At 40.7% G+C, this 72,089-nt stretch overlaps 1 long non-coding RNA gene across 2 annotated transcripts; it reads right to left on the reverse strand.

The window, feature by feature from the left end:
* Nucleotides 1–21,738: 21,738 nt before the first annotated feature.
* On the reverse strand, nucleotides 21,739–45,707 carry LOC132401950 (uncharacterized). 2 transcript variants are annotated; one of them, XR_009514763.1, is made up of 5 exons: nucleotides 45,477–45,707; nucleotides 44,767–44,887; nucleotides 42,489–42,629; nucleotides 25,174–25,324; nucleotides 21,739–23,307 (listed from the first exon to the last, which is right to left on the reverse strand). It is a non-coding gene; the product is annotated as an uncharacterized LOC132401950 (long non-coding RNA). The 2 variants fall into 2 exon arrangements; XR_009514764.1 differs by lacking the exons at nucleotides 42,489–42,629; nucleotides 44,767–44,887.
* Between the last annotated feature and the right edge of the window lie 26,382 nt (nucleotides 45,708–72,089).

Consider the following 72,089-nt stretch of genomic DNA (forward strand, 5'->3'; position numbering starts at 1 on the left):
AGTGGTTGGGAAAGTGTTGGAGTCTATTATTAAGGATGGGGTTTTGGGGTACTTGATAAATTAAGTCAAAGTCAGCATGGTTTCTGTGCAGGGAAATCTTGCCTGACAAATCTGTTGGAGTTCTTCAAGGAAGTAACAAGCAGGGTTGACAAATGAAAGGCAGTGGATGTCAGTCACTTGGATTTTCAAAGTGCGTTTGATAAGGTGCCACTCATGAGGCTGCTTAACAAGATGAAATTCTATGGCGTTACAGGAAAGATACTGACAAGGATTAGAGGAATGGCTGACAGGCAAGAGGCAGTGAACAGGAATAAAGGGGGCCTTTTCTGGTCAGCTGCCAGTGACTAGTGGTGTTCCTCAGGAGTCAGTATTGGGGCCACTACTTTTTACAATGTTTGTTGATGATTTGGATAATGGAATTGATGGTTTTGTGGCAAAGTTTGCGGATGATACAAAGATAGCTGGAGGGGTAGGTAGTGCTGAGGAACCAATACAACTGCAACAGGATTTAGACCAATTGGAAGAATGGGCAAAAAAGTGGCAGATGGAATACAGTGTTGGGAAATGTATGATAATACATTTTGGTAAATGGACCAATAGTGCAGACTATTATCTAAATGGGGTGAAGGTTCAGACATTAGCAATGCAGAGGGGCTTAGGAGTCCTCATGCAAGAAGCCCAGAATGTTAACTTCCAGGTTAAGCCTGTGGTAAAGAAGGTAAATGCAACATTGGCATTTACTTGAAGGAGATTACAATACAAAAGCAAGGTGACGATGCTAAGCCTTTCTAAGACACTAGCCAGGCCGCACTGGGAGTATTGTCAATAGTTTTGGACCCCATATCTCAGAAAGGATGTATTGTCATTAGAGAGAGTCAAAAGGAGGCTCATGAGGATGATTCCAGGAATGAAGGGGTTAACATATGAGAAGTGTTTGACAGCCTTGGGTCTGTACTCATTGGAATTTAGAAGAATACGCTGGGATCTCATTGAAACCTTCTGAATGTTAAAAGGACTAGATAGAGTGGGTGTGGAGAGGGTGTTTCCCATGATGGGAGTATCCATAGCGAGAAGGCACAACCTCAAAATTGAGGGATGGCTTTTTAGAACAGAGGTAAGGAGGAATTTTTTTAGCCAGAGAGTGGTTAATCTGCGGAATGCTCTGCCACAGACTGAGGTGAAGACCAAGACCATGTGTATATTTAAGGTGGAAGTTGATTGTTTCCTGATCGGTCAGGGTATCAAAGGATGTGGCGAGAAGGCAAATGTATGGGAATCTGGGATCAGTCATGATGAATGGCGGAGCAGACTCGATGGGAAGAATGGCCTAATTCTGCTCCTATGTCATATGGTCCATGGTCTAAGGGAGAGGATATTAAGAATTTTCTCCTGTGCTTCGAACGGCTGGCCAAGACATGGGCATGTTGATTCATCCTTCTCCTGACTGGTAGAGCATTGGAAACCTACTCAGCCATGGATGAGAAAAGGTCCAACTGTTGCCCCAAACTGAAGGAGGCACCTCTTGGCAAAATTCGACATGTCACCAGAGACCTATTGACTGAGGTTCTGGGGGAGATCCATGCCAGCTGCAGAGTCACCAAAGGAGACCTACCACCTGGCACTAAATAAAACCCTTTGACCTAACGGGCTGTTGCACCATACTATCTTAGTTTTTTCCAACTGGCAACCCTCATCGGGCACACTTACCCACACCTGATAGCGAGGTGTGACAAGATCCTAGGAAGTACCCGTGTAACAGTACTGCACCACACCGACTGCAGCAGTTCAAGAAAGGGGCTAATGTGCAGAAAGAAAATGATCATAAACGCTGGGTTTGTCAACAGCAAATGGCCCTGTCCTTGAATGAGCAACTGAAAAATAACATTAATTACACAAGGTTTTTTGACCGTCAGCCTGAGCTCACAAGATATCGGAGACTCGTGTGATATAACAAAGGTCATAAAATAAAGTTTGGTTAAAAGTATTGAGATTTATGGCTATCTCATCAGATGTCTAATACAGTGCTCTCTTTGTATCTGATAAATTACTAACAATGTGGATAATCAAATAATACAGATGAATTCTTAATAGAATGCAGTATAGTAAAACTACCCATAGCAATTACTGTATATTTGCACTTACAAGTCTTCTCAAGCTTATGAACACCTAACTCAGGTTCAACTGATACAGCTCATATGCACAAGCAGGTGTTTGGGAGACCTGTGGTATGGTTTCATTGACTGTAATGGGTTACAAACATTTGACCCGAACAGAACTGTGCTGGAACCTGGGGTCCACCTGAATCCATCTTCAGTATCCAGGCAGCATTTAATGCTTAGTCCTGATTACCCTTGTGGTAAGCTACCTCTCTGACCTTTCTGGTGAAGTACTGTACTCCCATAGTGATGTTGGATGTTGGATTTAGACGATGAAAGACCAGAGGTATATTCTCCCAACAGGTTGGCTTGTGATTTGAGAGGGGATTCTGTAGATTGTGGTGCTCCCATGAACTTTCTACCCTTTTTCCACTTGATAGTACTTACGCTTGGAGTGCTGTCGGTAATTTACAGAGGGCAAATCAAGTGGACGCTTTGTCCTAAAGTGCTGATTAGTGTTATTGTTGTTGGTGACACACTCAACTAGACAGGTGAAAAGCATTCCACCATAGCTCTGGCATGCCTTGCAGGTGATGGAAAAGCATCAGGAGGTAAATGATACACCACAGAATCTCAGCTTCTGCCACGTCCTTGTAGCCACAGCACTGATGTAGCAAGTCACATTGAGTTTCAACTCAGTGGAGGTGCGCAGGATGTTGATGCTGGGTGCGGTGTGGATGCAGCAATAATAGTAAAACTAATGAACGTCAAGGGGAGGTGGCTGGAATCTCTCTAGTTCAAGATCATCGTTGCCTAGCGCCTTTGTGGTGCATTTGTTACCTTCACGCCTAAGTGTTGTCCAGATCTTTTGTACAATTGATTCATTTATGAAAAACTGCAAATGTAGCAACAAGTTTCCCCACTTCTGACTTTACAACAAAAGGAAGGTCAGCAATGAAGCAGCCAAGATGGTTGAGCCAAGGACACTGCCTGACGAGCAGCTGCAGTGATGTTCCGGGGACTGGCATGATTGATCTTGGATCACACCAACTTCCTTTCACGTTTTCCCTTTGATTTCCATTGATCTGTGTTATAGGGTGCTTTGATACCATCCTCGGTCAAATGTCATCTTGATGTTACAGACAGTCATTCTCACTTCATCTTTCATAGGTAATCGTTCCATGTTTGAATTTGGACTGTGATACAATCTGGACCCAATTGGTGCCAGTGAGATGTAAACTGGGCATCAGCACATAGTTCCTGATAAGTAAATGCTGCCTGATAGCACCATCAGAAAACAGTTTCCATCTCTGCAGATGTCTGCGAGCGGGGTGCTTGGAAGCTTATTCGCTGGATTGGAGTTACACTGTGCTTTTAAATGCGGCACATGTGGGCAATTTTCCACATTGTCAAGTAATTGTAACTGCACTGGATAAGTTTGGATGGATGTGCAAATGGTTCTAGATTCAGGTTTTCAGTACTATAGCTTTGATGTTGTCTGGTCCTGTAGCATTTGTCAGATCCTGTGTTCTCTGCCTTTTCTTCATATCATATAAACTGATTGTCTGGACAATGCCTTCTGCAATGGTGGGAACCACAGAAGTAATTCCCCTGGAGCCAGCAAACATTGGCCAGACTCGGACAGTAATGAGATTATAGAAGAAAGTATAATGCTGACAGCAGCTATGACATCTGTTCCTTCTGACTTTTGTCAGATTTGAAATTCACCCAGAAAGGGAGAGAAAGCAAACTGGAGGTTTTTCTCAGAATTAGAAAAATCCTGGGATTAGCAAAAAATAATCCAGTATCTTTTTCATCTGGAAATAACATCAATTATCATTATTTTAGGTTGTGGTTTTCAGTTCTGTTAGACTAAGGAAAGGTTAAAAAAAAAGTTTCAAATAAAAATTGAAAATACAGGAAATATTCAGTAGGCCAGACTAAATGTTAATCACTTCATGTATCTGCTGGCTTTCTTGTGTCTTCTGTTTTAATTTTAGATTTCCAGCATCTGCAGTTTCTTGATTTTCAGTTACCTAAGCCTGGGAGATCACCACTGCAAAGCAGCTAAGAATGATAACATCATCAAAGATCATCACAGGAAAGATGCAATCTATTATATGGGTGACACTCAGGAACAGATATGTAGGCAGATTAGGCAAAAGTGCAAAGACAAAAGCATTATTGTAGTGGGTGACTGCAACTTCCCTAAAATAGTCTAGAACCTACTTAGCAAAAGAGATTTAATCAAGACACAAATTGCTAGGGTTTCCTGAAATCAGTATGTAGATAGTCCAATAAGAATAGGGGACATACTAGTCCTGGTGCTGGGTAACCATCTGGCCAGGTGACTAACCTTTCTGTGGAGAACAGTTAAGAAATGGCCATCACAACTCCTTATGTTTTAATATAGTTATAAATAAGGCAAAGCATGGATCTTTCAAGAAAGTAATAAATTGGAGCAGGGCAAATTATGGGACTATACCCAGGAACTAAAGAGAGTTAATTGGGAATAGCTCATGTCCACATCTGACATACAGAAGGTGATTAAAGAACAAGTCCAGTGTACAGGAGAGGTATGTTCTTGTCAGAAGGAAGGACAAGGATGCCAAGGTAAGGGAAACTTGTTGAGAGAGGTGATGAATTTAGTCAAGAAGCAAAAAGGAAACGTATGTAAGGTATGGGAAGCTAGAATCAAAGAGAGGCCTTGAGGAATATAAAGAAGCCGGAAAAGAACTCAAGAAATGAGTTAGGAAAGTCAGAAGGGACCATGAAAACCCTTGGCAAGTAAGCTTAAACAGAATCTCGTCATTCTGGCATTTATATGTGCATCAAAAGCAAGGGGATAAGTAGTCAGAAGGGAGGACCATTCAACGATAAAGGAAGGAACAAATGCTTGGAGGTGAAGTCTGTGGGTGAGGTCAGATGAGTATTTAACCAATCAGCATTTAACCAAGAAGAAGGACATGGATGATAGGGTGATTGGCATGGTATATAATATTATAGTAAGACTTTGGAGATAAACACAAAGGTGGATGTCAACTGGGCCTGAAGGGTTACACCCCAGGTTACTGACTGTTAAGAGAAGAGATTGCTAGGGACATGACAAATATTTTTGTGTTTCTCTAGTTCCAGGAGGGGTAGCAGATGACTGGTAAGTAGCTAATTATGTTCCATTATTCAAGAAGGGAAATAGGTATAATCCTTGAAACTATAGGCTGGTAAATCTTACACTAGTGGTAGAAAAGATTTCAGGGCTCATGATTCTTAATCTCCAGTTGATAGATGCTGTGATCGTGAAATCATGCTGAGTCTGTCCTCAGCACCAATTGCAATCTCTCAGTCTAGGAGAAGTTCCAAGAACTGAGGGAAAGGTGCCTCAATAAATAGGGGTTCAACCCACAAGTGTAGCAAGAGACACTCAGACACAGACAAGTGCTTTGATCTTTTGTTCTCATGACTCTAACTCAGCATGGTTTCTTTCATTCAAACAACTGAAGTGTTTATCGACAGACATTCTAATGCTAGTGGTGCCTCGAAGCCAAAAAAGACTCCAGCCGCTATCTGCAATCACTTAACAAATCTACAGTGTTTAACCTGTACAGACAGACACCTTACATGCTGCAAGCTCGCAAAGAGTGAAAGTGCCACTTGGAATTGTTTACACTTTCATCTAAAGTTTTTGCAAAATTTAATACACCACAAGTGTAGTAAAGAAGGCATACAGCATGCTTTCTTTTATTATGGGGTTCAACAGTTGAGAAGTTATGCTGCAGCTTTATAAAATTCTAGTTAAGCCACAGCTAGACTATTGCATTCAATACAGGTTGCTCCATTATAGAAAGCATGTCAATACTTTGTAAAGGAGCATAAGAGGTTTACCAGGATACTGCCTGGATTAGAAGGCTTGAACTATTAGGAGAGGTTAGACAAACTTGGGTTCTTTTCTCTGGAATGGCGGTGGGTGAGGACAAAGCTGATAGGACTATATGGGGCACAGACAGTGCAGGCAGCCAGTATCTATCTTCAGGGATTGATATTTCTAAATCCAGAGAGTGTGCATTAAAGGTAAGAGAGGATAAATTCAAAGGAGATGTGCATGGCAAGTTTTTACACACAGAGTGATGAGTGGCTGGAATGTGCTGCCAGGGATGGTGGTAGATACAATGGTGACATTCAATTGGCTGTGCAAAAAGTTAAAGGATACGGACATTGTGTTGGTAGAAGGGATTAGTTTAGTTAGGCACAATTAGTAATTGATTACAAATTTAATTAATTTGGCATAACGTTGCAGGCCAAATGGTCTGTTCATGTGCTGTACTGTTCTATAAAATGCTGGTTGGTCCTCATCTGCAGTATTGCATTCAATTCTGATTTTATAAAACTTACAAGGCACAAGTGATTGATTTGGCACATTATCCAATGGTCAAGAAATATAAAGGCCAATAGATAATACAGATATACCACATGTGTCAAAGTCTTCATTCCTGATCAGCACGATTCTGGGAGCAATGTATCTGTACAACACGAATCACTAAGTTTTAGCAAAACTGTGATCACTTTAATAGCTTCACATTAAAATTGACTTTTTTGCTCTGATCATGCTTTTTCATGGAAAATTGTCTTTAATGTCTAATGTTTTTTCTTGAGAGTGCTGCTTATATGATTTAATGTGTCTGTGATGCTTCTGCAAGTACATTTTTCATTGCACTGGTCTATGACAATAAACTCAACTTTGACTTTGAAACTTCAAAGAAAATTCAGAAAAAGTCTTGTACAAGATAAAACAATGATAGACAGGAGTCACAAGAGGCTGTAGAAGCTGAAATCTGGAGCAAAAGCTTCCTGGAAGAGTTCAATGGGTCAAGCTGCATCTGTGGGGTGAAAAGAGAATTGTAGATGTTTTGGGTCAAAATCCTAATGCAGAGTTTTAACCCAAAGCATTGACGATTTCTGTCCCAATTCCACAAGTGCTGATAAATGACATTAGAATGGGTACTGCCATACTGCAAATTCTTTTTCACTTTGAGATTTGTCACAGATGAGATACACTTCAAGAAACAAAAACCTAATTAGTTAACTAGACAAGTGAAAGCAATGGTGTGGGTGTATAGATTTTCCAGATTGATAGGCTAAAATTGACTCCTGAATATAGACCTCATTCACATTCATCTTGTGACTGGGAGGATTACAGGACAAGCTATCTCTTACAGACTTAATTACAATTTACAGCATTTAAAAATATGTTAAACTGCAACAAGGGGTTACTTTTAGTTATTCTAATTTCTTTGACTTTGGGGCTTGGTTAATACCTGCAGGGCAATGGGTGCCATTCTTCACTGCATACCCTAAGGGTATAAAAAAAATCAATGTGAAACTGAGTCATATGCAGACCATAACAGGTAAGGAGCCAGTTTCCTACATCTGAAGGACAACAGTGCACTCAACACACACAAAATGCTGGAGCTCAGCAAGCCAGGCAGCATCTATGGCAAAGAGTAAACAGTTGACATTTTGGGCCAGGACCCTGTAATGTTGACTATTTACTCTTTCCCATAGATGCTGCTTGGCCTTCTGAGTTCCTCCAGCATTTTGTGCATTGCTTTGGATTTCCAGCACCTGCAGATTTTCTCGTGTTTTTGACAACAATGTAATAATTTATTAGTCCATTGCTTCACATACTGTGGTCAGTAGATTAAACTCATAGAGGTACAATGTGGTATTCTACAAAGAGAATCCCAAGCAGGATGCATAGGATCACTAGGGGTTGGTGGTGCTATACCTTAATAGCACATTCAACTGTCTTTCCTGATGGCTCTGTCCATTTTTTGTACTTCCAGCAGGTGTTTGATAAGATTCTTCATAAGACAGGGGTGAGTTGGTGGAAGTGACATATTGCCATGGATAGAGGAAGGGCTAAAAGGCAGGAGCAGGGAAGTTGGGAGAAGGGGGTCATTAAGAATTTGGCAATCTGTAACCATGGGATTAATGCTGGGACTGCAATTGTCTACAATGGTTCAAGATTGTTTAATGTTTACATGAGTGTAAAGGAGAACAAAAAAATTGTTACTCCAGATCCGATGCAGCACCAAAAATGCAATAAAGAATACAATAATTTTTAAAAACTTAATAAATCTAAATACATAATATTGCTTATATACAGAGATTGATTTTGTGTACATAAAGTGACACTGGCTACAGGGGTCTCTGTTCATAAGGCAACTCTGTCAGGAAATGATATAAAGTAGCGATTGTGGGGTGTGTAGTGGTGTCTGTTTGGTAGGCAGAGGTGTTAATCAGCCTTACTGCTTGGTGAAAGTAATTGTTTTTGAGTCTGATGGTATTGGTGTGAATCCTACATAGCCTCATCCAAGATCAGGGTGGGACCAACAGGGTGTATGGGATCCATCATGATGCATCTTGCTGGTGTCGGGGATGCGCTGGGCAGTTTTGCCTATCCATTGAGGAGCCTTCCTGTCTGCTTCAGTGCTGGTTCCGTACCATGCAATGATGTTGCGTGTTAGGTTACTTTCTGGTGTATAACGGTAGAAGGTCATGAGTTTTGATGTATACAATTCAGCTCTCTTCTGCCTTCTCAGAAAGTCGAGGTGGTGGTGAGCTTTCTAGATTGTGTAGGATGTGATCTGGGACCATGAGAGTTTGTGCGAGATGTGCACCACCAGGAGTCTGAAATTGCTCATAGTTTCCACCGCTGTGACACTACTATAAAAAGGGGTTGCGTGGTGCAAGTTCTCCTGAAGTTGATAATCATCTTCATTGTCTTGTTGACCTTGAGAAAGAGGTTATCTGTCTGGCACTAGGCCTCGAGGTCTTCCACCTCCTCTCCATAGGCCGTATTACCATTATTGGTGATGAGCCCCATGGCTGTTGTGTCATTGGTGAACTTAACAATGCGATTACTCAGGTGATTGGCTAAGCACTTGGATGTTTGGTCATTAATACATATTAACGTCATGATGGAAGAAAGCAAGTATAATGTGGAGGTACCCAACCTTTTCTATGCTATGGAACCTTACCATTAACTGAACGCCTGATGTAAGGTCACCAGGTTTGTAGATGGCACAAAAGTAGGTAGGAAATTAACTTGTAAAGAGCTATTAACAGGTTTTATGATTGGCCCAAAAGTTGGAACATGAAGTAGAATGTCAAGTTGTTTATTTTTGCAGCAGGGTATTAACTAAAAGGAAGAAAACGGCAGAAAGTTGCTCTACCGAGGGTTTCAGGGGTCATTGTGCAGGAAACACAGGAAGCGGCACACAAGTGCAGCAGATTTTCAGAACAACTAATGGAATGTTGGACCTTCTTTCTAGAGGGTTGAAGTGTAAGGTAGGAAAATCTCATTGCAGCTGGAGAAAGCACTGGTGAGATCACATCTAGTGAGCTGTGAACAATTTTCATCCCACAAGTAATGGAAGGATATTATTTCATTGGAGACAATTCAAAGAAAGTTCACTATGATAATCCTAGATAAGGACAGATTTTCCAATGGAGGAAGAGCAATCAGGCTGGGATGCCACTCATTTGAATTTAGGGGTGAAGCATATAAGACTCTTAAAGAGCTAGAGATGGTAAATGCAGAGAGGTTGTTTTCTCACCTGGAAAAGCCCAGCACCAGACTGAAATAAAGAATTTCTTCTGTGAAACAATGTGAATCTCTGAAACAACTTTCTTATAGAGAGTTAAATAAGACCATGAGACATTGGTACAGAATAAAGTATGCTCTGCCATTCCAACATGGTTGATTTATTATCCCTTTCACCCCTATTCTCCTGCCTTCTCTCTGCAACCCCTGACATCCTTAGTAATCTTTCTCTTCACAATCTACACCTCAGACTTCAACTACAACACAGAGTCTTGCCATCTTCAGAAGTTTTCTGATGACTCTGCCATAGTTGGATGAATCAGCAAGGGAGATGAGGGTGAGTACATGGCTACGGTGGGAAACTTTGTCACACGGTGCGAATCATCTGCACCTTAATGTGAAAAAGACTAAGGAGCTGGTAGTGGACCTGAGGAGGGCTAAGGTACCGGTGACCCCTGTTTCCATCCAAAGGTTCAGTGTGGACATAGTGGAGGATTAAAAATACCTGGGGATATGAATGGACAATAAACTGGACTGGTCAAAGAACACTGAGGCTGTCTACGAGAAGGGTCAGAGCCGTCTCTACTTCCTGAAGAGACTGAGGCCCTTTAACATCTGCCGGACGATGCTGAGGATGTTCTACCAGTCTGTGGTGGCCAGTGCTATCATGTTTGCTGTTGTGTGCTGGGGCAGCAGGCTGAGGGTAGCAGACACCAACAGAATCAACAAACTCATTCGTAAGGCTAGTGATGTTGTGGGGGTGGAACTGGACTCTCTGATGGTGGTGTCTGAAAAGAGGATACTGTCCAAGTTGCATGCCATCTTGGATAATGACTCCCATCCACTCCATAATGTACTGGTTAGGCACAGGAGTACATTCAGCCAGAGACTCATTCCACCGAGATGTAACACTGAGCGTCATAGGAAGTCATTCCTACCTGTGACCATCAAACTTTACAACTCCTCCCCTGGAGTGTCAGACACCCTGAGCCAATAGGCTGGTCCAAGACTTATTTCCACTTGGCATGATTAACTTATTATTATTTAATTATTTATGGTTTTATATTGCTATATTTCTTCACTATTCTTGGGTGGTGCGGCTGTAACGAAACCCAATTTCCCTCAGGATCAATAAAGTATGTCTGTCTGTCTAATCAAGAAACTATCAGCCTCTGCTTTAAATATACCCAATGACTTGGCCTCCACAGACATCAGTGGCAATGAATTCCACAGATTCACCACCCTCTGCCTAAAGTAATCTCTATCTTTGATATATTGAAGATTGACATAGATTAACTTCTATATTTGGGAATTAAGGTTTATAGGAAAATGCCAGGATGGGCAAGGAATTTTGAAGCAGCCAAGAGCCTTTTGAAGAATAGGTCTACTTTTGGTCTTACTTCTTATGTGCTCTTGTCTACAGCTACAGTTTAATTCAGTTCCCACACTGTTTTCAGCAGATAGACAATTTAACAACATCCGCAGCTGCTCTCTGATTTAAACAAGAGCCATGGTAAATTTAAAGAAAACTTGCAGCTATTGAAAATCTGCTGAAATTAAAATGCGCTCAGCATATCAGCAGGCATTGGGATAAAGATCCGCACCCAAGATGTTAACTATCCCGTCCTCTCCAGCAATTCTGTTTTTGTCAAACCAGCTGTGCTGATCCTCCTCCACTTATATTCAATTAACTGTTTACAGCTGATCCCTGTTACACTTCCTGCACCGTCTGCCTCAGCAAGCAATTGGATCCTGCAGTTGCACTGAAGTTGGAATGGAAGATTGCCTTATTGTTTCAAATTCACCTTATCCCCAGTTATAAATCATCGGCATTGCAAGGATACTATTAACAGTCATAGTAATAATTTTTAAAAAGTAGCAGTTTTATGACATGCAGAAGAGTCAAGAACATACAATGTATTCATCCGGACCTGTATTCATAACTAGAATATTTATATTTTTCATGTTTGTACTTAAGGGGAAAGGGTCAGCAAAAAAAACCCATTAGGTTTTTCACCACAGACTGTGACAGAGAATCCAAGGCCAAGAGGAACAGCATAATCCTCCCCCACTTTAAAAAATGATCTGAATCTCCAGATAAAACATTAGTCATTGAGGGAGAATTGACATCAAAGAAGGAGAAGCAGACTTGATGGTGTGGGGGTAAATAGAGAGATCACAGACAAACTCAAAGAAGCAGGTTTCTATCCTCTTAGCTCTAAATATTTTTGTAGTAGAATTAATGTCATTTGCTCTGGCATTGGTAGAGGAGCAAATTATCGCCATTGAGCCTTTTCTGGTCAGCTCTCTGTGTGAAAGAGTCAGTCAGGTAAACATTAACCAAAATTGTTGGTAGTTAAGGATAAACAAAGGGGGTAGGCAGTAACGTCATGTTCATCAACAGAAAGTCCCCAGACCATTAGAAAATCATTATAGGTAAAGGCTGCACAGGCAGAAAGGGAAGGGGTGGCCACTAGACAGCGTAGCAGTAGGCAGGTAGTGCAGGAGTCCCCTGAGGTATTCTCCCTCCTAAACAGATATACTGTTTTGGATACTGTTGGGGGAGATGTCTCATCAGGGTAAGGCAGCAGCAGCCAAGTTCATGGGTGGCTCTGCGGCACAGGAGGGAAGGAAAAGGAGTGGGAGAGTTATAATGATAGGGGATTTGATTGTAACGGGAATAGATAGGTGTTTCTGCGGCCGCAAACGAGACTCCAGGATGGTATGTTGCCTCCCTGGTGCAAGGGTCAAGGATGTCTCTGAGTGGCTGCAGGACATTCTGGAATGGGAGGGTGAACAGCCAGTGGTCGTGGTGCACATAGGTAGCAACGATATAGGTAAAAAACGGGATGAGGTCCTACAAGGTGAATTTAGGGAGTTAGGAGATAAACTAAAAAGTAGGACCACAAAGGTAATAATCTCTGGATTACTACCAGTGCCACGTGCTAGTCAGAGTAGAAATATGAGGATATTTCAGATGAATACGTGGCTTGAAAAATGGTGCAAGGGGGAGGGATTCAAATTTCTGGGGCATTGGAACCTGTTCTGGGGGAGGTGGGACTGGTATAAACAGGACAGTCTACACCTGGGCTGGACTGGAACCAATGTCCTAGGGGAAGCGTTTGCTACTGCTGTTCAGGAGGCTTTAAACTAATGTGGCAGGGGGATGGGAACAAGTGCAGAGAGACAGAGGGGTGTAAAATGAGGGTAGAACCAAAAAGTAGTAAGGTGAAAAGTAAAAGTGGCAGGCAGGCAAATCCAGGGCAAAAAGCAAAAAGAGACATTTTTCAACATAATTGTATAAGGGCTAAGAGTGTTGTAAAAACAAGCCTGAAGGCTTTGTGTGTCAATGCGAGGAGCATTTGTAACAAGGTGGATAATTTGAATGTACAGAGAGTTATTAATGAATATGATATAGTTGGGATCACAGAGACATGGCTCCAGGGTGACCAAGGATGGGAGCTCAGCATCCAGGGATATTCAGTATTCAGGAGGGATAGACAGGAAAGAAAAGGAGGTGGGGTAGCATTGCTGGTTAGAGAGGAGATAAACACAATAGAAAGGAAGGACATTAGCCTGGAGGATGTGGAATCAATATGGGTGGAGCTGCATAACACTAAGGGGCAGAAAACGCTGGTGGGAGTTGTGTACAGGCCACCTAACAGTAGTAGTGAGGTTGGGGATGGCATTAAACAGGAAATTAGAAATGCTTGTAATAAAGGAACAGTAATTATAGTGGATGACTTCAATCTACATATAGATTGGGTGAACCAAATTGGTAAGGGTGCTGAGGAAGAGGATTTCTTGGAATGTATGTGGGATTGTTTTCTGAACCAACATGTCGAGGAACTAACTAGAGAGCAGGCCATTCTAGATTGGGTATTGAGCAATGAGGAAGGGTTAGTTAGCAATGTTGTCGTGTAAGGCCCCTTGGGTAAGAGTGACCATAATATGGTGGAGTTTTTCATTAAGAGGGAGAGTGACATAGTTAATTCAGAAACAAAGGTACTGAACTTAAAGAAGGGTAACTTTGAAGGTATGAGACATGAATTAGCTAAGATAGACTGGCAAATGATACTTAAAGGGTTGACGGTGGATATGCAATGGCAAGCATTTAAAGATCGCATGGATGAACTACAACAATTGTTCATCCCAGTTTGGCAAAAGAATAAACCAGGGAAGGTAGTGCACCCGTGGTTGACAAGGGAAATTCGGGATAGTATCAAGTCCAAAGAAGAAACATATAAATTAGCAAAAAAAAGCAGCCCACCTGAGTACTGGGAGAAACTCAGAGACCAGCAGAGAACAAAGGGCTTAATTAGGAAAGGGAGAAAAGATTATAAGAGAAAGCTGGCAGGGAACATAAAAACTCTGTAAAAGCTTTTATAGATACATAAAAAGAAAAAGATTGGTCAAGACAAATGTAGGTCCTTTACAGTCAGAAACAGGTGAATTGATCATAGGGAACAAAGACATGGCAGACCAATTGAATAACTACTTTGGTTCTGTCTTCACTCAGGAGGACATAAATAATCTTCCAGAAATAGTAAGGGACTGAGAGTCTAGTGAGATGGAGGAACTGAGGGAAATACATGTTAGTAGGGATGCGGTGTTAGGTAACTTGAAGGGATTAAAGGCAGATAAATCCCCAGGGCCAGATGGTCTGCATCCCAGAGTGCTTAAGGAAGTAGCCCAAGAAATAGCGAATGCATTAGTGATAATTTTTCAAAACTCTTTAGATTCTGGATTAGTTCCTGAGGATTGGAGGGTGGCTAATGTAACCCCACTTTTTAAAAAAGGAGGGAGAGAGAAACTAGGGAATTATAGACCGGTTAGTCTGACATTGGTGGAGGGGAAAATGCTAGAGTCTGTTATCAAAGATGTGATAACAGCACATTTGGAAAGAGGTAAAATCATCGGACAAAGTCAGCATGGATTTGTGAAAAGAAAATCATGTCTGACGAATCTTTTGAAGATGTAACTAGTAGAGTGGATAGGGGAGAGCCAGTGGATGTGGTATATTTAGATTTTCAAAAGGCCTTTGACAAGGTCCCACACAGGAGATTAGTGTGCAAACTTAAAGCACATGGTATTGGGGGTATGGTATTGATGTGGATAGAGAATTGGTTGGCAGACAGGAAGCAAAGAGTGGGAATAAACAGGACCTTTTCAGAATGGCAGGCAGTGACTAGTGGGGTACCGCAAGGCTCAGTGCTGGGACCCCAATTGTTTACAATATATACTAATGATTTAGATGAGGGAATTAAATGCAGCATCTCCAAGTTTGCGGATGACACAAAGCTGGGCGGCTGTGTTAGCTGTGAGGAGGATGCAGGATGACTTGGATAGGTTAGGTGAGTGGGCAAATTCATGGCAGGTGCAATTTAATGTGGATAAATGTGAGGTTATCCACTTTGGTTACAAGAACAGGAAAACAGATTATTATCTGAATGGTGGCCGATTAGGAAAAGGGGAGATGCAGCGAGACCTGGGTGTCATTGTACACCAGTCATTGAAGGTGGGCAATCAGGTACAGCAGGCAGTGAAAAAGGCAAATGGTATATTGGCATTCATAACAAAAGGATTTGAGTACAGGAGCAGGGAGGTTCTAATGCAGTTGTACAAGGCCTTGGTGAGACCGCACCTAGAATATTGTGTGCAGTTTTGGTCCCCTAATCTGAGAAAAGACATTCTTGCCATAGAGGGAGTACAGAGAAGTTTCACCAGATTGATCCCTGGGATGGCAGGACTTTCATATGAAGAAAGACTGGATGGACTAGGCTTATACTCACTGGAATTTAGAAGATTGAGGGGGGATCTTATTGAAACATATAAAATTCTAAAGGGATTGGACAGGCTAGATGCAGGAAGATTGTTTCCAATGTTGGGGAAGCCCAGAACGAGGGGTCACAGTTTAAGGATAAAGGGGAAGCCTTTTAGGATTGAGATGAGGAAAAACTTCTTCACACAGAGAGTGGTGAATCTGTGGAATTCTCTGCCACAGGAAACAGTTGAGGCTGGTTCATTGGCCATATTTAAGAGGAAGTTAGATATGGCCCTTGTGGCTAAAGGGATCAGGGGGTATGGAGAGAAAGCAGGTACAGGGTTCAGAGTTGGATGATCAGCCATGATCATACTGAATGGCGGTGCAGGCTCGAGGGGCCGAATAGCCTACTTCTGCACCTATTTTCTATAACAAGGCATAAATATGGATTCCAATTTTGATCAGTGAGGGTTCATGAACCAATGAGAGGGTTGGGTAGGGTACAGGGTTTGTTGGTGAACAGCTCGCAATGATTCATTTTGAAAAGTCAGAGAAATTAAAGCTGTGGAATTGGAACAGAGGAAGAGATGCTGGGGCAAATTTTGTGTATAATTTTGGCATTAATATAGGCCAATTATGATACAGTAAGGGTGCAGAAAAGCATGCATCAGAGCAGAAAACCATGGTGTGTTTGCTTTGCTTGTTTTGGGCAGATTTTGTTCCAGTGAGGCTTGCAAGTTGGAATGGTCTTAACTGAAATAAAAGATTGTGAATGAAGACTAGGGAAATCTAGGTTTGTCATTGGTAGATGTTATGTCCATGAATACTTACCCTGAAACAATGTCATTTGACAGGATATTGTGTGCATGAATAATAGGCAGTGCAATTACTTACCGGTTACAAAATGGAACGTTGATGACCGACACCAGCTGTGTGAATGCAATATGTATGAAGCTTTGTCTGTGAATAGTATGTGTATGAACGCTGTTTGTATGAATATTGTATGCGAAAGCTGAATTAGTGAATGTCATATGTGTGAGTATTGTATATGTGAATGACTGTGTGAAGAATGTGTGTGAATGGTATTTATGTTAATACTATGTGTGTATGAAGTATATGTGAACACTAAGTGTGTGACTATTCTATGTGGCTATGATGATTATGTGAATACTGTGCATGTGATTACAGTGAATTCTAATTTATTGGGACACATCAGGACCAGTACATTTTGGCCCCAATTAGCTGAAGTTTAATTGAAGTATTTAAAATGTACAAAAAAGACAAACTGTGCAGCAAATGATGTATTTAAATGAAATACAAAACAAATTAGAACACCGCCAATAGTACTACAGTACTATAAAACTGTATATTAGTTCCTATTGGTTATCAACAGTTATCATTCATCCATTCTACTCAATGAATAAAATCAGTGAAGACACCTCGTGCAAATAATGGACCGTCCTGCCAAAAGGTTTTGGCCCAAAACATCAAGTGTACTTTTTTCCATAGATGTTATCTGGCCTACTGAGTTCTTCCAGCATTTTGTGTGCGTTGCTTGGATTTCCAGCATCTGCAGATTTTCTCTTGTTTGTGACTGCCTTTATACAATACTTTCAAAGGTTGTACCCTCCAAATCTTCATCTGCACTGGAGCATCAAGATGATTGCAGATCCTTCAAATTCTTCATAGTTCCTAACTTGTTGACGTACTGAAATAGTTTCGTGTTTACTCCCGGCTGTTTCTAGCATCTCCAAGCCTGAATGCTTGAAACCGCAGAGACCAAAAGAGTTCAGAATTGCCTTATTACTTAATTTTTGCCAGCTATCAGCAACATAGAAACTACATTTTGAACACAAACATGCCCAACTGATGCTATTTAAAACAGTTCCCTCTAAGCAACTAATGACCACACAAATGTGCGTGACTGCTGCAAGTTCAGCAATAATCTCCTGCCCCAATTAAGCAGCACAGCGCTCCGAATAAACAAAAAGAATCCTGGAAATTTTCTTGATTGGCTGTTGTTCTTTAAGAGTTGTCCCAAGCTCTACCTGATTAACCAAAGGGCCAATTAACTGGAATCCACTGTATTGTGTGTGTATGATGTTTGTGTGAAAATTGCTATGTGAGTAGTGTGTGTGTGTAAATATTATATGTGTGAATGAGGCTTATATGAATACTGTGTGTGTGAATGTTGTATGAGAGATGCTTAGATGAATACTGTAAGTGAGATTGATCTCTGTGTGAATATTGTGTGTACGTTTGCAGTGTGTGTGAATGCAATATGTGTGGATGCCATGTGGATCAATATAGCTTGTGTGAATGCAGTGTGCGAATACTCTCTGGGTGAATGGGGAGTGCTCAATATGTCAATGCTGTGTGAATGAACGTAATGTGTGCAGCCACTGAGTGACTGAATACTGGGCGAGTGATTGCAGAATGAGTCGATACAGAGTTTGCGAACACATATTGTAAGTTGGTACAGAGTGTGTGAAAACTCTAACAGTGAATAGCTCATGAATGCCATGTGGTAGATTCTGTGTGCATTATAGCTGTGTGTATGGATGCCGTGTTTACATTTTGCTATGTGTATCAATATTGTGGCATGATAATATTGGGGTGTAACCACTCTGTGTGTGAATATTGTGTGAGTGAATCAGACCATTAGGCTTCTGAACTCCTGGCCGCATCAAATTCAAAGTTAATCTGTTCTGTACTTTCCAATATTTAAAATTAATGCACTTTAGTTTGATATTTATGTGTGATTCATCTGTAGATTTTATCTGTAGCTTCAGCGTGTGTGGGAATGCATGTGCATGTGAATAGTGTGTAAATGAGTGTGTGTGAATACCATATGAGAATGAGTATGTGTGTGAATAAGTGTGTGTGAATACAGGGTGAGGATGAATATGGGTGTGAATGAGTGTGTGAATACAGTGTGAGAATGAGTGTGTGTGAATTGTGTGAGAACGAGTGTGTGAATTGTGTGAGAACGAGTGTGTGAATTGTGTGAGAATGAGTGTGTGTGAATGCAATGCATATGTGAATAGAGTGTGTGAATACAATGGGAATGAATGGTATGTTCAACTCCACACGTTGAAAGTGTAGACTACATGCTTGGGAACTGCATGAATGAATGACGTATGCTGGAGAACACATTGTGTGCTCATTCAGTGCATGGATCCTGAGTGAGTGAATGTGGTGAGAATGATTATCAGTACAGTGAATGCTGTGCATGAACATCTTTTTGTCAGGATGTGTTTGAATGCTGTGAGAATGCTCATTAAGTCAATGCAGTGGGTATAAATACTCACTGAGTGAATGCGGTGTGAGTGAATTGAGCATGTTTAAATGTTTGTGGGTCATTGCTGTGGGGAGGGGGTGAATGTTTTGAGCTGAACATATAAATTTTGAAGAAGAACTTTTATTTTCAAATTGTGTCATGTGGACTTTACTGTTTTTTTTTCTGTCATCATTACAACAAGATGCTGAAGGACTTTCGGGAAAATGAACAATCTGTAAACATGCTTCATCCAGACCATCCCATCAAGTTGGCATGCATGCTTTTTGAACCTTTAGCTCATTGTGTTGTCCTGCAGTCTCCTGAAAGAGGCCAACAAAAGAGCACATATGGTGAACAAATGTTCGGTCAATTTAATTATAACCTGTAGGAAATTATTTTTTAATCCTCAAAGGACTTTACACATGTTGCAATAGACTGTAATATTTATTTGCTGATCACCACTGCCTTTTCATTTCTCAAGCTGTCTCCTCCTCACAATAAGCCTCCACCTGAATACTAGGATCCTCACATGCTTGGGAACTGCATTTGACAGTCACTCCAAAACATGGTGAACTTGTAGCATTCAAGAATTTCAGTTGGCTTCAAAAACTCAATTTTATCCTTATTCCAGCAGGAACTGGGTTGTCAATTAAAATGACTGTTGGGACCTGGAGGAAGACATTGCATTGTCAACATTAGGTTATAATAAATGTTGTCAATGCAGCATTACAATACACAAGAAAAAGGGCAGATAGACAACAGCTCTATACCTTATATTTGCATAAACTCGATTTCAGCTTTGATTTTAGTCAGGCAGTAAACAGGGTAGAACATTAGGCTGAACATTCTTAATTGATGGCTAACACCAATGTATTAACTCAGATGAAAGTAGACAGTGCCTAAAATTATATTTACACACATACCTCCTAAGACCCAGATCTGATTAGGGAGCTCAAGGAAAAGGAACCCTAAGGAGACAGTGATCATAACATAATAGAATTCACCCTGCAGTTTGAGAAGGACAAATGAAATTGGATGTATCTGTACTGAATGTGAAGTAAATGGAATTACAGAGGCACGAGAAAGAAGCTGGTTAATTGGAAAGTGACACTAACAAGGATGATGCCAGAGCAGTAATGATTTGAGTTTCTGGGAGCAATTCAGAAGGTGCAGGGAAGAAAACAGCAAAAGATGAAGAAATATTCTAAAAGGTGGTGAGGCAACCATTGTTGACAAGGGAAGTCAGAGATAGCGTAAAAGGAAAAGGGAGAGTATATAATACAGCAACAATTTGGGGAAATTAAAGGATAGGAAAGCTTTTAAAAACACACAGATTGCAATGAAAAAAGGCCAAAAAGAGAGAGGTAAAATATGACAGTATGCTTGCCAATAATATAAAAGAGGATATAATTTTTTCAGCTATATAAAGAGTAAAAGAGAGATGAGAGTGGATATCAGACCACTGGAAAATGACACTAGGGGTATAGTAATGAGGGACAAAGAACAGCAGATGAACTGAATATGTATTTTGCATGTCTTCACCATAGAAGACACTAGCAAATATACCAGAAATGCTAGAGTGCCAGTGGGACAAATCAGTACAGTTCTTATCACTAAGGAGAATATGCTTGGAAGCTGAATAATCTGAAGATAGATAAACCACTGAATGAAATGGTTCTGAAAGAGGTAGCTGCAGAGATTGTGGAAGCAATTGAAATGATCTTTGAAGAATCACTAGATTGTGGAATGATATTACAGGAAACATACCGGCAGGGATAGAAGATTGGCTGACTAGCAGGAGGCAAAGAGTCAGAATAAAGGAGGCCTTTTCTGGTTGGCTGCTGATGACTAGTGGTGTGCCACAGAGGTCCATGTTGGGACCGCTTCTTTTCCTGTTATATGTCAATGATTTGGATGAAGGAATTGATGGCTTTGTGGCCAAGTTTGCAAATGGTATGATTATATGTGGAGGGGCAGGTAGTGTTAAGAAAGCAGGGTGTCTGCAGAAAGACTTGGACAGATTGGGAAAATGGACAAAGAAGTGACAAATGGAATATATGGAAGGGAACTGCATGGTCATGCACATTGGTAGAGGAATAAAAGCATAGACTATTTTCCAAATGGAGAGAAAATTCAAAAATCAGGGGTGCAAAGGGACTTGGGAGTCCTCGTGCAGGATTCCCTGAAGGTAGACTTGCAGTAAGTAGTAATGAAGGCAAATGCAATGTTAGCATTCATTTTGAGAGGGCTAGAATATAATAGCATGGCTGTAATGCTGAGTCTTTATAAGGCAATGGTCAGAAAGCACTTGGAGTATTGTAAGCAGTTTTCAGATCCTTATCTAAGAAAAGATATGCTGGCATTAGAGAAGGTCCAGAGTTCACAAGAATTATCCCAGGAATGAAAGGGTTAACATACAAGGAGCATTTGATGGACCTGGCTTGTGCTCACTGGAATTTAGAAGAATGAGGGAGGATCTAACGAAAACTTATTGAATATTGAAAGGCCTAGATTGAGTGGATGTGGATGATATTTCCTAAAGTAGGAGAATCCAGGACCAGAGGGCACAACCTCAGAATAGAGGGACATCCATTTAGAATAGAAATGAGGAAAATTTCTTTAACCAGAGGGTGGTGAATCTGTGGAATTCTTTGCCACAAACAGCTGTGGCAGCCAGGTTTTCTTTAAAAAGGAAGATGATAGGTTCTTGATTAATCAGAGTGTCAATGTTACAGAGAGAAAGCAGGAAAATGGGGTTGAGAGCGATAGTAAATCAGTCATGATGGAATGGTGGAGCTGACTTGATAAGCCAAATAGCCTGATTCCTCTTCTATGGTTTTCAGTCTCATGCTTTCCTACACTGATTCCCTCAACTAAAACAAACCCATGTCAAAAATAACATACTACTCATATTTTTATTGATTAACTATTTAAATACAGTACAATATTAAATTGTACAGATAACTTAATATTCACAAACCACATATATATTCAATCAATCTATTTATAGATTTAGCTACACAAAAAATCTGCTTGTTATCTAGTCCTCTGAACCACAACACTACAATATAATTTAAAGAAATCAATTCAAAATTTCATGCCTCATTACTAATATCTGATGAAGTGCTTTGACCTGAAAAATAAACCGTTTTGTTTTCTTTCCACAGATGTAGTCTGGCCTGGTGAGTTTTCCGTCATTTTCTGCTTTCATCTTGGACTTCCAAAATCTATTTTTATTTTGTTTTCCAATTAATGACTTCTGCCAATTCCTTATAGGAAATGCAGTAACTGGATTCCAATACCACAGATGAAATGTACTTAGCTCCAGGTTTCCAAAATCACCAGCACAAGTTCCATCCCCTCTTCGTCCCCACCTTCTCCCATCACCCAATTGGAATTTAAAATTCATCCCTTTGTTTCTTTCTGTTGGAGATTAACTCAGAGTCAATGTGTATCCATAGTGGAGGGTATCTGTGGACCTGACTAGAACATGAATATAGATTTTTCCCCTTTCAAAAGATGGCTAGTGAAGAGATTGAACAATAATTTTGGTGGGAATACTTCAGCACTATAATATTTGAGGAAAATGTTCTTAAAAATCAGCCTGGCAAACCTTTCTCTGACCTGATGTAAAATCCGACTTTTGCAATATGTAATTTCAGATGTTAATTGTTGTTCACCAGAGATCAAAATATCATACTCAAAGGGTACCCCGTAATATCATCGTCATATTATCAAAAATGAGCAAGCATTAATATTTGTTTCCTCAAAAACAAAGTGCAGATGTTCAAAGTTCAATATAATTACCATTTTACCAATTAACCCATTATACACCTGTGTCTGATTCACCAGTACACTGAAACTTAATGCAAGTATCATATGTGCTTATGTACAAAGAAAACTCCATGCCCATTGAATCTCTATGAGCCAACACTTTAAGAAGCTTCCTGTCCTTGTTATGGTTGATATATAATTCCATTTATTTGCATTGCACTTATGATTTTAAATTTCCACTTGTTTATCAAGCTGTTATTAGGTGAAATACATAATAACTCAAGCATCTTTCATCCCACCTCTCCTTTGTCAAATGTGAATCATCAGCAATGGAAACTAATTTTGTGTATAATTACTTTACATCTTTATTTTAGATAAATTAACCTGCTAAAATGAAATAATCTTCTGTAAAAATAAAAGACCATTCACTTTTCAGACAAATTCTAAGAAAAATGTGAGTCATTCATTTTCATTTCAGTTTTCAAAATACTTTCACAACAGGCATGAGGTGAACCTTGTCAGGTTCAGGTATCTGATCTCAATAATAAATGACAGCAGAGTCCAACACCATGTGGACAGCTAGTGGAGCTGCTGCTGCTTCAGACGACCGTAGACCTGAGTATGGTCCATGTCAAGTGTACATGATCACCAATGACTGAACAGGTTTCTCCTGAGTGGTCCAGTTTCTTCCTGCATCCCAGAAACATTCAAGTCAGTAGGTTAAACAGCAACTGTTAAGTTGTCACTGGTGTGTAGATTAGTGGTAGAATCTCGGGGGGAGTCATTGGGACTGTGGGGAAAATATAACAAATGAGATTAATGTAGGATGTTGTAAAGGTTGATGGTCAGCATGGACTCACTGGGCCATTGGCCAGTTTCCATGCTGTTTCTCTCTTGACCATATGACATGTCATTAAAATGGGCCAAACACCACTGAGAAATAATACAAAAATATGGGTTTTTTGGAATTACTAGCAAGTTTTAATTATGACATAACTCCACCTACAACATGGTGTGATTATTTATGTATTGTACCAACTATTTCTGCAATGGCTATTATTAGCCTTTGATAAGAGGGCTCTGCTTGACTTGCTGCTTGTTTACTGAAGAGCAGTTGTAGAAATGAATCTTCTTACCCCACATTGACAGTAAGGATAGAGGAGAACTGCTGAGGAAGGAGCAAGGGAGCAAGGTATGCTCTTTCCATGATACTATAAGAATTGGTAGAATACTTTTCGTAAGTCAGATAAACCAATAGTAACTCTAGGGCAGTTTCCATTAGTGGCAGAATCTAGAACAAGGGAACATAGTGTCAAGAGAAGGAGCTGATTAATTAAAACAGAGGTATGTAAAGCCTTTTCTTGCAGGAATAGTACTCTGGAATCCTCTGCCCAATGATTTACAGAGTATGGTTGATTGGAAGCATTTCAAGTAGAAGTACATATATGTTTGAAAAATCAAGCTATTGAAAGCTGTGTGGATCCAGCACAGGGAAGTTAAAAGGCCTTGGGTAGAACAGCCATCAGAAGACCGTTGGCCTATTGTGTTTTGCTGTTTGTTCTTGGGCGTGTCCACCAGCTACAGCTACTTTGCTGTGACACAGCCAGTAAGGATAATATTGATATAGAATGGAGGTGAAATTCTTTGATGGAAGGTGTTTATGTTGGAAGCTCCTCCAGAGACCACAAAAGGTGTAAGGGACACATGATGGGGTATAACAGCAAGAGAGTCAGAATGCAGATCGGTTATCCAAGTCTGACTGCCAGTCCCGATGAACTGCTTGGTCAGGAACGCAGAAGGGCAGTGACCTTCAGTAGGTCAACCCTTACCTGGATTGTGCCCAGAGCAGCTGTAGCCCAATTATCAGATGGGTCAACTTCAGGGGGATAAATGTCATAGCCAGAGATTGAAAGTTAAAGTATTTTTTTAGAATCACAATATCAGCTGCATGGACCATGAGCTTAGATTTAATGGAGCCAGATACTCAACACATTTCCTGGTATATGAACTGGGCATTTAAACGGACCAGCAAGTTCATCTTTCCCAATGGATTTAAAGTTGCTTGGCCCATTTTCAAGGTGGTTCAACAGAGATGAGACTATATCTGAGGGAAAAAAAAAAGTGTCTTCATAACTCTTATTGTGAGTCAGGTATAGCAGGAGTACCTCTTTACCAACAGAGCAATTAGAATATTGTCTTTTCCCATCATTCCCCTACATTTACTTCATCCATACCGCTGACACCCCACATATAATGGCACAAGTTCAAGTTAATCAGTCATATACAGCAGAAGGCATATGGTCCAGGTGCAGGTCCGTGGGACTAGGCAGAAAAATGGTCAGCACAGCCAAGAAGGGCCAAAGAGCCTGTTCCTGTGCTGTAATGTTCTATTGTTCTAAGGCACGCATAGCACGTACAAGACAACAGTAAAGTATAGTCACACAAAAAAATATAGTTCAAGTCCGTGTCCATGAATGTTGCAGCAGTCTGCAGTCGAACATAATACAGCTTATCTTCTGCCAAGTGTCAGATCCCCCACTATTCGCTAATAAACCAGTGAATCAGTCTTGCAGCATTTCACATTAACAATGCCCAACACAGTCTTGCGATCACTCAAAAAGTGACTAAATTGACCACTCGCTGTTAGACTACACACCTCCTTCGTGCAACAACTTCTGTGACACCTCCCTGACGCAGGTAGCAGCACGATCCGCACCAAGTCCCACTCCTTCAGTTTCTTCAGCAACAAACATTGCACTGACAGGGTAGACCTGCAGTGCTTTAATTACTCAATGTCTGGCAGGGTCCTGCAATTGTAAAAAATACGATTAATAAAATACAATACCACTTTTGGTTTGCCCCGTAGAAGCCACCGAGTCCAGGCGCACTGCCATTTTACCGGAAGAAGCCCCTCTAATAACATTGACATAAGAACGCATACCCACCCAATGACCAGGAATACTTTAGGATTAGTTAGGCAACTCAGCTCAGCAACAGGACCCAACCCCCACCCAATGTTAACATATCAGCAAGGTTCCTGCTTGCACCCACATCAACCTTCAGAATGTTTTTCACACAATCCCTTTAATCAGGACTCCTCTAAGCAAGTGGTAGAATAGGCAATATGAGCTACCTGTTGCATGGAAACCCATGACTTAGATAAGAGATTGGCCATGATGAACGTTGGAGCAGACTTGATGGGCCAAATGGCCTAATTCACCTCCTATGTCTTATGATCTAACGAATATCAGAGACCCTCAACCAAAACCCCAGTCACCAGCTTACAAAAACCTTGTCAGTATCGAGAAGCAAATCTTTATTCATGTAGAGATAACAATGCATTACTTGATCTGGTATATTCGGCTCAGTTTGGCAGAGGTACAAGGAAGGTTAGTTGACACTGTTGAAGAGACAGAGTATGGTAAATTAGGGTGAACCCTTCATCTGCCTTTGCAATCTCTGGACAAAGTAGTTACACCACTCTCCGCTCAGCCAGTTCCCCTCTTTCAGAGAGACCAAAAATAGATTGTGAGAACTCTATGCAGAATGCCTCCTTTCTCACCATATGTTCCTATTTTGTCTTAGAAAATAAATTATTTGCAGCACAGAACCAAACCATTCAGTCCATGCCTGTGAATACATTTCACACATGCCTCCTTCTTCCTCTTTTCCTGTCATCCTTGCAGCATTTCTGTATATTCCTTTTCTCCCTCATCTGTTTAACTATCTTCCTTACAATTGTATCAGTCCCTTTGACCATTCTTTCAGTTGTTCTTTTTTGTTGGTGGGGGGGGGGGGGGAATCTAGGCATTGCTGGTGAGATGAGAAGATGAGCTGTCCTTGAGAAAATAATGGGGGACTACTGTCACAGGACCGGGATGGGGAGTTCCAGGATTTGAATCTGGCAACAACAAAGGTACGCTTCCAAGTCGGAAAGGTGTGTGACCAGGAGTGAAACCCATGGGTGGTGGTATTGCTATGCATTTGACCATGAGACCATAAGCAGAATTAGGCCATTTGGCCCACTGAGTCTGCTCTCCCATTTCAATATGGCTAATCCATTTTCCTTCTCTGCCCCTATCTCCTGTGTTCTCCCCATATCCTTTCATGCATGACTAATCAAGAATTTATCAACCCCTGCCTTAAATATACCCAATGACTTGGCCTCCACAGCCACTCGTGGCAATGAATTCCACAGATTCATCACTTTCTAATTAAAGAAATTCCTCCTCATCTCCATTCTAAAATGACCATCCTCTATTCTGAAGCTGAGTCCTCGGGTCTTCGAATCCCCTACCATAGGAAACATCTTCTCCACATCCGCTCTATCAAGGCCTTTCAATATTCCAGAGGTTTCAATGAGGTCAACCATCATTCTTCTGAATTCCAGTGAGTAAAGGCCCAGAGCCATCAAATGCTCCTAATATGACAAGCCTTTCAATCCCAGAATCATTTTTGTGAGTGTCCTTTGAACTATGTCAGCACATTCTTTCTTAGATAAGGGACCCAAAATGCTTACAATACTCCAAGCAAGGCATTACATCCTTGCTTTTATATTTGCTACCCTTGCCCTTCCTGATGGAGGAATTATAAGTTAAGCAGGTAACTGTGGTGTATTTCATGCACAGTAAACCAAGCCGTACTTTGGCAGTGAAGGGTCAGCACTGCTTTTCCTGTTGAGTTTCTTGAGAGTTATTGAGGCTATGTTCATCCAGACAAGTGGAGAGTATTCTATCTTGCTCCTAACATGTGCTTTGTTAGCAAGTGGAAAGGTTTTGGGTGTTAGCAGGTGAGTCACTCACCATTGTGTGGCAGGTCCATCTGAGACTCAATAAGTTCAGTAGTAATGTGCTCTCCATTCTAATCACTATCTGGGTAAAGCAAGCTCCCTGAGAATCGACCATCATTTCATTTTCCCTCTCTCAATGACTGTTCTACCTTTATACTACACTATTCAATGCAAACGTAAAGAGCTGTAATTCATATATACATATACAGCACAGCACAGGGGTAGTTTCTCCATCCCTTAATGTCTGTGCTGACCATTAACCTAATACCACCTGCCTGCCCATGGTCTGCTTGTTCATCTGTTGCTTTTGTATCTGTTTCCAACATCTAATGGTAATGCCTGTTCCAGTCACCAACTGCTTGATGTGTAAAAAATTCTTGGCTTGTAAATCCACATTTCAACCTTCCTGCTCTCAATTTAAAACTATACCTTCTAGCTTTGCACATTTCCACCCTGGAAAATGACTCTATCTGTCTATGCCTCTTATGTATACTTTTATCAGATCATCCCTCAGCCTCCAGTGATCCAGAAAGGAAAAAAAAATACAAGTTTGTCCAAACTCGCCTTATACTTTCTGATACAGGTAGCATTCTGGTGAACTTCTTCTGCACTCTCTCCAAGGCCTTCACCTACTTCCTGTTATACAGCACACAATACTCTAAATGTGGCCTACATTAACCACTCTTACACAGCCACAATATCACTTCCCTACTTTTATGCTCAGTGGCCTAATGATTAAGGAAGCGTGCATACAACTTCTTTACTACCCTATCTACTTCTATGGCCACTTTCAGGAAACTATGGATTTGAATGGCAAGATTCCTCTGTATGTCAATGTTCTGAAGGATGCAGCCATTACTTTCACATTTCACCTCCAAAGCGCAACACCTCACTCTTGTCCAGATTAAACTCCACCAGCTATTTTGCTGCCCAGATTTCCAAATGCCACAGACCTTGTTTATCCTTTGACAGCCTTTGTCATTCTTCACAAATCTGCCAATTTTATGTCATCTGTAAAATTATTAATCAGGCTGCATATGTTTTTAGGCAAATCATTTATATATGTCACAAGCAACACTGACCATCACATATCTCCAGTCAGAATAACATTCCTTCACCTCTATCTTCAGTCTTCTAGGGATTCACTCTACAAAGTCACATGGATCTCATTTAATTTTCTTGGCAATTTCATTTCAAAGCATCTGTCCTGGGACCATCATGGAAGTGCGTTGGCAAGGAAGGCAAGGCAGAGCTTCTACTTCCTTAGAAGTTTGCACAGATCCAGCATATCATCTAAAACTTCAAGAAACTTCTATGGATGCACAATGGAGAGTATCCTGATGGTTGCATCATGGCCCGGCATGGAAACAACAATGACCAAGAAGTTGAAAGTTCAAAAGTTCAAAGTTCATCTTATGAAGAAAGCATGACAGCACCTCTACTTCCTCAGGAGCCTGCGGAGGTTCGGCATGTCATTTTAAACCTTGGCAAACTTCTATGGACGTGTGGCGGAAAGTGTGCTGACTGGCTGCATTACAGCCTTTGAGCGTAAAATCCTACAAAATGTAATGGATTTGGCCCAGTACATCAGGGTAGAACCCTCCCAACCATTGAGCATATCTACATGAAATGTTGCTGTAAAAAAGCAGCATCCATTATCAAAGATCCTTACCACCCAGGCCATGCTCTTCTCTTGCTGCTGCCATCAGGTAGGAGATACAGGACTTGCACGACCAGGTTGACGAACAGGTACTAGCCCTCAACTATCAGCTCTTGAACAAAAGGGACTAGCTACACTCATTTAAAGACTCTGTTATATTCTTATTTCATTCTCATTGCTTCTTGCTATTTATTTATATCTGCATTTGCAAGGTTTGTTTACCGCTAACAGCTCTTCATGTTTACAGTTTACAGTTACTGTTTTATAGAATCACTAAGTATGCCCACAGAAGAGGAATCCCAAGGTTGTATGTGGTAGCGTGTATGTAATCTGATAATAAATTTTACTTTGAACTTTGATGGAAACACCAATGTCCAAGGATGAAAAAGCCTACAAAAAGTTGAGGATATGGCTCATTTCATCACAGGAAAGTCCTCCCCATCAATGAGCACATTGATGAATTGAGTATAGGAGTAAAGAGGTCCTTCTGCAGCTGTACAGGGCCCTGGTGAGACCCCACCTGGAGTATTGTGTGCAGTTTTTGTCTCCAAATTTGAGGAAGGACATCCTTGCTATTGAGGGAGTGCAGCGTAGGTTCACAAGGTTAATTCCTGGAATGGCGGGACTGTCATATGTTGAAAGATTGGAGTGAATGGGCTTGTATACAGTGGAATTTAGAAGGATGAGAGGGGATCTGATTGAGACGTTTAAGGTTATTAAGGGATTGGACTCTCTGGAGGCAGGAAGCATGTTCCCGCTGATGGGTGAGTCCAGAACTAGAGGCCACAGTTTAAGAATAAGGGGTAGGCCATTTAGAACAGAGATGCGGAAAAACTTTTTCACCCAGAGTGGTGGATATGTGGAATGCTCTGCCCCAGAAGGCAGTGGAGGCCAAGTCTCTGGATGCATTCAAGAGAGAGTTAGATAGAGCTCTCATAGATAGTGGGGTCAAGGGATATGGGTAGACGGCAGGAACGGGATACTGATTGTGTATGATCAGCCAAGTTTACAGTGAATGGCGGTGCTGGCTAGAAGGGCCGAATGGCCTACTCCTGCACCTATTGTCTATTGTTTATTATCCGCAAGAAAGTAGCATCCATTATCAAGGTCTCCCATCACCTAGGCCATCTCCCCTTCTCACTTCTGCCATCGGGAAGAAGGTACTTAGGTCTCACCCCACCAGGTTCAGGAACCATTATGTTTTTGAATGAACCTAGCTAACGCCACTCACCTCAACACTGAATTGTTTCTACTGTACAACATATGGACCCACTTTCAAGGACTCTACAACTCAGTCTCTCAGTATTATTTATTTACTATTAGTTTCTTTTTTTATTTGCACAGTTTGACTTCTTTTGCACATGGATTGTTTGCTGGTCTTTTTATATAATATTTTTCATTGATTCTGTTGTGTTTATTTGTTCAATGTTCAAAGTGCATTTATTACCAATATATGTGCACCACAGGCAACCTTGAGATTCGTCTTTGTGCAGGCAGCCACAGAAGAAAGAATTAGAATAGATTCCACAAAACAATCGACACAATAAATACAGTCAAACATCCAGAGTAAGAAAAGAAGAACAAATCATGCAAAGAATAAAGAAGTAAATAAATAACACAGAGAACATGAACCGCAGAGTCTCTGAAGGTGAGAGCACAGCCACAGAGCCAGTTCAGCACCACAGCCGGTCCAGGAGCTTGATGGTTGCAGGCCACAGTAGTTAAACCAATTCAGTGCCGAGGTGAATGCAGATTGTCCAGGAGCCTGATGGCTGCGGGCCACAGTTGCTAAGTCAGAGCAGTGCTGAGGCAAGGTAGACGTGGATAAGTGAGCTGAACACTGGTTCGTCCTCCACCTTTGGCTCTGACACCTAAATCTTTTTAATCTGGCTCGATGCTTAAATTGGTTAAACATGGATTCATTTTTCACTTTTAGGCCCTGGGCCTGCTGCTTTAATCTGGCCAGAATCCACTCCAGCAATTGTCATGGCCATACCTGCAAGTTGGAGAGTGCAGTTTGGCAAATCCTTCAGGATACCACAAAAATGCTCGACTGTTCAGGTATTTCAAAAGCACAACTCCCAAAGGGAAATTACAGACTGCAGATTGCAGTGATCATAGTCCAGTAAAAGTATACCTTGACAAATAGTTAGTAGTTTTCTTTACAGTAGTAGAAAAACATTGTCTATATCACCAGCGCCGTATTGAATGCCCACATGAAGATCATCAGACAGGAGAAAAATTAGGCCACAACCCATTGAATGTGTTCTGCCATTACATCATAGCTGATATATTATCCCTCTCAACCTCACTCTCCTGCCTTCTCCACTTAACCTTTGATGTCCAGACTAACCAAAAACCTACCAACCTTCACTTTAAATGTACTCAATGACTTGGCCTCCACAGCTGTCCCATGCCATTGAATTCCACAGATTCACCACCCTCCAGCTAAAGAAATTCCTTTTCATCTCTGTTCTTACTGAACATTCCTCTAGCCTGCGGTTGTGTCCTCTGGTCCTAGATTCCCTCACATCTTCTCCACATCCACTCTATCTTAGGCCTTTCAACAATTGATTGGTTTCAATGAGAATCCCAACCCTCCCCCCAACTTAATTCCTCTAAACTTTAGCAAGTACATGCCCACAGCATTCATACACTCCTCATATGTTAACCCTTTCATCCTGGAATCATTCTCATGAACTTTCTATGGACTCTCTCCACTGCCAACACATCCTTTCTTAGATAAGGCGCCGAAAACTGTTCACAATACTCCAAGAGCAATGCCTTATAAAGCCTCAGCATCACATCCTTGCTCTTATAATCTAGTCTTCTCAAAATGATTGCTAATATTGCATTTGCCCTCCTTACCACTGACCCAGCCTGCAAGTTAACCTTTAGGGAATCCTACACAAGGACTCCTAGGTCCCTTTGTATTTTCTTCCTGCTTAGAAAATAGTCTACACCTTTATTCCTTCTACCAAAGCACCTAACCATACATTTTCTGACTATATATTTGACCTGCCATTCTTTTGCCCATTCTCCCAATCTATTCCTGCTTTCTCAACACTACATGCTCCTCCACCTATCTTTGTATCATCTGCAAACGTGGCCACAAAGACATCATTTCCATCATCCATATCATTGACATATAACATCAAAAGAAGCAGTTCCAATACCGACCACTGCAGAACATCACCAGTCACTGACAGCCACAGAAAAGGCCCTCTTTATTCCGACTCTCTGTCTCCTGCCAGTCAGCCAATTTTCTATCCATGTTAGTATCTTTCCTGTATTACCATGGGCTCTTATCTTATTAAACAGCCTCCTGTGCAGCATCTTGTCAAGGACCTTCTGAAAAATCCAACATCCACATCCTCCCTTGTCTATCCTACTTGTTATTTCCTTAAAGAATTCTAAGAGTTCTCAGGCAAAATTTCCACTTAAGGCAAAATTTCGACCTATTTTATCCTATGCCCCCCAGTACCCCAAAACATCATCCTTAATAGTGAATCCAACATCTGCCCAACCACTGAAGTTAGGCTAACTGGCCTATAATTTCCTTCCTTCTGCCACTTTCCCTTCTTAAAGAGTGGAGTGACATTTGCAATTCTCCAGTCGTCTGGAACCATTCCAGAATCTCACTATTCTTGAAAGAACCCTGGGGTGTAGTCCATCTGGTCCAGGTTACTTATCTACCTTCAGACCTTTCAGCTTCTTAAGCAACCTTCTCCTCAGTATGAGCAACTACACTCCCTTCTGCCCCCTGACACGTTCAAATTTCTGGTGTCTTCCACAGTGAAGAATAAAGCAAAATACTTAATAAGTTCATCTACAACTTCTTTGTCCCCATTACTATCTCTTCAGTGTCATTTTCCAGTGATCTGATATCCAATTACACCTCTCTTCTAGTCTTTATATATCTGAAAAAACCTTTGCTGTTATTGGCTGGCTGGCCTTCATTTTTATCTTTTCTCTCCTTGTGAAAATGAATCTCAGGGTTGTATATCATGACAATTATGTAATTTGATAATAAATCCACTTTAAACTTTAAACCGTACTTCAAAGTGTCTTAACCTTCCGGATAAGCTTATCCTCATGAGAGCCCTTGTCAAATGCTTTACTAAAGTCCATGTAGACAGCATCCATTGCCCTGCCCTCATCAGTTATATTCTTCAACTCCTCAAAAAACTCAATCAGTTCCAGTAGACATGACCCACCTTTTCATATCCCTAAGAAATTCTTTAATAATTTCCCTTCCATTGATGAAAGAATTGTTGATTTATCATTTGTTGGATTATCCCTGATGCCTTTCTTAAAGAAAGAATAGCATTGACTATCCTGGTGTTCTTTAGGACCTTGGCCTGTAGCTGAAGGTTATATAAGGATCTCCGTCAACGCTATAGCAAATCTCCACACTTGCTTCTTCAGGCCTTGGGGACTTACCCACCTTAATTTTCTTCAAGAATCTCCACCTTCCTGATATCAACATGCCTCCAGAGTACCAGCATACCTCCTCATGATATCACTCTCCACAATGTTTTTCTCCTTAGTGAATACCAAAGTGAAGTACTTCAATCACTCAGTCTAGCTCCAAACACAAATTCCCTCTTTGATTCATCGTACCCTCTTCCTCTCTATTATATAAATAAAATGCAATAGGATTTACTTTAATCCTACTCACCAAGGACGTTTCATGGCCCCTTCAAGCCCCCTGATTTTACGTTTAAGCTTTTTCCTAACCCATTATGGAGGCATAATCACTGTTGTCCAAAATGCTCATCCTGAGAACATAAAAAAGAGAGGCAGTAAAGGCCATTCAGGGCCCTTGTGCCTGGTCTCCCCTTCATTTAGATCACAGCTGATCTTTAACAGTATCTGCCTTTTCCATCCTGAAAATTAGTTCAACAACCTCAGATCTAGACTGTGTCCTTAGTTTTCTGTCAGTTTCTCCTATTTGCCCTGACCACCCTTGGAACCTCTTTCTTACACCTGTCTATTTCCAATCTACTGTAGATTGCAGTCATATCTTAATGAAAATAACTAATGGGAATTTTTGGCTTGGAACTATCACCCACTCCCATTGTACTTTGCACCCTTCTGTCTTGTTTTACTCAATACAAAGTCTTCTGATCAAGGTCCTCACTGCCTGTGTTGATGGAATGAAAGGTCCCACCCACATTTTCATCTCCCTATTGGGTGTTGCCATGACGTTCAAGCACCTTTTTATTTCACGTTTCCAGGATTTAGAATTTACTCCATATCTATTGAATTTAGATTCACTTGGATGAGGAAAAAGTGAACTAAAATTTAGGAAAAGAAACAGCAAACAGACAAGTAAATAAAACTTAGCACTCTAGGAGGGGGCTGATAAAAGGATCAGCCAGTGTTAATACCAAAATGATGAAATGGCAACATCACATGGGCTTCTATTTACATTCCTGTTTCTATGAATGGATACAGTGAGCTCTTTGACACAAATTCCACAGAATTGTTGAACCTACCGTTGAGTGCGATGTTGCATCAGTGCTCCATTATAAACCTACATTGTAAACCAGCAAAACATTGATGATATCTAGCCTTAACTTAGCAGCCTGGCATGGATTCAAGTTAGTAAGATAAACAGGGCGTTTGTGTTTGTAAGATTGAACACTATTGCCAAGAAATTGTACTTCACCTATTCTTGTTCCTTAAAACATTGTGAGTACTACTAGTGCCAAATTGAAATCCCCTCAATTTTTGAAATTGTCGTAAAGGATATTTGAAACAATGCAAGCACAGTCCACACACAAAATAATGTGTTTGAACAGAACACGCACAGTGCCTGTTCTGTACCACAGTCAGCAGTGAACACCTGCTGCTACACTGCAATCGGGGAAGGGCATCAGCCCTTAAAGGCACAATCCACATGGCCGGACACAGCAGTAAAACAAACTTACCATGCCCTGAGTGGCCATTATATCTATACCAGCCTGTCCAACCACCAACTCCCACAGGCAGCCTCCTCAACTTGCCTTAGTGGTTCTGCCCACACCAAGCCTTGCAGAGATGTTCTCTTTAACCAGTTCATTGCTTCGGGAGCATCCACAGAGGGCTGAACTGTTAATGTTTCCATGCACGGTAGGATGTAACAGCGGAGAGTTGTGTCATTGGCTCGTTCCTCTGTATATAATGATATAATAACACTTTGCTTCATTTATACCACTAATGCCGGTGTTTCTGGGAATATATTCCGAGTTCTACAGAGGACACTGTGCACTGAGGCCTTCAGTAGTGAGGCTCTGTCTGCAATGTGACTACTGAAGTGTCAGCAGAATGAGTACCTGCACAGCTGAACTGCCAGAGAGAAAAAAATACTCCCTGTTAGTTATAGCACACACAGAAGAGGTGTTTGAGCATAATATAAAATTTCCACCCACTCCATTATGTCTCAGCAATGAAGCAAATCCAAAATACTCTGGCAAATCATTCATATTCATCTGCGGTAAGCCGAAATGTATTTATCTAAAAATTGGCTCGAATGTCAATGACACAAAATTTGTTTTCACTTCCATTGAGTTTTGAAGTTGCCCAGCCAGATGCAGCAAACTATTGCAAGGTGCTAATAATTCTCCTGAAATTATTCAATGACTTTCATAGTTTGTTGCTTTGAATTCCAAGTAATGTCTGTTTGGACACGTGAAGAAAGACCAAAATAGGTGCATGTTATGATGTCAGGAATAGCTTTTTTTAAATTATTATTCATTTAAAGGATGTGGACTTTGAAGGCTGAGTCAACTTTTAACCACCTATCCCTAGTTGCCCTGAGAAAGTGTGGCGAGCTGCCTTCTTGAACCACTGCAGTCCTTGAAGTGTGGTTACACCAACAATACTGTCAGGGAGGGCGTTCCGGGATAATATTCCAGCAATGGTGAAGGAACAGTGATATATGTCCAAGTCAGGATATTCGGTGTTTTGGAGGGCAACTTCCCATGTTCCCATTCCTTTTCTGCTCTTGTCCTTCTTACTGATGGACATTGTGGGTTTGGAATGCAGTGTCCAAGGAGTCATGGTGACTTGCTGCATGGCATCCTGTAGATGATATAAACTACTGCCAGTGGCAGAGTGAGCAAATGCCTATGGATGGGGTACTATTCATGTGAGCTGCTATGTCTTGAGTGGTGTTGAGCATCTTGTGATTTGTTGAAGCATCCAGTGTGCACTTTATCTTAGATCATGACCAGAAGAAACCTGCCAACTTTTGTAATACAATTGCTAATGTGATATACTCTAGGTCAGATTGAAACTTGCACAATTAGCATGAAAGAAAAAGGCTTTGTATAACCTAATATCAAAGTTTACCACAAAGATTGTACATACGTAACCCTCGGGTCGCCTCAGGCTCGCTCAGCTCATTTCTGTCTTGGGGAGTAGCCTTCAGCCCCGGCAAACTGGGTAATCAGCTGGTGTGGATGCTGTGTGATGTCCCCGCCTCACCCAAAAACAGACAGTACACCATATGCGATTAAATGAGTACAATTTATAAAGGTTACTATAACTAAGTGATTAATAACGATACAGTCTATATGAAGAAAAAATAAAGAAAAGGCGCCAAACTTATCAAAGTCCAAACCACTTCATACACAACCATTGGAGCTCAATTACTGAAGTCTTCTGGCCACCATTCATTCCCCTCTGAACTCCTCGACTCACAGATTAGGACCATCCGAAGTGGTCAACCAAGCACATCTAGCTTCATCTCCTCTCCTTGGAGTACCTCCTGGCCTCGGACCCCCGCTTGGGGTCCGTTCCTCGCCCAGTTTACAGCATCGCATCCTCTCTCTCTCAGCCCCTCACGCCGATCTGCCCACAAGACTGCCAACAATAGCTTACAGACTCAGAAGAAAGAACAACATTAATCCCATTTGGTTTACAAAGGAATACAATTCTCGTTATCAGTAAATTTTAACCCAAACAAGCTTCCAGCACTCTCTCGCAACAAAGAAGCATTCCTACTTTTAACAAAACAAAGAAGCCATTTTGATTACATACACAGTAACAAAGAAAAAAGAAGAAACCCCCTTTACACTCTCCCCCCACCAAATAAAAGTCATGTCCTCATGACTATTAAATAACTCGCCACCTTTCCTGCCAACACACCGTAACCCAGCACAAGCAGTGACATCTCCTCCCCACACAGTAAACCTCATGCCCTGTTCCTCAAGCGCTACATAGGCCAAATATCTGGGAGTTCCCTAATCCTTCTGAGACCTCCGTACCCCCTCACCTAAACCCTTCAGGCTAGGACACAACTGGGGATACCTTGGGCCCACTACCAACTCCTCTCTCAACCTCTCACTCATGTCCCCCACTGCACACAGCTAACCCTCCCCACTACACCTGACTCAATGGGAGAAGGGCCAAAGGTCTCTTCCTCAATCAAGGGAAAGTCAGCAAAAGGCAGCATGTACCACACATCCAGCACATTATCCATTGAATCTGTATTCTTCCTCATTTCTGTGATTGGTAGCTGCTGTTTGATCTTCTCCAAACGGAAACACGTGGCCTGCACTGCTCCTCCTGTTCAGTATTCACTGCACTTCTCTCCAGCTTTTTCTTCCTCATGACTTCTTCCAGTTCAACTTTCTCCAGTCTCTCCGTCTTCATTTCAAACTTGATTCTGTAGAGAGAGTCACTCACAAGCTGCGACCTTCGCCAGCCCTGGCACGTGTCCAGAAAACACTTTAACTCTGTAGTCCTCAGCCGCTCCTGCAACGACCTCACTTCATATTCTCCTGAGGCAAATCCAAATACCAAGAGATCATCCACATACACCAAAACTTCAAACACCTCCACATCCCCCATGGTCTTCCACCTGCCCCGCAGGAAGGTTGCAAGGGCTCCAGATATGCCCAGTGGCATCTTTTCCGACCGGAAGACTCCTAGGGAATTTATAATGGCCGTCTTCTCCTTGTTGGCCCCACTCATCGGGATCTGGCAACATCCATTCCTCAGATCCAGCACCTTAAACCACTTCGCACCACTCAGACAGGCCATCGCCTCTTCAGCCCTCAGGGCCATATTCTGGTCACTGATAGTGCGCCTCTTCAGTGCAATATAATCCACACACACGCTGCCTACGCCTTCCACGGCTTCAGGGGCCAGTCGCCGCAACCTCTCTCTCTCCGAGGTGTCTTCAGCGGTCAACTCCCCTCCCTCGTGGTATTTCGCAGCATCCACTAAGAGGGTCTCACCCTCAGATACTTCCCCCAGGCCGTACCACCACCGGCTCTTGTTTGAATTCGGTATCAGCCCAATGCTGCTACACACATCTGCACAAGCAGCTCGAAACTCTGGATGCATCGACAATGCCTCCAAACAGCACTCACCCGCCTCCTCCGGGCAGGCCCCCAAGTGCTCCAGCAGGATATTGGTTCTCTCTAGAACAGAAATGCTGCCCGTCTCAACAGTGTCCAGACACATCAGCATTAATGATTCATGAACCTCAGTCACCTCCACTTTTGCCTCCAAGAACTCCACTTTCACTGACCAACAACTGTCGTCTGGATAATCACCGGCACTGGTACCCCAAATCTCCAGTGCCCTCAATGTCGTCAAGGGTAAATGCTTCCAATAACGGTTATAAAACAAACTGTACAGCAACTTAACCGGCGTCCCGGTGCCGAGGATGGCTTTAACTTGACTTCCATCCATCCGTAACAACACCTGTGCGCTTGGTCCCTCTAAGCCTTCAGGAATAGGGTCTGTTCCTTTCGGGAGTTCCTTGGTACATTGCTGGGAACATGCTCACCCAGAGACCCCAAGCCGTTCCCCCACTGGGCCTCCTCTAAGTTTCCCAACACCTCTCGGATCACCGGAACAACTGATTCCCTTGACAGATCCCCTTGGCACCACAAGTAATTTATCTGCCCCCCTAGCCAAAAGGGATACCCTAAAAACTTTCCACCAATCTCCTGCCACGGATATGATAAGCCCCCCAGCTGTGGCATTTGACTTCCAGTTGAACCAAACGCATTTTCCCACACTTTCCCAGAACTGGCAGCTGTCACTTCGAGGTAATTGCGCCCGACTGTTCTAACAACGTCACCAGCCCGCCTACTCAAACTTTCAACCAATCCCTGTCGCTTTTCCTCAGCCAAGCACTGCCACTCACCCAACAACTGAGAAGCCTGCTCCGCCCACGCCTCCGCCTCTTTAGGGCTAGACATTATTCCAACAACTGGGCGGAGCCCACCACTGCTGAAACATCCCAACCTGTCACTCCTCAATCTCCAAACAGTATGGATAACCCATGAGTCCCACCACCATTTCATCAGCGCTAGTCGGAACTCGATCAACGACCTCCAGGCTACCAACAGCAGCCACCCCACCCAACACACATGCAGTGATAACCAGCAATCGCACACCCACAAAGGCACACCAGCTCTTCGACGCAGACATAATTTAAAGAGGGTGATCACACAGCTTGCACAGAAATCAATCCCGGACGAGCCCCTACAACGTAATCCCCGGGTCGCCTCAGGCTCGCTCAGCTCATTTCCGTCTTGGGGAGTAGCCTTCAGCCCCGCCAAACTGGGTAATCAGCTGGTGTGGATGCTGTGTGATGTCCCCGCCTCGCCCAAAAACAGATAGTACACCATATGTGATTAAATGAGTACAATTTATAAAGGTTACTATAACTAAGTGAGTAATAACGATACAGTATATATGAAGAAAAAATAAAGAAAAGGCACCAAACTTATCAATGTCCAAACCACTTCGTGCACAACCGTTGGAGCTCAATTACTTAAGTTTTCTGACCACCATTCGTTCCCCTCCGAACTCCTCGACTTGCAGCTTAGGACCATCCGAAGTGGTCAACCAAGCACATCTAGTTTCATCTCCTCTCCTTGGAGTACTTCCTGGCCTCGGACCCCCGCTTGGGGTCTGTTCCTCGCCCAGTTTACAGCATCGTGTCCTCTATCTCCCAGCCCCTTGTGCCGATCTGCCCAAAAGCCCGCCAACAATAGCTTACAGACTCAGAAGAAAGAACAACATTAATCCCAATTGGTTTACAAAGGAATACAATTCTCGTTATCAGTAAATTTTAACCCAAACAAGCTTCCAGCACTCTCTCGCAACAAAGAAGCATTCCTACTTTTAACAAAACAAAGAAGCCATTTTGATTACATACACAGTAAAAAAGAAAAAAGAAGAAACCCCCTTTACACATATATTTCATTGCTTAAACATAATGTAGGGAGGATGGGTGTAGGTGTTATAGATTTTAGTATAATTCTTTGGATAATTAACGTTCAATTTTTCCTCATCAGGTGTTCCCCCTTATACTGAAGGTGTGTCCTCTGCTGAGCTCAGCTCCACAGTGGCCAGCTGTTTTTTACTACTTTTCGTTTGCATTGTGTTGACTTTCACACATTCAAGTAAGAGTCACCAGGTAGCATTCCACACCTTGAATGAATTTTATCTCCTTCTGCAAAAATATTCATGCCCGCATTGATCTACCACTGCTCAATGGCTTAACACACAAGAACTATACACTTCCTTCCCACCTCCAAAATACTCCTTGATCAAGATTTTGATTCTCTGTTCAAATATCCCCTGATATAACTTGACTTCTTTAGTTTAGTAACACTCCTATGAAAGATAAGACCATAAGGCATAGGAACAGAATTAGGCCATACAGCCCATCAAGTCTGCTCTGCCATTCTATCATGGCTGATCCTGGATCCCGCTCAACCTCATACACTTTCGCTCTTGCCATATCCCTTGATGCCCTGACCGGTCAGGAAGCCGTTTACTTCCACCTTACGTATACCAATGGACGTGGCCTCCACCCACAGTCTGTGACAGAGCATTCCACAGATCTCTGGATATTTTACAATGCTAAATGTATATTGTAGGTACAATTCTTGAAGCTTGTCTAATATAGTCCGTAATACACAGTAACAGGACCATTGAGGAGCCTCATATGACAGAGTCTTAGTTCTTACAGATTGAAATCTATTCAACTTGAATTATTTTTTAGCTTGGTCATGTTTCAACACTTAACATCACTGTCTGGAATTCTCTGCTATTCTATATCAGTAGTGGGCAAATTATTGAAGTAGTTTCTTAGAGAAAGGATTTACAAGCATTTGGAGAAGCATAATCTGATTACGGAGAGTTGCATGGCTCTATGAGGGGATGGCCATGCCTCAAAGTTCAGAGTAAATTTATTATCAAAGTACACAAATATCACCATTTACAACCTTGATATGCATTTTCTTGTGGGCATACTCAAAAAATCTAGTAACCGTAATAGAATCAATCACAAGTTTGATTGACTTCTTTGAGGAAGTAACAAAACAAATTGACAACGTTAAAGCAGAGGATGTGGTATATATGGATTTTAGGCAGGTGTTTGACAAGGTTCCTCATGAAAGTTAGGAAGCATGGGATTTAGGAAATTTGGCGATGTGGATTCAGAATTGGCTTGTCCACAGAGGAGAGAGGATGATAGTAGATGGAGCATATTCTGCCTAGAGGTTGGTGACCAGTTATATTCTGCAGGGAAATCTTCTGGGTCCCTTGGTCTTTGTGACTTTTATAAATTACTTGAACAAGAAAGTGTAACAAGTAAGTTTGGAGATGACAAGAAAGCTGGTGGCATTATAGTTAATGTAGAAGCTTATTATCGATTACAAAGGAATAATAAGATATAGAGCTGGGCTGAAATGTGGCAGATGAAATTCAATCCAGAAAAGTATGAAGTGATATATTTCAGAAAACAGAACAACAGAGTTAATGACAAGATTTGTAGTAACGTGGAGGAGCAGAGAGGGACCTTGGAGTCCACATCCTTAGATGCATTAAAGTTACCACACAAGTTATAGGATTTTTATGAAGGTGTACGGTGTATTGGCCTTCATTAGTTGGGGGAATACATTCAAGAGCCTCAAGGTAATGTTACAGCTCTATCAACTTCTAGTTAGATCAGTTGGAGTATTGTGTTCAGTTCTGCTCGTCTCATTATAGGAAGGACATGGAAGCTTTAGAGAGAATGCAGAGGAGATTTACCAGGGTGTTGTCTGGATCTGAGAGTATGTTTTACGAGGATAGTTAAGTGAGCTAAGGCTTTTTCTTTAGAGTAAAGGAAGATAAGAGGTGACTTAATAGAGGTGTATAAGATGATGAGGCATAGAGTGGACAGCCAGAAATTTTTCCTAAGAGCAAAAACGCTAATATGAGGGGGCGTAATTTTGAGGTGGTTGGAGGAAAATAAAGAAGGGATGTACATGGGGCATGTTAGGTGCACAGAACACACTGCCAGCAATGATGGCAGAGGTAGATAAATTAGACATTTAAGAGAGATAGGCACATAGATGAAATAAAAGTAGAGTGCTATGTGAGAGGGAATGGTTAGATTGATCTTAAAGAAGGTTAAAAGATCAGCACAACATTGTGGGCTAAAATCAACAGCCTGTACTGTTCTACAGTATGTTCTATTCTGGATGTGCCAAGGCATTCAAAATAAATAGGATAGTACCTTTGCCGACATGTTGAAGAGAGCAATTTCTGAGAATTGTATTAATTACGCGTCAATTAGGATCCTGTGGAGTAATTTCAGGCTTTATGTACTTGAACTGCAGATACTTTATACAGCTGTATTTTTGATGCCTTGTCTGTGCTGTTCCATTTGGTTTCATTATGAAAAATGGGAAAAATCAAATCATCTCAGTTATCATTTCCATTCAACTGCATCTTATCTGTCTTAATATTCCAAATTATAATATACAGAAAGCAAAGCCAACATTTTCCATGTAATTGTAGTTTCATCATAGTTAGTAGCAAAACACCATCATCAATTCCACTTAATAATTTAAGTAGGTACAAATTCCTTTGATAAAGTCTGCACTGTGCAACATTTTACCAAATTAGCATAATACATGAACAGCAATTTTATTGGGTATGTCACCTGGTCTATTTTAATGTAAATATACAGTATGATACAAGTTAAGATATTACTAATTCAACACAAAATGTGGTTCATCAAAGACTAAGGCATTTTGTGAGAAAGAGCCATATTCTCAAAGGCTAAAAGTGATTAAAATAATTGTGTGGAGAACATTGTGTTACTTTTGGAGTAACAAACATGCAAACAAATAAACTAGGTGCAGAAATAGGCTACGACCTTCATTCAAAAACATCACAGCTAATCAGTTTGTAATCTCAATTTTACATTTCCACCATTGCACAATAACCTTTCACAAGCCGCTTTAGGAATTCATCTCCTTCTACCTTAGGCTACAAACTTATCAATCACCCCTGATGAATTATTAACTTTCTGCATAATCACTCAACGAGTTTAACTGTATGTGCATGTAACGAGAGCTGTATAACTCATCTGCTTCTACCTTAGGCCACGAACTTATCAATCACCCCCACCCCCCCCCCCCCCGCTGTGGATACTTTCTGGAGGTCCAAGATCCGTATGCTCCACGACTGCTGGACTGTGTGTAAATGTAGGAGGGGAATATGTTGAAAAATAAATGTGCTAGGTTTTCTAAAATTGACTCCTTCTACCTTAGGCCATGAACTTATCAATCATCCCTCATATAAGTTTAATTATATGTAAATTTAAAGCATACAGATGTAATATGGAGGTTGCACTTCAAAGAATCACTGATTTCTTCACCAATCCAGACAAAGAGTTGGGCTTTACAACTTTGGAAGCCGAAGTTCTTTCACCAACCTACAATACCACCTACTTAGGCATGACCCTTGGTAATGTGAATCACTTCCCATTTCTTGGAAGTTGCTTCTCAGGGAGGATAGACATCAGAGATGAGGCCTACCACTGCCTCCAGTACCCTGGAATACCCTTCAATCACCTGGGAAAAAGAATATTTGAAGACTGAGATTTAAACTGTGTGATCTCCCAAGCACTAGTAGTAGTCCTTGTTTTACTTTGTCCTATCCACCTCCAAGCTCTGAAGAAGCACCAGCAATGATGTCTTCATAAGATCCTGCATATCTGTGACAGGATTGGCAAACTAATGTCAGATTTCTGTGCCAGACCAACACCCTGGTATCAAAGCTCTGATTATTCTTAGCTAGTGTTAATGGGCATGTGCAACATCATCCAACACCCTATACCAGATTCCCAAACCTACTCTTCTCTACCCCAGTACTGCAAGAGATTTTCAGAAAAACTAGCATCCTCGCAAATGCATGGGAATCCCTGGCCAAGGCTATTTCTACTGGCAGAAAAACATCTGGGAAGGGAATAAGCACCTCAGAACTCTTCAAGTGGATGCCAAGCATAAACAGTGGAAAGTGCAAACAACATTCAAAACAATCCATCTATCTGTCCCACCAAGCATCACCTACACCATCCAAACAAGATCTAGCACAGAACTCACAGAACTAAAATGAATGCAAGCCACTCTGAATCCTGACAGATGACTGAAAATGGGAAGAGAAATTACCATAACAAGAAATCTCAATCTTAAAGTGAGCTCATCAAGTAATAAATATTGAAACATTCTGCTGCATGCCATGAGCACGTGTTCAGAATTATTTCAACTTCATTTTTTATAGCTAGTATATTTAAAGGATTTTAAAAAATCAGAGCTGTAGCAAAAAATCTGGCCAGGAAGTACCATGCAAGATCACCAAAATAATTCTGATGCTTTATATTTGCACTTTCATTAAAGTATTCTTCCTCTTTGTAAGGTATTTATCCAATAGCTGTGCCTTATCCCAAAGTAGAGATTCCACTGATTTCTGCCTATTTCAATTAGGTTTTTTACAGGAATACTGACCTTGCTTATCTCTGTTAACCAGATCTAGTTATTCCAGATATTAGAACTCTCAGGGTAGAAAATAGGGGATGATGCACCACTCTTCGTTTCACAGAGTAAATCAGCAATACCTTCATATCATCTTTAAAGCACACATGGAAAGGAGAAAATAAGACCAGAAACCTTTGAAATCATCATAGATACATTATTGAAACAAAGAATACTGATACCTGCTGCAAAGTTTCTGTTTTGACATATTTGGATCCTTCAAGTTGATAAATTGATCCTTCAACACACTAACTATCTGATACAACAATAAAATGGCAAGAATGAAAACATACAATGCAAAGGAACTTTTTCTTCATGAACTGGAAAATGTGAGTGATGGTGATGTACGTAATGTAATGATTGGTGTGATCGCCCTTGCTGTTTTCACTGTTGCAGTGGAACAACATCATGGACAAAGTGTGGATATCTAAAAATGATACAAAGTTCTCTGAAAATAGGAACTGTCGGAAATAACAGGAAGCATGATGCTTTGGTTCCATCTTCATACTTGATTATTTTATTCAGATCACTTGCGTTATTATAAATGTGACATCTTGTTCATCATTAAACAGAGAATTGCAAATAAACCTTGCTTGCTGACTGAGTTATGTCTGTCTAGATCACATCCGCACACTTACTCCAACAGAAAGACCACCTACAAAGCTTATTTGCTCTGAACTTACCAGTTGCTGGAATCTCCCCAGTGCCTTGATCACCTCTGAGTATGACTGCTCCAATGCTCATTTTATGTTCGATTCTCTATAGCTTTTAGTTTACCTGTGCCCCTATCATGTCCACACGTAGCCTGAATCATCCATCACCCTTTACACTGACTCCTGGTTCCTGAATGTTTCAAATATTTAAAATTCTTATGCTCAAGTTCATGACCTACTTTAATCTTAACTATGCAACACCCCCAGTCTTTAACCTGCACATAACTCCGCTGCTCTAATGTTAGTATCTTATCAGCCCCTTCCCACCTTCAGTGAGTGCACTTTCAGCCATCTTATGCTCCATGTCCTGGAATTTACTTATTAAACATTTCCTCCGTGCTAAAAGATAATATATAACTAAAACTATTATAAAAATATATAACTAATCTTTAATAACATTCTTGAAATGCTTGATAACATTTCCCTTTTTGATTCAGTGTTACTTTTCTACTTAATGCCTCTGCAAAGTATTTTTCTCAGTTCAAGGTGTCACGTGAGTTCAATTTGTCTTCACACAAGTAGACAAGCTTAATGTACGAGTCCAGGAGGTAAGTAAATTCAAAGACATTGTTGACCAATGCATGAGCTGAAGCCGGTGCTAAGAAAATGGCATCACTCACTCAATTTAAATGTGTGTATAATGTCAGTTCAAGTATTGGATGTTGGACTAGCAAACAGAGAGAGGTGGAGGGGTTGTGGGAAATCATGATGTGGTAAGATTGGGTAGCTGAAGCATACATGTGAGATGTGATGTATTTCAAATGCTATTATGGGAGTGCAACTGTTGGTGTACTCTTATTTTTACTGTAGTATATAAAAATGGCATTCTAGGCTTAAATGATTCTAATACAAGTTTCTCGGTGACTTGTCTGCAAATGCTAAGGGATGTTGTCATGATGGCGTTTACTGTTAACAAGACTTAACATGTCTCTCAATTACTGAAATTGAGATCGGTCTAAATACAGAGCTCTGGTTATGCAAGTTAGACATTTTAGATTTTCTCAGCAACACACACAGAACACTGGAGGAACTCAGCAAGTCAGGTAGCATCTATGGGAAAGAATAAACAGTCGATATTTTGGGCCAAGACCTTTCTTCAGATTTTCTCAGGTGTTTTCTAATATGATGCACCTCGTCCCAATGGTAGAAAGCCAAGAAGATTAAAGGTTTTTCTGAAAATATTTGCACCTATTTGAATTCTTGCTCTTCTCTGTTCTTTTGCTGATGGGTTTTGCTGCCTACCTGAGCTTGATTTATTTTCATGTTATTTGCATGTCATTAAAAATGTTCTTCATTTGCATTCCACTAACAGTAACAATGCAGTAACTAAGCCACACAAGTGTCAAAATAATAAATGTCTACATATTGGTGAACTCTGATGCTGAACCACGGCATTGTGGATGCTTTGGCAGACAAATATGAAGCAGATGTAACATTGTGGGATGAATGGATGGAGCAAGATCTAATTTCCCACTCCGTTTCTTTTGTGTCTGACTCTCAGGTTCAAATCTATGCATCTATGAACTCACTTTCAAGAACTCTACAAGTCATGTTCTCTGTATTATTTATTTATTTTTATTAATATTATTTGATTTTTTTTGTACTTGTTCAGTTTGTCTTCTTGCGCGCATAGGTTATTTGTCGGTCTTCGTGTGTAGTTTTGTCATTGATTCTATTGTGCTTCTTTGTTCTACTCTGCAAGAAAATGTATTTCAGTGTAGTGTTTGGTGATAGATATGTACTTTGGTAATCAATTTACATTGAACTTTGAGCTTTGAAATCTAGTCAAAACAAAGAAGATGGAAGTCTGCTCTCTGAAATCTAAAAATATTACTGTGAGTAATGTAATGATGATCATCCAACAAGATTGTCTAAATGTTGCCTAACTGCTGATATTTCCATCATTTTCTAATTTTAGTTAAGCTTATTAAAAGTAGTTTTTCAAATGCATGGATTTTTGACGCCAGATGTTAAATTTTGGCCTGGAATATGACTTCACAGGCATAAAGGATGATTCTGCATTTCCCAGATCTCAATTATTTATATTGCTTTGAGATACTTAAAGATTTCCTGAGGAGAAGGGAAGGAAGGTCTCATCTGCCACAGGCTAAGGACACATTTTTTATTCAAGTCAGCCATGGTTCATTCAATTCACTGTCCTTCTAAAGGGGAAAACTGCAATGCTCCGTTAACAGCCCTCTCTGACAATTGGAAACCAGCGGACAGTAAGGGCATACAAATGTGAGAAATGAAAACTGACTGTCATTAGCACTGTTCAAACAATTGTACAATGATGATTGTACAATGAACGGGTTTATCTCAGATCAATAGCCAACCCAGTGCCCAAGTTTCCTCCAATAATGACAAGGAGTGGTTTCAGTGTGCACCATCTATAATTTGCTATAAACAGTTACTTGACTAGGCAGATCTATCTGTACCCCTCAAATGTGTGACCTATACTGTCAAGTAGGATATGAGGATCAGGCACACAGGAGCACACAGACACATGCAGCTCTCTCCAAATCACTACACCATCCTGATTTGGAAATATGTCACTCATCCTTCATTGTCACCAGGTTTAAATCCCAAACCTTCCATCCAGCAGCACTGTAGGATCACCTACCATGGAAGAACTGTTAATGGAAACAGCTCACCGCCATTTTCTGAAGGGTGATTAAGGTTGGGCAAAGAATGCTGACCTTAGTGGCAACAGAGTGACCACTCCATGTCATTACTGAAGGGAATTTGGACACTGGTTGGATATTGATCATGAAATGAACCCAATCATTATTGTACAATTTGAACAGGGAACAAGAATAAAATTGCAGATTGAGACCTGAGGTGAGGGAGCTGGTGCAAGATGGTTAGCCATTTGCAGCCTGGTTACCCAGCCTGAGTGTGTCAAGTTTGGATCATGTCTGGCATCAAAGACAAGATTAGTCCTTGAGCCAATATTTGCTGAGGTTGGTTTTAATTTTAAGCCCAAGCAGATCTTTAATCGTTAGTATTCAGAATGCAAGCCCAGGTCTAGCTGTGGTGACTGAATGACAGAATAGTCTGCTAACAATGACATCTAGACACACACATGAAGAATGACTGCTTAGATATAGTGGCCAGTGGCCAAGGGTCTACAGTACTGCTCTCAAGAAGGAAAAGATATGAGTATATTTACCTTCCATGTTTTGGTGTGTTTTCACTTATATTTTAAAGGCTGCACTTGATTGCAAAATAAATTAAAGCCACTCGATAATTCATGTACTTTATGACTACTAGAGGAGCTGCTGCTGTACAGGAATTTAAACAATTCAATCATGTAGTCTCTGATCGTCAGAACCAATGCCAGGACCCATTGTGGTTTAACTGTTGTTGGGGAATATTACAGAATGTTAATAATGAATGGATGAGTGATGTCTTTAGAGGTCCTCAATGTTTATTTGTGTGTTACTCCATAGCAACTGTTCCGGTTCTGATGCTTACAAGTTGTACAGATTAAAATAGCTGCTGCTGAAAGTTTCAGGAAAGGAACTGAAACAAAACTACAATGTGGTAAAATGCAAATGACTTTAAAGCAACTGTACAAGTAACTAGGCTGCTAGTAATCACTCTTAAAAATGTACTACATTACCAAACTGATGGGCAATCCTGCATCAAATTAAGAAATAATGCATTTTGCTGCTTTCTAGGTTCCATGAATACAGAAACAAAAAAAATGCATATTTAACAATTTACAGACTATATTGTTCTCACATTCAGAAGACAATTGTTGCTAACATGTTTTCAATAATGCCTTTGTGCCTTATTCTGAGGAGCTTCTACTCACAACAAAAGGGGATTATGTTTATGTTTTCAGAATACCTTTCTATTTATGTGGTCAGTGCAAGCAAAAGAAAGACAAGGGTTGCACAGTCTAGCTGAAACAGACAGCACTGAGATGTTAGATATCGTCCTACCAGGCTGCACAGAGTAAGACATGTTACCACCAGCTCATTCAACGCTTGCAGAAGTTGCATTTCACATGATAGATCTAGACCCGATGAACAATTCCACTACTCTCACTGCCCTGACAGCAGCTGTCAATGTAAGCATTGTTGATGAAACCAGATAAATGAAATTATCTTAAAGTTGATTTTATCTTTCAGCAGTTTCTGTGCAGAAAGTGACATGGGAACTTTCTCCTCCCAATTTGTAAACTCTACAGAATGAGCTGATCTACTAACTTCACCACTGTGCTGAGTGATAAATATTACCATTGGCTTCGAGCGGCATGAATGGACTAGTAAGAAGCAGAAGATGGCTATGGGACCAGGAAAACTATGCATGTTGTTCTTGCACCAGGCAAACCCTCAAAAAAAACCTTTGCCCACAATTTATCCCACATTGCTTGCTCTATATAGAGCATCAGTGTGTTGTGCTCTACTTCAAAAATACATTCCATTGAGGTCAATCTGCTACCCTCCCTTCAAGATTTCTGGTTGAGCCACTGTCTGTTGTCAACTGGAGGTGGACATGTAAAATTGACTTTATTGCATGGAATCTCAACACCATGGTGCATTTGTCTAGCATAAGCATTTTCCATTTGGCTACCAAAACCCACAATCGGAAGATGCCTTGGTAACTCATGTAGGCTCCAAACAAAACCGCAACAGTCAAGAATGGAGAGGAAATGGTACTGGAGCAACAATGACCGATGGAGGAAGTGAGACTAGGAGCTGCTGCTTTCCAGAGGAGGTCTATATAACTGCTTCTCCATTGTGAGAGGTTCCGCTGTGGGGAATCAGCTCAGCAGAAGCACAAGGATGTGTACAGCATTGACCAGATTACTCCACTTCTGTATCATTACAAGTTAGAGTCACGGAGTCAGAATCACACAGTATGGTAACAGGCCCACTGACTACTCATGCCAAACAAGGTGCCAAGTCTTATTTGACTGTGTTTGGCCCATATTCTTTTATATCTTTATATCCATATACTGTCTAAATGGCTTTCAAACATTGTAATTGTATCCACCTCTACCATTTCCTCTGGCAGCTCTTTTCGTTTTGCTAATGTATTCCATGTGACAAAAAGACTGTCATTCAGGTCAGTTTTAAACTTTTTCTGTCACTTTACGCCTTTAGTTTTAGACTCCCCTATCCTGTGAACATTCACCTGTTCCATGCCTTTCATAAATACCTATACCACTTTAAGATTACTCCCTCCTTTGAGACCTCTGTTAATGGCAATCAGTACTGCACTGTTATTTTAGGAGTCTCAGTGTGCAATGGTTGTGTCCTGGGACAAACACCGCAATACTTCTGCTTTGAGGCTGTTCACCATTGCATAACTCCTTCCACTAATGTCAAGCATTGCTCGACAACAATGCTGCTTTTGACAATGACTGTTGGTGACACCTGTTCATTTTCCTCATGATGGCACAACAATGACGATGGCCTCAGAACCACCCAAATAATCACAGGACTGACCAATGCATTTTACAACTGGAGCCCAGCGCACTGTGTAGAGCAGGTTGGGGAGGACAGTTATATAAACTGCTCTTCTTCTGATGCCTGAACGCAGTGATATTCTCCAGTGCTTTGCAGCCTTTCTTTGCAAGGTCTTATTCAACATTGTTTAAGAGGAGTCAGAAAAAGGTGGCCAAGAATAGTTACGAGCAGGCAGATAAACAGCAACATGCAGATTATACAAGGCTGAGAGGCAGTTTTGTTCCAATCTAGATCTGTTATCCATAATCAAGTCTCTGATTTTTCCCTTACCTCCATCGCAGCAATGCTTCCAGGTACCGTCACTTCTCCGTAAACATCAGCTGAAATGGCATTAATCCTTGTACTTCAATGAAACTATTTCCCATGTCAATCAAAAGCTTGTTGTACATACAGAAACTTTTCTACAACCATTGTTCTTTGGTATCTCAGCATGAGGGTGACAATCATCGCACTACTTGTATGAAATTGCTGCACGCAATGGATCAGAAATGCTTCAGGATTGTGCAGGGTGAAGTACTACTGCAGGTACCGTTCTATAAATGAATTATTAAGTTAACTGTAGATTTGGGAAATTTGAAATGGAAGCAGAAGCTGCTTGGAAATACTCAGCGGGTCAGGTGGCATCTGTGGAAAGAGAAACAGTTAAGATTCCAGGTTCAATATTCTTCATCAGAACTTTGTCATGTCTGCAGCCCTGTCACTTGGCTGCTTGTAAGAGAAGGGCTAGGCTGTGGTACACAAGGTTGAAAAAGGTGTCAACATGTGTCAAGAAAGAGCATGTAGGTAAAATTATTAGCTTAAAGAAGAAAGGTACAGACATTTACATTCTTCCTTCACAATCTCAGAGCACCTCCCAGCGAATTAAGTGCTTTTGAAATACGATCAGTGATATGATGTGTGAGAACCCAGCTACTGGACGGCAAAGGGGAATGTGTTTACCGAGAAGTGACAGAGCAGATGCACAGATACTGCAGCATAGTTACAGCCATGGGTTTGGTCAGACCAGCAGGGATATTCATGGATTTAGAACATCGCAGCAACTCGGTGCACTTTGGAAAGTAAACGGAGACTGAAGAAAAACTAATGTTCAAGATCACTGTGATTTTTCAGAGTGTTTATATAAGAGAATTTTTGAGACATTACAACTGTATTTCAGATCGAAGGCTAGTCCAGATTTATGTTTGACCAAGAAAGTATCTGCCATAGTTCTTTAAATTGCTCAGCTGGTTATGATAAGCAGGCTGGATTAATATATATCTGATTAGCATATGAAAAGTACTAAAAGCTGTCAAGGCAAAGTTCCTTCACAAAATCCCCATATCTGTCATTCAAATTCCTTTCAAATCTAAAAATATGGAACCAACATATGAAAGAAAATTAATATTGAGACAACAAAATCAAAAATCTAAATATATTGAATCTGGTATTGTGATGCTTGTTTTATCATAAAACTCAATGGACAGTGGTAACCCTTCTATCAAACAATGAAATCTGTTGTATGCAAAGGAATTAATGAAAGGAGGAAATGCGTGCTTCTATGCTATAAGGAAATATGGGAATGTTGTATAATAAGTGACAAGGCCTCGGGAAACACATGTATTAGGACTTAAGTCTTTAAACTATTCTGAAATAATGTTATTGCATTCCACAACAATTTAATATGGATTCTGTAGTGATGGCCCATTCAGTAAAAAAAAAGCTTGTGAAAGGCCATCATCTTCTTGGTTTGTAATTTTATTTATTATTTTGCAGTGCCCTTGGTTTTGCCTCTGATGTTATTCATGTATTTTGATCCTGTTCTTAACTGGCCAGCCTGTGAATGTTAACCAATACTGAGCAAAATAGCCAGCTAGCTGCATCTTTCAGCTCTGAGAGAGGAAAGGCCAGTTATGCAGTAGCAGTTAGTTTCATCCTGCATCCACAGTTGGAGCAAAAATGTGCCAAACCAAGGGCCACTGGCTTCCTTATAAATATATATCAAATGGCCACTTTATTAGGTGCCCCCTGTACATACTAAAGTGATCATGCAGTGTATGTTCATGGTCTTCTGCTGCTGTGGCCCATCCACTTCAAGATTCAACGTGCAGTAACACATGGTTATTTCAGTTACTATCACCTTCCTGTCAGATTCAATTAGACTGGCCATTCTATGCTGAGCACTCTCATTAACAATGTGTTTTCGCCCTCAGAACTGCTGCTTAGTGAATGCTTTTAGTTTATCACACCATTCTCTGTAAAGTCTGGAGACTGCTGTGAGTGAAAATCTGAGGATATCAGCAATTTCCATGATACCCAAAGCAACCTGCTGTAGGGAAATTCTAGGCAGCTTCTAGAATAGGTTACATGCCTGGCACAACATTGTGGGCTGAAGGGCCTGTAACGTGCTCTAGGTTTTCTATGTTTTATTCCACCATCCAACTCTCTTCTTCCCCATTCTGGTGTTTGGTATGAACATCAGCTGAACCTCTTTACCATGCTTTTATGAAGGAGTTGCTGGCACATGACTAGCTGATTAGATAATTGCAACAATGAGCAGGCATACCTAATAAAGTGGCCACTGAGTGTATGTGCTGTTTGTTCTTGATTTACCACGGATCACAGATCACTCATGTTAATATGGGAGAAATCAGTAAATCTGAGTTCTTAAGAATTGTGTGTCTGTAGTCAGAAGGTGCAGGGCTCATTTGATAGAAAGCAGATCAGGCCACAACAAATTTGCCACACTTACCTGTTTTCCTCTTATTTAGATCCTCTGACTTCTTCGTATCCTAACCAAAATTGAATTATTTTCTCTCTGATGCCAACTGAATACTTAATTCATCATGATTTCTTTCAAATGGTCTTAAGGTCAAACCTACACTAGTCAATCTTAAAGAGATTTTATATTGTTTTAGGTAAAAAAAAGTGGACCTGTTAACAATTATAGTATTATTTTTTCTTATCAGTCTTCTCTATGAGCAGCAAAGCCATAAAGACAATTTTTTTTCAATTAACACGTCTCTGTTAACTTCAACTGAAGGCATGATGAGACAGAATTATGGCCCTTCACCATCAGGAATGAGGATCTCAGTGTAACTCAAACAGGAATAAATAGTTCTTAATAACCTATCAAAACAATGAGTTGGCAGAACACTTTGAAAAATACAGATTCAATCCAATCAGCAGAAAGGTAAACAATCAGAATCCTTTCCACAGGCTGGAAGTATTAAACTAGAGGACCAGGCATTTAAAATAAGACAGAAAATTTACAGGAGATTTGGGCAGAGAGTTAGAGGTGGTCTGGGACCAGTAAAAATGATAGTGGTGTTTATGAAAATGCAGAAATTGCAGGGATTTGGATATAGGCAGGCAGTTGAGATTCAGTTTAATTTGGCATTATGTTCAGCACAGATGTAACAGGCGAAATGGCTGTTCCTATGTAGTAGTGTTCCATGTTCTATGTTTTAACTGTACACGCAAAGATTTGTTAGATTATTTATTTAACCATTATTTCATAAATGCATTACTCATGATGTTAGATGTCAATGAAAAAAGATAACTTCTCAAAAGACATTTTCAGTTAGGATTGCTTTAATCATGACTGCTGTGTCTAAGGATTCTTCTCACCTCCATGCTGTATTTCTTCACAAGAAGCTTAGCAGTTAGCACAATGCTGTTACAGCTTGGGTCATCGGAGTTCAGAGTTCAAATCCAATGTCAGCTGAAAGTAGTTTGTACATCCTCCATTTGGAATGTGCGGGTTTCACCCGCATGCTCTGGTTTCCTCCTACATTGTCCCATGACTAGTTTAAGAATAAAACTGGGGTTGCTGGGGAGGCTTCACACAAAGGGACATAAGGGCCTACTCAGCTCTCTATTGCTAAATAAACAAACAAATAAATAAATATGCAAATAAACAACTAAACAAAACAAACAAACAGAGCATAAGAAATTGAACTGGGTGTAGGCTATTCAGCCTATACTGGCTGTTCCGTCATTGAATAAGATCAAACCTGATCATTTATATCAAGACCATTTTCATGCACTTGTCCCATTTGCTAAAATAAAGGCAGTTTTTTTTTGTGTCTCACAGTCTCATTAAAATCTTATTTCTCCAAAGCATGTATTATCAGTTTTCCTGAGTGACTTCTTGTCTTGGATTTGGAGATAACTTGTTTATGCTGCAACTTATTTCATCTGAATCCTGATTTTATTCCAGAGTTATGCAATTATTAATTATGCAACTGAATTTTTAAAAATTTCCAAAATGCACTGAAAGGACTTGGATCAAAATGTCAACTCTTTATTCCTTTCCATAGATGCTGCCTGATCTGCTGAGTTCCAACAACATTTTGTGTGTCACTCAGAATTTCTAGCATCTGCTTCTATTTATGATTTACAACCAACATGCAAAAATCTATCCAGTTGACTCCAGCTATGATTCCCATTTTCGTATTTTCTCAGCTTTGGCATGAACTAACACATCCATCACACTGCAGATTAAGGTTGGTGATGTATGAACCTATTGCCAGAGGAAGTTGAATTATGTCATACAGATCACCACACAATCATTGCTCATGGTACAGTACTCAACACCAACTATCAGTCAGCTTTACTCTTCTTAGGTTTGCTCCAACTTCTCTCTGGTTGTCTCCAACTAATTTTCTTAAGGTCGCAATTTGTGCAGTTGCACCATTTCATCAATGCAAGCTCCCTTCAGGCTACTGTTCATCTGCTATCCCTGCCTGCTCTCATTTATTTATCAACCAGATTGTTTTATAAACCGCTCATCACCTTACTTCCCTTCTGAAACACTGACTCTCTTTTCTGACTGTCCCACCCCCTACCATCTCTACATTTTCAAATTCACCTATTTCCTGATGCAGGATTTCTACCTGAGACATCGACAATTCCATCTCTCCTCATAGATGTTGCTCGACCCATTGAGTTCCTCCAGTAGATTGTAGCTGCTCCAGATTCCAGCATCTGCAATCTCATGTATTTTCATTTGTTTTATTTTCTCTCTTTACCTAGTATCAGCCGTTTCTCCTTCCACATATTTTGCCTGAGCTGCCGAGTGTTTCCAGGGATCCAAGTTTTTATTTCAGATTTCTGGCATCTGCACTTTTTGATTTTCACTTTTGGCTGATCTCCATCTGTGAGCTACTGGAAGTTAAGGAAATCTCAGTAAATCCATTGATCTATTCACAAAATCTTATCAGGATAGTGCTCTGGAGAGAAATCTCTCTCCCCCCCCTTCCCCATCTGAAGAAGTACTGGCACTAGTTATTTGCCCCCTTGTGTACCATCAGAGTTCACTCTTGTTCAAGGTTTCTTTACGTGATGGTGGAAGTAGAGCCGTGGAGAGATATACTTTCCCTTGAAGGTGGTGCGACAAATGCTGAGCTAATTCCTGTGATGAAATATATATTTTCATGGAAGCTGAAGCAAATTGAACATATTCAGTTCAAAAGAATAAGAAAAATTATCTTGTTGAGACATTTGAAATTCTGAGAGGGACTTCACAGGGTAGATACATTGAAGATAATTCCCCAGGTGGGAGAGTATAGAACTTGGTGGTATAATTTCAGGATAATGTGAATACACAAGATGATACCACGGTGAGCTCTGTAGGTTCAGAATCTCTGGAATTCTTTAGGTTTAGATTCTTTTTTTATATTAAAATTATTACAATTCAAATTACAATTTAATTAATGTACATGTTTGATTATGAATATAGGGTACTGCGATTGCAAGTGTGATTTAAATATAATACATTCGGTACTATTCTATCTTTTTTTTGATTCGTAATATGTATCCTCATGTACTCTGTATTCTTCTATGTGAAACTTAATAAAAATATTGAAAAAGAAGAAAAGAATCTCTGGAATTCTTTGCTCCAGAAGGTTGTGGTTGCTACATCATAAATGTTTTCCAAAGTTGAATGAGCAAGTTTTTGGATCAGAGGGACTCACGTAAGCAGAATGTGGCCAAAGAACACATCAACCATATTGAATGGCAAAGCAGGCTCAAGGGGCCAAATGGCCCACTCCCATTCTTATTTCTCCCATTTCAATGCGAATGAAGAAGCAGCAGTATCAAACTTTGGATGTAATTGGCGGAGGGATGATTAGTAAGTTTGCAAATGACATGGAAATTGTTGATGTTGAGGATGAAATGGAAGGCTGTCCAAGACTGAGCCAGGATAGGGGTCAGATGGAAAGTTGTATGGTGGTTTGATGAATGGAATTTAATCCTGATAACTGCAAGATGATGTACTTTGGGAAGTCAAATGGAGATAGGGCATATAGAGTAACTGGTAGAACAATAAGGAATGCTGATGAAAAGGGGGAACTTGGGGCTTATATCCATAGTTTCCAAGTGAAATCAAAAGTGGACTGTGAAGAAGACAAAAGGCATAGATACCTTTATTTGTCAGAGCACAGAAAATAAAAGTTGGAACATTATGTTAAAACATTACAAAACATTGTTTAGAATAAAGATAGAGTACTGTACACAGTTCAGGTTGTCACACTGTAGGAAGGATATGATTGTGCAGGTACCTCCTCTGTTATAGTTTTCATTTCTTTGTTACTGCAATCTGTCCATCACTTCGAAAAGTTTATTATCTTTTGGGTATTTTCTGCACCACTTTCTCACCCATCAAACTGTGGGACAACTAGTCATTTTTTGTTTCTGGCCAACTGTGTCCCATAAGCATTTAAAGTGCCAATATAAACTGCCAGCATTCAAAGTCCAAAGTTCAAATTAGAAAAGGAATCAATTTTCATATTCACCACCTAATTTACACCAAAGCTTTGTCTGCTTGGTGTGAAAGTCCTCTCCTACTTGTGTTCCAGCTATAGCTGAAAGATACCAAAATAAACAGAAGTACTTCATGCCAGGTCCTCCTATTTTTCTCACTTGAAATGAACTGCATATTCTGCTGGACTGTGTAAAAATAGTATTAATTTAAGTGTGTTGGAGAAATTCATTCCGGATTGTTCTTTATTGCATTAGTTTTGCTGCATTTTGACATAATGTCTGTGCTTCCTTGGCTTGGATTTATTTTTGCAATGTACACAAGGTCCAACAGGTCATGTATAATAGAAGGGGTCTTAATTACACTTCTAAGCATTTAAAGCAGATTTGATTTGCAGGTCACATAACTAGGAGCAGGGAAGAGATTTGGAACGTTAGGAATCTGGACACCAATCACAGGTCAGGGAAATGTTCTATTGGCTGGTAAAGGACTCCAGGCTCACAAGGAAGCAAATGGAGAACCTGAGGTAGAGCCATTGATTGTACCAAGGTTTTACATAAAGTACAACCATCTGAAGTTGATTCCTGGAATTAGAGTCTTTTACCACCCCCCTAACCCTTTGCGTGTTAAAACCAGCAACTTGGATCAATCTAACACAGATTTTTTATTTGTGAATCACCTGCTGCTTTTATCACAGTAGAGCCCAAAAAACACTGAAAATTGTAAAGCACAATAAATTATAACATCAAACGCTGAAATGTCAGCAGTTCAAAAGTATTCACCCTTTTGCTAAGGACTTAGTTGAGCCACCTCTCATACCTACTACAAACAGTAGTCTTTTTGGATAAGTCTGCATTAGCTTTACATAATGTGATGGAGCATGATTGTGCCAGGTTAGTTGGGAAGCAGTGGTGTACAGCATTCTTGAGGTTCTTGCCAGAGATATTCCATTGGGGTTAAGGTTAGGTCTCTGATTAGGCCACTTAAAGCCAGCTATTTTCTTCATTTGAAGCCACTCCATGGTTGCTTTGGCAACGTGCTTTGGTTTGTTGCCCTGCTGAAAGACAAACTTCCTCCCCAGTTTAAGCTTTCTGGCAGAGCCTAGCAGATTTTTATCCAATAACTCTCTGTATTTCGCAGCGTTCATCTTCCCATCAATCCTGACCATATTCCAGTCCCTTCTGCTGAAAAACATCCCCATAGCATAATGCTACTTCCAACATACTTTACAGCAGGGACAGACTTACCTGACTGATGGGCAGTATTAGATTCACACCACACCTATTGTTTAGAGTTGAGACCAACTCATCTTTAGTCTCATTTGACCACAAGGCTCTCTTCCACATCTTTACCACATTTTCTAGGTTTTGCTCTGCAAAGTCTATACAGGCAAGGGTATATTTTTTTCTAGCCAGGGCTTCTTCTTGCCACTCTTCCATAAATACCCCTTTTGTGCAAGGCCTTAGAGATCGTGGAGCCATGAAATTGATCTCCCGTTACAGCCTCTGACTTCTGCAGTGCACTCAGAGTGACTGCTGGCATCAAAGTAGCCTCTCTTATAAGTCAGATTCTTCTCTGGGTGACTAAATTTGGAGGAACAGCCTGACCTGGGCACTGTGGCTGTGGTTTCATATGTTATCCACTTTTTCACAATGGACTTCACTGAGTAACGAGGTATGTTCAGCATTTGAGGCTGTCTTGAACCCTTCCCCAGATGAATGTTTCTCTATTATAATTTCTCTGACCTGCCTTGAATGTTCTTCTGTTTTCATTTGGGTTTGGTGCGTTGAAAATCTACCATACTTTTGGACCTTCCAGCAGGAAAGGGTATTTATTCTTATAAATTATTTGAAAACAGATGATCTTCCAATTTTCTACATCAACATTTTGGGTGAGTTGGTAAGGTGGTACAATATATTGCACCTGAGGAAACCTAGCATAGTAATTACACAAGTGATTGATACTTTTTCAGTTTACAATTTGGTTTTGAATATTTAGTGAATTGTTACCAGGTTTTGGAATTTTTCTTTGAATTTGACATGATGCATAGTATTTTGTTGATTAGCTCAAAAAAATCCAACTTCAATATATTTTAAATTTAGAAAATGAGACAGTAAAATGTGAAATTAATTGTGGGGGTTGAACACGTAATCAAACTTTCGTATTCCTGAACACCTCCGTCCTGATCAAAAAGGCACAACAGTGCCTTTATTTCCTGTGGAGCATCAAGAAAGCTCACCTCTGTCCCAGGATACTGACGGACTTTTACCGCTGTACCATTGAGAGCATACTCACCAACTGCATCTCAGTGTGGTATGGCAATTGTCCCGTATCAGACCGCAAAGCAATCCAGCATGTGGTGAAAACTGCCCAGCAGATTATCGGCACCCAATTGCCCACCATTGAGAACATCTACCATAAGCACTGCCTGGGCAAGGTGAAAAGCATTATCAAGGATGCATCTCACCCTAACTATGGACTTTTTACTCTCCTACCATCCGGTAGGCGCTACAGGAGCCTCCGCTCCCGCACCAGCAGGCACAGGGAGAGCTTCTTCCCTGAGGCTGTGACCCTCCTGAACCTCACATCACAGCACTAAGTAGAATTGCACCCATATTGTACTGTCTCAGTACTTTTATATTTGTGTGCTGCAGCACTTACTTTTTATTCGCAGTTATTTTGAAAATAACACTATTCTTCGCATTTCTGGTTAGATGCTAACTGCATTTCATTGGCTTTGTATCTGTACTCGGCACAATGACAATAAAGTTGAATCTAATCTAATCTAATTTAATGTTAAAGAAAGCTTCACATGTCCTGTGAAGACCTGCTTCGGTAAGAGTAGCCTAAACCACACAAGGTTGGTTCATGCATGCACCACAGAATTTTACCACATCGCTGTAAAAATGAATCAAACGTGCAAAGTGTCCAACTGGAAAACTATGAACTTCATAGATCACCCAATAGTTATCAATCATGCTCTGTGTATGATTTTTCTCATGAAATTCTATTGAATACTACACATCAACCTTTCACTCTGTTCCCACACCCTTTCCATACAGTAGACTTCGCAATGATTTATCAGGTTCACATAGGCATTTCTTAAAAGGGCACCGTTCTGATTTTCACTTTGTATAATCTCTACTTTCTCTTGCAATCGGATAGATCGTAATCATTTGCCAGAAATCTGATTTGCAGCTAGCAGTGTCGAGTTTCCCACCCAGTATCATAGTTTGTGTTTTACTAAGAGAATATACTGCATAACATGTTGGATACTTGTTCAGTAAAGATAAAAACAGCCCAATAGTTTTAGATTTTAGCTGCAGTAAATTGATTTAGCACTTGAATCACTGTAAGGTTGCCTGATTGTTTTGAAGTCAGCCTCAATGAAAGTACAAATGTTTGAGTGGGAGTTGTTTGTAACATTTATAAATATCTGCATTACTTGGGAAGTTGCAGGATTGTGTTACTAATTTCTTGAGATTGGCAGATTTCTTCCTCATTTATTTTCAGTTCCTCCATTTGTCAGAAACAATGTACCCTTTAAGCATTTCACTGTCATATTTGTGAATGGCTTTCTCAACCAAGGTTGCCTTCTCACCAAACAGCAACTCTTCTTTGGCCACAGGATATGGTAACATCAGAAAACCTGTACTACTAAACAATATCATTCTTGGCATCTTGAACAACATCCTTTTACTGAGATCCTTCAGGAATCACTGAATTTTGGTGAAAGACAAAAATTGTTGTTGTGATCCAGGCCCACTGTGTTTTGGACAGCCAGTTCAAAATGCTCCATCTATTCCATTGCTCAAAGTTACAGTTTACTCCAGTGCACTGTATTGCAGGGGACTTGGCCTATTGCCTCAAAACACCGGATATACTTCCCAGGTGATACCCTTATCTCTGGGTGCCCCTTGGCGCATGTGTTCATTGGTGAAGTATGATGGCCACAGGGCTATATATGTCATGGTGTAGGCACCCTGACAGGCAACAATCCTTCATAGCTGCAAGGCTGGAAGTGGGACTTCTGCCTCTGACATTGAGACACAATTAAAAAACTTCTTTAACTAAAGTAATACATCTTTAATAAATATTTTAAATGAAATAATTATAACACATAAAATGCTTTGAAATAATTAAACACATTAAGATAAGGCAAGTAGTTCAAAGAGGCCACCCACCTAGGAGTCTGACCCTGAGATGAATGTGGTCTGTAAGCTGGTGCCAGTTGTGCTTAGGCACAGGATCTGAGAGCCCCTGAGCATAGAACCAGGAATCCCACCAGCACTGGCCTCACTAATGGATTCCATGGCTTCCGTGAGTCAGTTAGAACTGAATTACTCCATTTTACAATAGCTGGCATTGCACAACACTGTAAGATCCATTTGGAAAAAAATGTTCACAGTCAAATCCAATCAGCCTGTTGTTTCTTTACAGACCAAGGGACTATATTAAGCAGTGGGCTAGAGGGCCTGAATAGCTGATACTTCTAGTTTTATGCTTCTATTGGTATTTAAGTTTATGCACAGACAGCTTCTTATTCTTGTTCCTTTGAGCTTCCCTCTCCCCCACTTATCCCCTCCACTCTTCCCGCATTATTCTGTGCTTGAAGCTTGGAAGGGCATTGCTCTGAGGCCCTCGTGCAAAGGCTGTAAAGAGGCTTTCACAGGTGATTTATTGGCTCTCCTTTTCACCACAGTGTGCTCCATGAAGAGTTCAAACAGAGAGATTCAAAATAGTAAAGGTGTGATTGTTATGGTAACTTTCAAAAGGCAATTAGACAGTTGAAGAGCATTAATTGGGTGAATGCAGAGCAAGTAAAATGGGATTAATTTTGCAGAATTAATGTAAATAGCTGCATTGACTCAATGATCCAAAAGACCTTGGTCTATGCTGTATAACACTACATGGAAACACACACAAAATGCTAGAGGAACTCAGCAGGTCAGGCAGCATCTCTGGAAATTAATGGACAGTCGATGTTTTGCGCCAAGACTCATCTTCAGGACAGAGAATACAAGGTGGGTGGCAAGGAAGGAGGCTAGCTTGAAGGTGGCAGGAGAAGCCAGGTGGGTAGGAAAAATAAAAGGCTGGAGAAGAAGGAATCTGATAGGAGAGGTGAGTGGACCATAGGAGAATGACTCTTTCATACAGCCTGCATTGGCCCCTCTCAGTGCTGTACATTTCTATGATCAATTATTGCCTGTGTAAGTGCAGAGGGGTGCAGTATTTTGTACTATTTACAACATAGTTCACTGCTCCAAAAGGAAGGCTTTCCCATTTGCTAAATTGCACTACAAAATAATGGCATAAAATATCTGATAAGCTCACAAGGTATCTCCCCACTACACCTGCTCCTACCCTGATCCTGTTCACCAGCGCCAATATCCTCAACAAAGATGACTCCAGCTTCTCAGTTCACCAGAGGTGCTTTCATATACATTTCTGCTTCACAAGCTAAACCAGTTGCAAAAGTTCCCAGAAGCTGGAGTTTTTGTGAGTGACTCTGTTTCCAAACATACAAAGAATAATTAAAAATAAAACATCCTATTTAAAATGTTTTGAATTATTTCTCTTTAGGAAAAAACTAAAAATCACTTTGAAACAGTCAAATACATTCTATTTAACTCAATTAAATGAAAATTATTTGTTACCTATCCTTTTAAAATTGTTAGGCACAGCTCCAATATCATATTCAAGTTTGCTGATGACACCATTATCCTGGGCTGAATCAAAAGTGGTGACGAATTAGCATACAGGAGGGAGATTGAAAATCTGACTGAGTGGTTCCACAATAACAACCTCTGACTCATTGTCAGTAAGACCAATGAGCCGATTATTAACTTCAGGAGGAGGAAACCAAAGGTCCATGAGCCAGTCCTCATCGGAGGATCAGAGATGGAGAGAGTCAGCAACTTTAAATTACCTAGTATTATTATTTCGGAGGACCTGTCCAAGGCCCAGTGCGAAAATGCAATTACAAAGAAAGCACACAGTGTCTCCACTTCCTTAGGCATGACATCTAAAGCTTTGACAAAGTTTTACTTCTATAGATGTGTGATACAGAATATATAAACTGGCTACATCACAGCCTGGTATGGAAACACCAATGTTCTTGAATGGAGAATCCTACAAAAACTAGTGCATACAATCCAGTCCATCGCCGGTAAAGTCCTCCCCATCACTGAGCATGTTTACATGAAACGTTGTCACAGGAAAGCAACATCCATCATCAGGGATCCCCACCACCCAGGACATGCTCTCTTCTCTTTGCTGCCATCAGGAAGAAGCTCCAGGAGCCTCAGGACTCACAGCACCAGGTTCATGAATAGTTATTACCCCTCAACCATTAGATTCTCGAACCGAAGGGGATAACTTCACTCAGCTCATTCAAAGCTTCCCACAATCTATGGACTCATTTTCAAGGACACTTCATCTCATGATCTTAATATTGATTATTTATTTCTATTATTTCTTACTTTTTGTACTTGCACAGTTTGTCTCTTTTGCAGCCTGGTCGAACACCGAAGTTGGTGTGATATTTCATTGATTCTATTATGGTCATTATTCTATTATGGATTTATTGAGTATGCCTGGAAGAAAATGAATGTCAGGGTTGTGTATGACCACCTTCATAATAAATTACTTTGAAATTTGTGCTTTACATCCATTGCTCTCCTATCAAATGAATGGAGTCACAAGACCTGCATTAGGTCTGGTCTTTGGCAGGGTCAGTGGGCAGGTATTTCAGCCCAGCTGCTGGAACATTTGTATTCCTGAGAGTTCGGGCAGTTGTACAGAGGTTCACCACTTCTATATTCACCAACCCATGTGCAGAAATCTCAAAATTATGCAAACAATTACAGTTTGATGTGGTGCTGCTGACCATTTTGCAGAGAATTCAAGCTGGTGATTTTGGCATAGAAGATTGTCTACCCTCTGGGATTGTTTGAAAGATTGAGTGCAGCTTTATCTTGAGGCACTGAATACCCATGACCAAAGGATTAGTAAGTACATAAGGTGCCTTGGCCAACATGTTAAGTAATTGAACCAAGGAAGAACATAAAGAAATACAGATAACATAACGCTGTGGCTTGAGTGGCTTGGAACAAGAATAATTGCAGCATATATTAACTACAGAACAGGAGGATTTCTCTTGGTGAACAACTTACAACAACATTGTAGAAGTGCTTATTATCATTTTGTTACAAGTACTGCTCAAACTAAATCTCCTCACTAACAATTTCCAGTACCACTTAACATAAAAAACACATTAGTTCTATCCTAAGACTGTTACTGAAAGACTGAAAGAGCCAATTTACCTCTGCACTTACAGATTCTTGTAGGCTCACTGCAGATTTCTACCAATGAAAACAAAGTCAAATTAGTATAAATATAATGCCAAGGCACTACTTCAAAATAATTTACTTGAAACCATGAAATTGTAAATTATTCCTGCCTTCACAGTTTTTTGAAATCAATGTTCACTATTAAGGAGGAGTGATGGCAACATAATGACTTGGATTTAGAATGTAGTTTAGAGAAGTTGGAGCTGCACGTTTAGTACAACAGCAGACCAAAGGCAGCAATGAACATTAACAAAATATTAAATCAGCTAAACCAGGTGTGAAACAAGACACTCACAATGAGAAACCAAGCATTCTGTGGGAGACAGGCTACCAAACAACAATGTGGTTATTGCAATGTACTAGAATCTGAAAACAGAAGAAAACAATAATTCATAATGCTGTAGATGTTAATTTCAGTATTCGAGCTATATGTTCCATTGCAAGCTCATTATAGCTACCTGATATTCCTATGATTTCTTACAGTAAATATGACACGCTTTAATATTTCATTACAGTTGCGTTTCACTCACCCAAGCACACTTAACACCTTGCCCAGTAGACATTCAGCCAGAATTCAAAGCCAGGTTCAAATCCTGAGTTACCAAGCGAAAAGGTTGGATCTGCAACTTTGGACTCATATTTCTACTCAAACTTTAAAGACTTGGGTTTAATAATGGAAGAATGTTAGTGAGGTTACACAACTTGGCTATCACTTTTCCAATGAGCAGACCACAAGATCTCTCACACAGCCGCTGCTAAGTGCTACTAGCGCAATCATTTGACATTAGGTGCAGAGCTTGTGGTTTGGGACTCCTGAGATTGGCTGTGTACCCAGGTGTATGGCACAAAGCTGCTTCAGTGGTCCCTGAGCTCTATTAATTTTCATTCATTTCAGAAACAGGTCAAACATGTATATCTGCTCAGCCTACCTATAGTTGTCGGTCTATCCTCTGGGAGCAGTGGATTTGCTCTTCCTCCACATTCCTTAATATTGTACTGTTTATGGTGCACTCTGTTCCCTCTGCAAGCACATTACCTCACATTTCTCTGGATTAAATTACATGTAAATCTCTCCATCCTACTTGCTCCTCGGTATCTTCTCACACATCTAATTGGTGTCAATTGGAGGCATCTTAATTGAGGCACTTGTATCTAAGTTCACAGCTCTAACTGCAAAGGGTCTTTGATGTGAATGTTTCTTTTTTCAATTTTTATTTAAAGGTACATAACAGTAACAGGCCCTTCTGGCCCAATGAGCCTGTACCACCCAATTACACCCATGTGACCAATGAACCTACTAATCCTACTGCCTTTGGAATGTGGGAGGAAACTGGAGCATCTGAAGGAACCCACATAGTCACAGAGGGACATACAAAACTCTTTACAGACAGCAGTGCGAATTGGACTCTGGTCACTGGCTCTGTTGTAGTGTTACACTAACTGCTATATTTCCATTTCACTACTGAGGATGTAGAGCTATGATCTGGATATGAATTAATATGTTCATAGCTGACATGAAAATTGTTGATGATGTTGATTATGATCAGGGTCATCTTTGATTGCAGAACACTATCGGTCAGTTGCTAAAATGGAAAGAGCAATGGCAGATCAGATTTAATCCTAATTAGTGTGAGGTAATGAGGGTAGGAGACAGTCATCATGAATGGGAGGGGTCTAGGGAGTATTGAAGAATAAGGGACCTGGGTGTACAAGTCCAATGTTCCCTGAAGATGCAGTATAGGTAGGCAAGGAGATGAAGAAGACTTACTGACTTTATTAAGAGCTAGTAGGTCATGGTACACTTTTCTAAAAGATTGGTTACATCACAAATGGAGTTTCTTTGTGCAGTTCTGGTTGCCACAATATAGAAAGGATGGGAGAATTCAGCACGTTGGAGAATTTTGATTATGAGGATAATCAGGATAAACTGGGCTTTTCATTTTCCCTTGCAGCAGAGGAAATTGAGGAGCTCCTAATACCTGGGGGGGAGGGGGGAATAGATAAGCTACATGGTAAGTAACATCTCTTCGAAGTTAAGTTATCTAAAACTAGAAGACAGAAAGAATATGTTTAAGGTTAATCGGAGGAAGAATTTTTTCACCTGGAGAATGTCTGGAGCCCAGAAGTACACTTCCTGAGGGGTCGTGACAACAGGAAATCTCATATCATTTAGGAAGTAACTATGAACAGGTGACTCACCATGGCATAGAATATTACAAACCAAGAGCGGGGAAATATGATTTGTGTAGATGGGTACTTAATGGTCAGCATGGACACAGTAGGCCAAAGAGCTCAAGAACCTGCCTGTAATACTCTATGACTCCAATCCTGTGTAACTCCAGTTGTAAGAACTTCTCAGTTATCAAAGCACACACTGACCATTATTCTTTGCCTCTTGTCACAGAGAAAACTGTGGGATCCAGCGTCACCTTTGTTTGATCTCATCACAGCCATTGTCTGGCAAGTGAAACCTTGCCAAAAATCTTGCTAGGTCAAATGTATACTATCATCAGCACTCCTTGCTGCTTTTGCAAAATTTTTTGCTTTACTGTTTCCTGTTTGCTCTTGGTCAAACTATGTCTTTTTAATTTATAAAATGATGAGAGGCATAGATGGGGTAGCCAGTCAGAGTCTGTTTCCCAGCATAGAAATGTTAAGCAGTTGAGTACAGGCATTTAACTTGAGGTGGAAATGTTAAAAAGAAAGGTGAGGGGACTTTAAGTCAAACAATCATTCTGTCCCTCTGTTCAACTAGCTCTTTGACCCCCTACCATCAGACAGGAGGTATTGTAGTATTAGAACAAAGACTGTTAGGATGGTAAATAGTTTCCACCCCCAGGGCATGAGACTACGGAACTCCCTACCACCACCCAGGACTCACCACTTACAAAGCACCAGTTGCATTATACTATTCACTTTTTAACTTCTGTTGTAAACACACATTATTTGTTAATTTACTTGTGGCAATATTATGTAACATGTTGTAATGGCTTCTCTGAAATGTTTCACTGCTAAGGCTAATGAAATGGCTTCGCTGTAATGTTCACTCCTGAGGTAACGGTTTCTCTGTAGCAGCAATGTTTGGGTTATGGCTGGAGATAACAAGACTGTGGTATGCATGTTAGCCAATCAGGATTTTGTTGCCCTGTCTTGTGAATCTGGAAGGAGAGTTTTCACAGGCTTTTGCCGGGGAAAGATGAGGAGAGAAGACACAAATGGAGAGATTTGGTAGACCACCGGATGGGGTGGACTCGGAGCGAAGGTCTGAAGGGCAGCGACGATCGGAAGAGGTCAATGGCGAACAATTGACTTATCAGTGAGCTCCAGCTTTGCACAACAGACTGTTTAATAAGATCAGGCCCTTTTTTTCCCTTCTTTTCGTTTCTCTACTAACCATATAGTCAAAGTAAGAATTATAAAGCTTAATCGTTTAATCACATATTGTGTATTATTTGTTATTTCAAGGTACTGATTTGTAACAGGGGACACATCGTGCAGCATCCACCCAAGTGAGATTTCTTAACTTTGGCCGAGCCGGGGGTTATCACCCCTTATATTAAGCCGTTAGCCGAAGCGAGAGTTACAATTATTTTATGTGTTGTGTGTGAGTATATGTACTGTGTTGTTTCCCTTAGGCCTGAGGAATGTTGTTTGGTTTGGCAGTATACATGGGTATGATTAAAAGACAATAAACTGAACTTGAACTTGGTGACTAGAATGAGCCGTTTGGCATAGTGATAGAAGAAAATACAATAGTCCCTAAGCAGGGAATGGAGGAATATAGATCATGCGCAGGCTGAAGAGATTTAATTTAATTTTGCATTGTGTTCAGCACAATATATTCACGTATTGCCCTGGTTAAGATTTCTGTTGCTATGCTGTGAAGTATTTCACTTTAGCAGTTTTCTGTAAAAGAAGTGTATCCTGCTAATAATAATGTTTTGGCTTCAGCTAAAGATAAGGAGCCATGTTGTCCAACTTGGGAGTGTTGTGCCATCCAATTGTAACTTTCTGCCCAGTGGAAGTTTTGGGAGAGCTGGGGGGGGGGGGATGAGATTTCTGAAGGACAGTAGTCTGGTATAGGGTCTTTTGGCGGGAGCTGCTGAGCAAGCACAAGGGAGGATGGCGCAGAATGCTGTTAAAAGGAGAGACTCCATTGTAAGAAGTGTTTTGTGCAGACAAATGGCTCCAAGGAGTAAGTGCTGATACTCCTGAGAGAGTCAGCTTGTCTGAGACGGTCTTTGAGGCAAGTTCGAACTGTGGCTGGTGTCCTGCATGTGGAAGGTAGGTTCAGCGTGTGAGTAAAGCGATACACCTGACTACTCCAGACATGAGCAATGTTTATGTGTACCTTGGACTGATTTAATTGTAGTGGGCCCTTCTATTTTTCTGAAACTGTATGTTAATGTTGAAAATTTGTTAAGTATATTTCCTCTGTAATTTTATGCCGGTGTGCAATGTTAATTTTCTGGCAAACAATAACTTTGCACGGAGCAGTACTTGCACAGCATTCACTGCAACCCATGTTTCTAAATTGGAAAATCCCAACTTTCCTGTTTGGTTGAACCCCAAATCATACCACTTATATTAATTATGAAATGTGGCCTTCTCACTGCTGAGATTTGTGGCTGTAGGCACAGTTAGTTAACAAGCCAGGTTTGAGGCGAGCCCAGTGAGAGGGTTACATTTAAGTAGTTTCAAAAATTCTGCAGAGATACCCATATTATTCATTGGCATTTGAGTGCCTGCCTTTTCCTTCAAGAGTGGGTACTGAGTAATCACCGCTGTTGAACAGTTCCAGGCAAAGAGGGCAAATTCAACAAATATCAAAAAGAAAGTTGAGACCATGAAACAAAAACGTAACTGGAAAAAAAGGATAACCTGCACAATTGACAATTTAGCATTTTAGTAGAGAAAGTAGAAACTGAGATTTCACCATGTGACCTACTCTTCCATAATTCCTAACTTTTCTCTGCCATCTCACTTAACTCCCTGGATGTTTGTGTTCTTTTGGATTGTAAGTCCACCAGTCACACCAAGTCATGGAGGATACTAGTCAACTGAATGTGACCACCAATATGATCTAAAATGCTCACCTCTTCTCCTATTACTGATTCTAATCAATTTCAGTATTTACCACGAGCTGAGCATTCTTCTGTGACATCACTTGAGTAGCATAATATTCAGCCCTTGTAAAACAGCTCATCCAATATTCAGTTTTGCTTGTATAACTTCCTTTATAGTTATGTCCCTTTCTCTCTCACAGTGTTTTTCTCTACTATAATATAGATCAACAATATAGATGAGAATATTAATGAGTTTGCAAATATCACTGCTAAAATTAGTGGTGTAGTAGACATTAAAGAATGTTATGTAAAATCATGGGATTTTGATCAATTTGGCCAGTGGGCTGAGGAATGGCAGATGGACTTTAATTCAGATAAACATAGGCCGCTCATTTTTGGTATGAAGGTAAATGGTAGAGGAAATAGCCATAGACGATTGGAGGAGATATGTGAAGGCAACAAAGGGTTGCAGTTCATAGAATCAAATAGGAAAGGTAGCTCGAGCACAAAACCAAATGAGGGAATTGGGATGGGCAGATGGGAAAAGTAGGGGCAGGGGACCCAGTGAGAGGAATGTGTGGGTGATGGGTAGATGCAATGGGGAGAAGGGGTAAGAAACATGGTCATCAGAGACAGAGGTGGAGGATTGAGTGGAGCAAGAGGAGAGAAAAACAGATAGAGAGGGAGCATGTTACCTAAAATTGGAAAATTCAATTTCCTTTAGTTTGCATTTGGCTTCACCCTGGAATTGGAGGAGGTCAAAGACAGGAAAGGTGGTGTGGAAATGGGAATGGAAATTAACCAGGAGCTCCTGACATCCATGGTGAACAGACAGTAGGTGCTTGGCAAATTGATTGCCTAGTATGTGCTTCATCTCACCAATGTAGAAGAGGCCACATTGAGAGCATCCAATCAGCAAGGCTGGAGGTGATGCATGTTTTATCACAGCCTCACTTGTTTAGGTTTCTGGATGGTAGTGAGAGAGGAGGCAAAGGAACAGGTGTTGTACCTCCTATATTTGCAGGTGAAAATGCCTGGAGGGGAAGACATGGATGGGGAAGGATGTGTGAACCAGGGAGCCACAGAGAGAGTGGTTCCTGTGGAAAGCAGAAAGGAGTGGGATTGAATTCTTGCAATAAACATCCACCCATCCAATCCTCAGTGCTTTTTTTAATAAACCTCCTTGAAGCCCATCAATTTTACTGAACCACATTACTCCTTCTCAGTGTTTCTTTGTTTGGCTCATCATTTTTGTTTAACTGAAATTGTTTTGCTTTTTGGGCTTTGAGGAACCATGCTTGAGCGGACTAAGCTAGAATGGGGAACTACTACAGCTTTTGTTCTCATCCTGCTTGGGGAGAAAGGGGAGAGATACTAAGTCTGTTGCTCAAGGAAAAAGAGTTAGGATGGTGATGAAAGTGAGGGGGTGATAGGAGCGTATCAGGTTATGGAAATTTGAAGAGGCTGGAGATGATAAGAGCAAGGGGGTGGTGGGAAAGCATGAGTAATTAGGACAGACAATAGGAAGGGAGCCACTGAGGACAATTTCCACTTCAGGCCTGACTAAAGGCTGAAGCTTGGAAACATAATCACCCACCACAGAGTACCATTCCACCCACTACAGCCCAACTGAAAGTAAAGTAGATGCAGAGAAGTAGGTTAAAAAAAAGTTAAGCACACAAGATGAGAAGACAGCAGGAATGCATTAGAGATCTGTTTCAGTGAAACTATATTCTGACCTGCCACGTGATACTGTTAATTTTCAGACTTCACATCCTGATTCTTTGATATCGTGCACCACATAATTTCTACACTGTTCTCCTCAATACCACTCTCAAAGTCACCACATCAAAGGAGCTTATTCTGAATGGTTAGCTATGAGAAATGTTACTAGAAGAGATGAAAAGGCCTATTTCTTTACTTGCTCCAACAAATGTAGT

The sequence above is a fragment of the Hypanus sabinus genome, chromosome 11 (assembly GCF_030144855.1).
Source record: "Hypanus sabinus isolate sHypSab1 chromosome 11, sHypSab1.hap1, whole genome shotgun sequence".
Lineage (NCBI taxonomy): Eukaryota > Metazoa > Chordata > Chondrichthyes > Myliobatiformes > Dasyatidae > Hypanus > Hypanus sabinus.